This window comes from Ziziphus jujuba, chromosome 12, assembly GCF_031755915.1.
Source record: "Ziziphus jujuba cultivar Dongzao chromosome 12, ASM3175591v1".
Lineage (NCBI taxonomy): Eukaryota > Viridiplantae > Streptophyta > Magnoliopsida > Rosales > Rhamnaceae > Ziziphus > Ziziphus jujuba.
In genome coordinates, this window is record NC_083390.1 from 21422687 (window position 1) to 21483906 (window position 61220).

Consider the following 61220-nt stretch of genomic DNA (forward strand, 5'->3'; position numbering starts at 1 on the left):
AATTAAAATACCGCGGGCATAATTTATACAATTTAAACAAATATTTTCATAAAATATTTAATCCAATTATGCCCGAAAAATAATACTTAAAACCACGTACGATTATTACCGAAATACACTTTGCTCATGCATAAATAATAAATTAAACCACAATAAAATAATAATTACATCGTACCACATGAGCATGATTCAAATACCAATTAAACATAATTAATTGCCCAAAATATTTTTGAAGGTGGGTCACTCATCTGGAGCACGCAATTAACCTAAGATCCACCATGAGATCAATTCCATGACTCACCAGTGCTCCTAGAACAAAATCCACACACACAGTCAAATAAATTAATATTTTAATAGGATAATAATACCCGGTACCCGGGGGGTCAAACACAAACGTTATCCAAAATAGTCGAATAATATACCGAATCGAAGCTTGAGCGACGAGGATTACAAATCCGGTCTCCATCGACCCCAATTCCACCAGAGGTGGCCGGAATTTGGCTGGAAAGCTTTGGCCGATTTTCAATTCCTCGTATCTCGCAAACCGCTTCGAATTTTTGAGATTGGAGGCCATATTTGAACTCAGAGGACCCAAAATAGGGGGAGAGGAGGTTTAATTTGGACTGGGCTGGCCGGAAAACACAAGAAAAGAGGAGAGAGAAATTTTTCCGGCCGGCGGCTTCTCCGGCCTGATCGGGGCGCGTCCGGCGGCCGGTGACCGTGAAAATTGGCGGCCGAGCTCGCCTCCTCCCTCCGCTCATCACTGGCCAGCGCGTGTGGACTATGGGTGGCCGGAATTTAAAAACACGGTGAGGCCGAGAGGGAGAAAGGAAAGGAAAGGAAGAAGAAAAGAAGAAGAAGAAGAGGAAGAAGAAGAACAGAAACGGGGCTGGGTCCCCTTTTTTCCCACGTGGGGGAAAAGAAAAGAAAAAGAAAAAGAAAAAGAAAAAATAAAAGAAAATAAAAATAATTAAATAATTAAATAATAATATTATTATTTAAAATAATAATAAAATAATATGATATTACACATGGTTGACATGTGGCTTCTCAACATGGTGACACATGGTCACCTTCATTAAGTCACACGTGGCACATCGTTACACGTTTAAAAAATAATATTAAAATAATACAATATTTAAAAAAACTCTACAGGTCCATAACTTTCAAACCACATGTCCAAATCGGACGTGCCGCTAGTCTACGGACTCGTATCGACGAGCACTTCACAACCATGCATGAGTCAAAGCTCAACTTTACATGAATAAAAAGTCAACTCGGGCACCCCTTGGACAGTTTGGACCTCAACTTGTTTTGCTCATAACTTTCAAACCGTAGCTCCGTTTTCAACGTGCTACTAGTCTACGAACTCGTGCCAATGTGTACTTCGTAACGGTACCTCAGTCAACCTAGAATTCCAACTGGATCAAAAGTCAACTTTTGACCCCTTTGGTCAAGGTCAAAGTCAACAGTCAACAGTCAACCTCGGTCAACGTGCAAAAATTACGACATGGTTCGGGACGGGGTGTTACACCACATGGAAAAATTTTCTCCAGAAAATTTAGGAGGTGATGGAGCAGAAAAATGAGTTGAAGCCATTTAAAAAGGAAGGAAAGGTAGAAGGAAGGTTTTTTGTATTTTTTTGCTATTTCACTCACAGCCCCTTTAAGATCATTAGAGCTCTGATACCATTTGTTGGATTTTGGACAAAAAACACAGCAAAACGAAAGGAAAGAAAAGAAGCTTTTTCCGGTGTGAAAAACTTACTTCATTCATTTCTGGACAAAAATATATAAACATAAGCTTACAACAGTAAATCACCTACTTTTCACCTACTATTGCAGTAATTATACTACCAAAAGACAAGTCATACTTTGGTTACCTAATACAACAGTGTTTTACCAAAAAGCTGAATATAAAGTAACTAAACATAAAAAAGGAACTAAAACACCAACAAAAGTGTCATTACACTAACAGTTTAAATCAGAATACTGATTCTTGATGTGCTCCAAAGATTTGAGAAAGTTGCTGGCGGGTTTTCTAGCAAGTCGAAGCAAACATGCACAAATTAAAGCTCCAACAGAACAGGTTACAGACTCTTGCATCCACATGCCATTGAATCTTTGCACCTCTATTTGGATTATTAGAATTGGTACTAAAAGTACTTTGGCTTAATGCAGTGAATTCTTGGCAATCTGGGGATGTACTAATTGGGATTTCTAGGAAAACATAATTTTTTTTCAGGTAAAGAATACAGATTCCATGCAGAAACCATATTATAGCAACAATGGTTCTATGAGAAACTATTCCTTGCAAAGGCCAAACCTTCTTCGATAATAGAGGCTACTTGGGTCGGATAATTTTATCTTCTCACAAATTTTTAAATTTAGTAGCCAATCATCCATCCAGTCAGACCTACTTTTAGGTCCAAATTGTAAATGATCAAGACTAGCAAACAAAGAATGTATTTTCTGAGATGATTTTTGAGCATTTAATTGTTCTTCCATTGAAAAAGCTCACCAATAATATACTCTGGGTTTAATATACTCTGGGGAATAAATAAATAACAACAGCAACAACAACACCAGGGAAAGAGACAAACCATATATAACAGTGGAGGCTTATCTAAATTAAGCTCAATAGCTATATAAAAACACCATATATAGAAGATAATAATAATAGTATAGCAAAGCCATTAGCCAAGAGCTTGTTCCATCTTATTCACAATTTTCGTCTATTCGGAGCAAATTGCTGGATTATGTTAGAAGCAACCTGATTAAGGAAATCTATTAAGAATTCCCTCCTATCACTATTTGCAATTAAGGTTCATTAACTTGCACATTAAATGTGGTGTTACCGGCAGCTAGAAAATCTTGTATGAAACCTGGTACCGCCCAAATGATTCAATGCCAAGTGTTAGAAGGTTGCAATAGTTTAATGATATGTGTTGAATTTGTCATGTCAATTAAAAATAATAATTCACTGTTTAATTTGAATTTCATTTTTTTCAAAATGAACAGATAAAAATAAGCTGTGAGATGGTATTTTCTCAGCCATGGCCAGCAACCACAGCTGGTGGAAGAACGCTAGCACTGCTCTGAAATCCATGGAAAACTTTCAGGACAACAAAATTCCAGTGATGGCCGCTGACCTCTTTCTTTTAATGTATATATATATATATATTTGTAACAGTATAACATTGATATTTAGTTTTGGTTTTTAAAAGCGTCTAAGCGGTGAGAATGTTTTCCCGACAAATATTACTTAATTATCACAGTTACGTGACAAGTCAGTAACTCAAGCATTTTATTCCTCCGCTTTAATGAGAACAGATTTTATGTGCTCCAGAAACTGTGATCTTTTTGGCCAAGAGAATAAGCATTTAGAATTAACAAAAGGTTATACGTAGTTACCGCACCAAAAAAAATAAAAAATAAAAAGATGCCTTAAGATTTGGAAGGGCTCAAAGATGCTAATGTACCATGATGCCTCTTTCACTTGTAGAAATTAGATGCAATTTCCATAACGAAAACTATCAAGAATTGAAGATGGAATTCTTAACGAAATTAGATGCAATTTCCATAACCAAAACGATCAGGAATAGAATGAAGATGGAATTCTTAACAATGAAGTAAAGTCAGGACAATGAGGATCTGTCTCCTGAATAGATTTTCTCTTGCAAAATAAACACACACACATACAACCTATAGGGCTACCAACAGAGTTCCTAGCAAATGAAACAGTCATGTTGAAATCTTTCTATAAACATAAAGCTTGGTACTTTACGAGGTCTATGGCTAGTTAAGAATCAAGATCTATTAGTAACAAGTTCTAAAGTAGGTTTCTTCCTACTGTGGATGTACTTTAACCAGTAGAATGCATGTGAGAATTCTGCAGGGGAAAGGTAGTTAGAGATTGATACATGGGTTGGAGCATCTTGATCAGGGAAAATCAGGGTGTTTTCTTGCATTCTGGAGCATCTTGGTTTTCTTGCATTATACTTATCAAGGAAAGGAGGGTGTTTGATCGTAGAGGACACGTTGCAAAGCTGTGTATTGTTTTCTTACCTCTACTTGTTGCAGCTCTAGTTGGAATCTCTCGAGTTGATGACTATTGGCATCAATGGCAATATGTTTTTGCTGGAGGTCTTTTAGGTAGTTCGTTATGCAATGTTTTCTTATTTATTTATTTTTTTTCTCTACTTAATATGCGGCTGACATTTTATTCCCATCTCCACCAAAATGAATTCTTCTTTTCAAAATTTTTGCTCAGGATTATTTGTTAGTTGCAATTCTTTCCACCCCCATATGATGTTGATGGTATGTGCTCTGCTCTACATTGCTTGATGTGTACTGTAATATACTTTGATTTCTTCTGTTTAACTCCCAAACCATGGGGCTATAATTGATTATCCTGAAGTGAAAGTGATATCAAAACATGTATTCATTTAAAATGCCAAAATATAATATCATAGTGGAAGGATGTTTGCCCATTGTGTTACAGCATTTTCTCGCTTGGTTTCACAGGCTTACAAATAGAATTCCTAGGCAATGAATGAAGTGTCAAGTTTTGTAGCTCCACAGAAATTTCATTACATAATAGAGACTGATATGACAAGGTTCTAGTACTTCTTAGCTTGGTGGCATATTTATATTGATATTCTAAATTTTTTTTGCTAAGGGTTTATCAGGCATTCTGGTGTCAAATTCATTAGAGAACTGTTGAGATTTTGGTGCAATATTCAACTCAAATCTCTTCAGTTAAGTAACTTCTTGTGATTGTAAATGACATTGACTAGGTTTTGATCTTGTTTGTGTCAACATCCTTTCTTTTAACTATGAATGTAAAAGTAAAAGCGCCTGCTTAAGAGAGAAGATGGCAAATTAAACTGCATGCATCATCTTTTAACATGTGCTTGAAAATGAAGCCATGTTATACATGTAATGCTGCGCTTACAGAAATTTGGCTAAAAGTCCTAATTTCCTCTTATGAACTAATAATTTCTCATTCATCAAGTAAACAAAGTATGTGTAATGGATGCTTGAGGAAAACACAAACTGCAGCATCACTTCTTGCCAATCTGTTTATTTATCCATTATACATTCTTCTAAGTTTACATCATCTCTTTCACAGACTGTCCCTGACAACATTTTGGAGTCTCACTAACTGTCCGGTATCATCCTCGAATATAGATGAGAATGTGGGAGTTCAGATAGAGTTCGATCCCTTTGCCAACCAGATGAAGATGGAATTTTCAATAATGGAACAAGTCATGAAAATGATCAGTTCCCTGAATGGATTTTCTTTGGCAAAAGAAAATTTTGAAGGTGGAGGACTCCTAGGGTCCTTTGAGAAAGGGCCGCTAAGACATACACATCTACTACAAACTAATGCAGAGCCAAAAAGTGAAGAAATTGTTAGAGGAAGGACTACATGGAAGAAAAAGCCTCCTACAATACCATTTTCTTCCTAGCAAAACCAATATTAATTCAGAATTGCTAGGCGTTTTAGTAGTTAAGCTTATCCTCCACGAATTTTCATTGGTACATCCTCAACCCAAAATGAGACACCCTGAAATAATCACTGAAAGAATCATGATGTGGTGTTTGCTCTCTCTATCTTAGGATATTCTTCGATATTCTGATCTGCTTCGTTCAAAGTTGGATTAAGGTTCTAATAAGCTAAGGGGTCAATTAAGGTCCAATATTGCACTCCCCAGAAAAAAAAAAAAAAAAAGAAAAAAAAAAGAAAGAAGAAAATCAAGTTGTATTGTGTCATATATTTGTGATGAATGACTCTGAGAAAGCATAGTTTTAGGTTGTGATTCATATGGAATTACTACTAAAAACAGTTGTGTAACTATGCTGTACATGAAGAAAATCTATTTAATCGGACAGCAACTTGTTCATCGACTTGAAGCCAATTAAAGCGTGCAACACTTTTAGCTTAAAACTTCCACGGAAAAATTATAGAGACACACATGCAGAGAAACATCAAAGCATTAAGACAAACTAAATAAGTTCTCAATTACAGTATCTCTACAAGACAAGCAAGAAGAAACCAGCAACTAACGATATAAGCCATGCTTGTTTAACTAAAGATATACACGCATTAATTAAGATTGCAAAATAGAAAATAATAATAAAGTAGCAGATCCATTAGCCGAGATTGTGTTCTGCCCTCAAAATTTACCAACACTTCTTCACCGGTTTTCCTCTGTTCGAAGAAAATTGCTGGATTATGTCAGAAGCAACTTGATTAAGGAAATCTTTCAAGAATTCCCAACTATAACCCTTTTGAATATGTAATATGGAAGTGATCTCACCAACACCTTCGTTGTCATCCATCTCTTTCAGAATCATAGCTAAAATGAAAGCGAGTTCGCTGCAGTTTATAGTCTGGAGGTCAAAAAACATTTTTTCATCAAACAAACGAGTATACTTCCATGTCTGCCTTCTCTGCTTATCATCTGTTGAACCTTCAAAATTCTGTAGAATTGTGTTTATCATTTCCAGACCACGTCGAGTCATAGGATGATCCAAAGCTAGAGAAAGATCATGGGGTGTTGCATTAAGCTTCTCAGCAACTCTTTTAAACAGACTGTAACTATGCAGTCCAGTGAATATAAGATGCTGCTCGAATGCAGATCTAGCATACCATTTGACATTTCCTCTCAACTCGTTGAAATGATACAGAAATCTAGCCAATGTGTTCTTGAAGATTGGCCATTCGGTCAATGCAATTCGAATGGAATCCAGATTTTCTTCAATGGGATTCAGGCCCCTAATCAAAAATGGACGATTATTGCTATCAGAATACCTACTTCTGATGTGAGGCCATGCATTGACCAAGTTGGAGGCTGATTTCCTTACAAGTCGAAGCAAACAAGCGGCAACATAAGCTCCAGTAGCACAGGTTACAGAATCATCAGTAGGCCAATGAATCCGATCATCTACTCCTCCTGCATTATCATGATTACTATTCCCTCTTAATTCAGTGTACTCTAGGTCATCTGGGGTTGTGTTTGTGGGTACTTCTGGGAAAACATATGTTCTATGAGGAAAATAGTACAGATTCCATGCTGAAACCATTAAAGCTCCAATGGTTCTATGAGAAACTGTTCCCTGCAAAGAAGCCAAGCCTTCTTTGACAACAGGGGCTAATTGGGATGGAGTATACCTTCTCAAGACGATCCCTTTTAGATTCAGCAGATGATCATCTGTCCAGTCTGATTGACTCTCAGGCCGGCCACGGACACGATCACCGGCATAGAAAGGGTGTGCTTGCAGAAAATTCTTCACGCTTGGTGATGAGCTTTGGGAACTTGATTGCTCTTCCATTGAAGCTGATGACATATGGTGAGTTAGAGTGAGTAGAAATTCAATATTATGAAAAGATCACACCATATATAACTTTATCACTAAGCAATGAATCATTTTTTTCTTTTCTTTTTTCCCTTTTGTTGAAGAAAAATAAATAAAAGAGGAAGTGAAGAGGGCAGAGAGAAAAGAAAGAAGAAGGAAAGTGAGCGGAACTATGCAATTGAGAAAAAAAAAATGTTAAATACCAAGAAAATAAAAGGTACAGAAAAAAGCTTAGTCTCATTCACTCTCATAGTATCACTCTGCTTTAAAGTCTCTACTACTTTCTTTCTCCATTTAAGGTTCCAATTTCCAAACTCCGTTCTACATCCAATACCACTTTCCGTTAGAAAAGTTCACTGGAGAAAATTTTGAACGTTAGCTTTTTAGTTACATGGTTATTTTTACATATAATGGTGTTACGGGCAACCGGCGGTAAACCTTTTAACTGGTTCAACTTTTCTAAAAGTTACCCTTTCTTTTTCTAGAAATGGTTTCCAAAACAAAATTTGATTTAATTAATTCAGTAATTATATATTTAATAGTATTATTCAATATTAACTTTGTGGAGGTATTTTGAGATACATGAAAATTCCAATTCCAATTACATATCATTATGTGAGATACATGTACATAAATTTAACAATCTATAATCAAGGTTTTCCCAAAAAAAAAAAAAAAAAAATCTACAATAAGCATGTAACTTCGTTTGTGTGTGTATATATATATATATTGAAAATATGAAAATTCCAATTTGGAATATTGCCTGTTGCAATCGAAATCTAATAAAATATTTATTAAGTGATACGTTGTAAGAGCATCACCATTGAAAATGTAAAATATGAAAATAAGATGTCATGTAAATACAAAACAAAATGGATAGTATTAAAAAAAAAAAATCTCTAATCATTATTAAAGAGAGTGTTTACACTTAAAGGATTTGTTTTATAAATGTAATATTTTCCTAAAAACAATAATAATAATAATAATAATAGATTATATAATTAATTAATAACCATAAATAATAGAATAATTTTTAATTTGGCTTAACACTAATAACTGTTTTAGACAAATGAGGTAGTTCTGTTGGTTTAAACACCACCACCCAACCAAATGAGCATGGATTCGAGTATACGGGTGAGGCGGGCTAGGGGTTAGAAAAAAAAAAGAAAAAATACAACGATAAATGTTTTAATTATAAATATAATAATCCATATTTATTATTGGATATGTTTAGGTGAGTGATGGGTCCACGAATCCTTTGTGTATAAGTTTTCTCCCAAATTTGACTAAAGCCAAAAATTTGGAGGTGTCATTGCCTGAATGTGTGTCTCGCGTGTGCATAAAAGTCAAAAACCCAGATGAAAGTGTCTACAAAAAGGACAATGAAGGTAAATATTTAATTTCTTTGGCAACCGAAGTTTATATATTAGAGACAAAAACCTAGGAAGAGACATTTAGGCTTGAGAAATGATAGTACTAACAGTTATACTCCTTATAAGTAGTTAACATTGTTCCATTGCCATTCCTCCACAAAAAAGATGCCATTATTACATTGCACATTCCTGGTCATATATATACATGTATATTTCTTGAATCACAAAACAAAAAATAAAATAAAATAAAAAATACATGCAACGAAATTGTAAAATGGCTCATTCCTGGTCTGGGGAAAAATTTGGGTGAGACAAACCAGTAACTTTTGAGCCCTTCTAAAAGAAGCAATTTTCCAACTGCTAATTAGAAAGAATAGAGATATTCTCTGCTCAAGAAACTGTGATCCATTAAACTAAGAGATTATATAAGCATTGACAAATTAATAAGCTAAGGTGTCAATTAATATCCAATATTTCACATTGCACAGTCCTCAAAAGGGTACAAGAGAAAACAACAAAAATCACGTTGTATTGTGTCATATGTGTGGTGATGATTGTGAGAAAGCATAGTTTTAGGACGGGAACTAACTGGAATTACTGTAAAAGCAACTGTGCAATTATGTTGTAAATGTAGAACATCTATTTATTTGATCAGAGACACAGAACTCGTTCATACTTCATAGACTGAACAATGGAAGCTAATTCACAGTAAGCAACACTTCTTAGCTTTAATACATATATGAAAACACCATATATAAAGGAAACTTAGCAAGCTCTCAATTGGAACATCACTAATCTGGCAACAAACCAGCAACAGGTGATATAAACCATGCTTAGTTTAAGTGAACACATTCACACATTAATTAAGATTGCAAAGCAGAAAATGATAGTAGTACATCAACGACATTAGGCAAGCTTGTTTTCTGCCCTCAAAAGTACCAACCTTCTTCACCGTTTTTGTCTATTTGAATCATATTGCTGATTATGTTAGAAGCAACCCGATTAAGGAAATCCCTTAAGAATTCCCTCCTAACAATACTTTGAATAGGTAATATGCCGGCGACATCAAGATCACCAAGACCCAGGTCATCATCCATTTCTTTCATAATCATGACTAAAATGTAAATGAGCCCGCTGCAGTTATTAGTCTGGAGGTCGACAAACATGTCTTCATCAAACAAATGAGCATACTTCCATGTCTGCCTTATCTGCTTATATCCTGAACCTTCAAACCATATTGAAATGGTGTTTATAATCTCCAGCCCACGTCGTGTCATTCGATGATCCAAAGCTTGAGAAAGATAATATGGGTCTGCATGAAGCTTTGAAGCAACTATTTTAAACAGTCTGTAATTTTGCAGTCCAGTGTATGAAAGATGCTGCTCGAATGCAAATCCTGCAAACCCTTTGAGTTGACCTCTTAACTCATTGAAATGATACAGAAACCTTGCTAATGTATTCTTGAAGATCGGCCATTCGGACAATGCATTTCGAAAGGAATCAAGATTTTCTTCAATGGGATTTATGTGAAGTCCAGCCGCACCAACCACAGCCGCACCAACCACAGCCACCATTTTTGACAGCCACCATTTTTGACACCATTGCTGCACCGAATGGATTGTTCAACAATTGTGGGCTAAGCTGTTGAAGATTGTGGCCATGCAACCAACCTTGTAAGCCTATAAATAGGCTCCTTCCCGTTGCATGAAAACCAAGCCAAGTGAGCAAAGCTCAATATTATCCCAAGTGAGGAATATTGAGAGAAAACTCCGAGAGAGAGAGTGTTTAAGTTCCAGAGAGAACTTGAGAGAAGAGTGAGCAATTCGAGAGAGAATTGGAGGGTGTAGGGAGAGATTCCACGTGAGAATCCAAGAGAGAGAAGTTTTTGTATTTTTGTATTCTATTTTTAAGAGAGTAATAGAATTCTTTTTATTTTCTTCTCATATTTCTTCTCTAAAGTGGTCAGAGAATCACAACAAGTGGTATCAGAGCTCCAGGTCGAGAGCTTGGGTCCAAAATTTGAAGAAACAAAGCTACTGTTCTTCAAGTTGGTGTTTCGAAAAGTTGCTCAAATAATTAATTTGACAATACCAGGTGAAAGTGCCCGACGAGAGGAGAACAACGAAGTTCGCCGGAGAGCAAGAGAACGGCGCACGCGCCCGCACGCGCCGCCTGAAGATTTCTGCAACAATTCACGCGCCACACGCGCCGCACGCGCCGTCTGGAGGTTGAAGATGACCACGTCAGCAGCCACGTCAGCAGCCATGTCAGCGCACCCCTGCCACATCATCTGCCACGCCAGCCGACACGTCGACAACCACGTCATCTGCCACGTGTTGACACGTCAGCACCAGCTGCCACGTCATCAATATTTTTTGAAATTATGGAACAGCCCCTGAATTATTGGAAATTACAGATTGACCCCTGTAGTTTTCTGAAATTACGGTACAGCCCCTGAACTATTGGAAATTACATATTGACCCCTGTAGTTTCTGTATTTGCAGGTTGACCCAGAAATTTTGTGAAATTACATTTTTGCCCCAAAATTTTTGGTAATTATAATTTGACCCCGGAAGAGTCAAGTCCACCATTTTCGGCCGTTCCGGACGCAACGGTTAACTCCGTTTTGCCAAATTCAGCTCCATTTTTGGTCAAGCCATAATGTCAATGGAAGAATCATCTTCGGGAGCTATGGTTAAGCTCACTGCCACAAATTATATACTTTGGAGACCTCGGATGGAAGATCTCCTCAATTGTAAGGATCTGTTTGATCCTATAGAAGCTAAAGGAGAAAACCCCGATCCCAGCAAAGTAGCAGAATGGAAGAAATTAAACAAGAAAACGATCGGTCAGATCAGGCAATGGATCGACCACAGTGTCTTCCATCATGTAGCGAAGGAAACGGATGCATATGCCCTCTGGACAAAATTGGAGGACATGTACCAAGCCAAGACTGCTCGGAACAAAGCCCTGTTGCTTAAGCAATTGGTACATCTCACATTACAGAGTGGAACTTCTGTAGTCGAGCATACAAGTGAGTTCCAGAGCTTGGTAAATCAACTATCTGCTGTGGATTACCAACTAAGGGATGAGGATCAGGCCCTCCTACTTCTAAGCTCTCTTCCAGACAATTGGGAGACATTGGTAGTCTCTCTCAGCAATTCGGCCCCGAATGGCAAACTTACTATGGCTATGGTTAAGGATGCCCTATTTAATGAAGAGGCCAGGAGAAAGGACATTGGCATGGATCAGTCACATGCCCTCGTCACAGAGAGAGGAAGACAGCAAAGAGGTGGTCGAGAAAGGGGGAGAGGCAGGAGCAAGAGCAGAGGCAGATCTACAGACGGCAGAAAATCATCATATAAGTGCTATCATTGTGGCCTAGAGGGTCACATGAAGAAGAACTGCAGAAAGTTGTTGAGAGAGCAGAGACTCCAAGGTAATCAGCCGAAGAAGGATGGAGAGACACTAGTCACTGTTACAGGCGAAGTGGCGCTCTGCTCCACCGAAGAAGAGACATGCCTTCATACATCAACCCAAGATGTTGAGTGGGTAGTCGATACTGCAGCATCCTACCATGTCACTCCACACAGAGATTTCTTTAAAACGTACAAAGCAGGAGACTTTGGTACGGTAAAGATGGGAAATTCCAGTTTCGCAAAGATTATAGGAATTGGTGATATTCAGATAAAAACGAATGTTGGTTGTACAATCACTTTGAAGGATGTCCGTCATGTTCCAGATCTTCGGCTTAATCTACTTTCGGGAGCAGCCTTAGACAAGTAAGGCTATGACAACTACTTCAGCAAAGGCACATGGAAAATGACGAAAGGTGCCATAGTTGTCGCCCGAGGACATATTTGTGGAACGCTGTACAAGACTCATGTGAAGATATGTGCAGATAGCCTCAATATTGCAGAAGGAGAGGCGTCTCAAAATCTGTGGCACCAGAGACTCGGTCACATGAGTGAAAAAGGATTGTCCACTTTGGCAAGGAAGAAGCTTATCACTGTTTGCAAGGATGCTGTGCTAGATCCTTGTAATCACTGCTTGTTTGGTAAGCAACATAGAGTCTCCTTCAGTTCCTCTGCATTGAGAAGATCAGAGTTGCTTAGTCTGGTGCACTCTGATGTTTGTGGTCCCATGGAGGTGGAATCATTAGGTGGCAACAAGTATTTCCTGACCTTCATTGATGATGCTTCACGGAAGGTGTGGGTATATTTCTTGAAGACAAAGGACCAGGTATTGGATTACTTCAAACTGTTTCATACCATGGTAGAGCGTGAAACAGGAAAGAAGCTGAAATATCTCCGCTCAGATAATGGAGGCGAGTATACTTCCAAGGAGTTCGATGCCTACTGCAGAAGACATGGCATTCGACATGAGAAGACGGTCCCTCGCACCCCACAACATAATGGAATAGCCGAAAGAATGAACCGAACCATTATGGAAAAGGTCAGAAGTATGATCAGTATGGCTAAGCTGCCAAAGCCATTCTGGGGAGAAGCTGTTCGTGCCGCCTGCTATTTAATCAACAGATCACCGTCAGTACCGTTGAATTTTGAAATTCCGGAGAAAATGTGGTCGGGTAAGATTCCCTCCTACTCTCATTTAAGAGTGTTTGGTTGTTTAGCTTATGTACATGTATCCAAGGAGCTCAGACAGAAGCTCGATGCAAGATCTACTCCATGCATCTTTATAGGATATGGAGATGAAGAATTCGGATACAGGTTATGGGATCCGAAAACAAAAAAGGTTATTAGAAGCAGGGATGTAGTATTCCATGAAAACCAGAAAATGGAAGACATTGAAAAGCCCAGAATGTCTCCTAATTGTAGTTCTAGTGCCGAGAATTTTTGTCCTAATCCAGCACCAGCACAAATAGCCACAGAGGATAATGAGGTGCATGAAGATATACCAGAAGCAGACCAGGAGGAAGAAGGGGATATTGAGCAGGGGGAGACTCAATCCTCTCAAGCAGCTGCAGGGCCATCACAGCGGTCAGATGATGGTACATCTCCTGAAACCAGTGGTTTACAAGTTCGGAGATCTGAGCGAGGCCGAATTCCATCAAAGAGATTTCCAGAATCTGAGTATATTCTGCTTACTGAAGAGGGGGAGCCAGAGAGTTTCCAGGAAGCTGTTTCTCATCAAGAGAATGAAAAGTGGCTGCAAGCAATGCAAGATGAGATGGAATCCTTGCAGAAAAATCATACTCATGAGTTGGTTGAGCTTCCAACAGGAAAGAAGGCACTAAAGAATAAATGGGTGTTCAAGCTCAAGAAAGATGGCAGCGGAAGGGTGGTGAAACACAAAGCCCGATTGGTGGTCAAAGGATTTCTTCAGAAGAAAGGAATTGACTTTGATGAGATTTTTTCACCAGTAGTAAAAATGACTTCAATTCGAGTCATTTTTGGTTTAGTAGCAAGTCTAAACCTAGAGCTTGAACAGATGGATGTGAAGACAGCATTTCTTCACGGTGATTTACATGAAGAAATCTACATGGAGTAGCCAGAAGGATTTGAGGTTTCAGGGAAAGAAAACCTCGTATGCAAGCTAAAGAAGAGCTTGTATGGCCTCAAGCAAGCACCAAGACAATGGTACAAGAAGTTTGACTCGTTTATGGTGAGTCAAGGTTATAAAAGGACTGCAGCAGACCAGTGTGTTTATATTCAAAAATTTTCAGGTGGAAACTTCATTGCACTTTTGCTATATGTGGACGACATGTTGATCGTTGGACAAGATGCAATGAAGATTAGTCAGCTGAAGAAAGAATTGTCTAAGTCCTTTGATATGAAAGACTTAGGACCAGCTCAACAAATTTTGGGAATGCAAATAATCCGAGACAGGAAGAATAGAAGGTTATGGCTATCTCAAGAGAAGTATGTTGAACGGGTGATAAAGAGATTCAACATGGATAAAGCCAAACCGGTCAGCATTCCACTTGCAAATCATTTCAAGTTGAGTAAGAGATTGTGCCCCTCATCTAAAGAAGAGATAGAGGAGATGGCGTCAGTACCATATTCTTCAGCGGTAGGAAGTCTGATGTATGCAATGGTGTGTACCAGACCAGACATTGCTCATGCAGTAGGTGTTGTGAGCAGATTTCTTTCAAATCCTGGAAGGAAACACTGGGAAGCAGTCAAATGGATTCTCAGGTATCTTAAAGGTACATCGAAGCTGTGCTTGAGCTACGGGGGAGGTGATCCAATCTTAGAAGGCTATACAGATGCAGATATGGCAGGAGACCCTGATAATAGAAAGTCTACATCAGGTTATCTCTACACTTTTGCAGGGGGAGCTGTGTCATGGCAGTCAAGATTGCAGAAGTGTGTTGCTTTATCCACTACTGAAGCAGAGTACATAGCCGCAGCGGAAGCGGGTAAAGAAATGTTGTGGTTAAAGCGTTTTCTCACAGAATTGGGCATCAAGCAAGAAGACTACAAGATACATTGTGATAACCAAAGTGCCATGGATTTGAGCAAAAACTCAATGTATCATTCCCGTACAAAGCACATTGACATCCGCTATCATTGGATACGCGAAGTAATAGATCAACAGTTGCTGAAACTGATGAAGATTCACACAAAAGAGAATCCAGCAGATATGCTAACAAAAGTTGTTGCTCAAGAGAAGCTGAAGCTATGCAGAGACATAGCTGGAATAGATGGCAGATGACCATCAGTTTTAAATGCAGCTGGAGGGGGAGAATTGTGAAGTCCAGCCGCACCAACCACAGCCGCACCAACCACAGCCACCATTTTTGACACCATTGCTGCACCGAATGGATTGTTCAACAATTGTGGGCTAAGCTGTTGAAGATTGTGGCCATGCAACCAACCTTGTAAGCCTATAAATAGGCTCCTTCCCGTTGCATGAAAACCAAGCCAAGTGAGCAAAGCTCAATATTATCCCAAGTGAGGAATATTGAGAGAAAACTCCGAGAGAGAGAGAGTGTTTAAGTTCCAGAGAGAACTTGAGAGAAGAGTGAGCAATTCCAGAGAGAATTGGAGGGTGTAGGGAGAGATTCCACGTGAGAATCCAAGAGAGAGAAGTTTTTGTATTTTTGTATTCTATTTTTAAGAGAGTAATAGAATTCTTTTTATTTTCTTCTCATATTTCTTCTCTAAAGTGGTCAGAGAATCACAACAATTTAGGCCCCTAATAAAAAAAGGACGTTTATTGATGCGAGAATACCGGCGCTTGATCTGCTTCCATGCATCGAGAAAGCTGCTGGCTGGTTGCGTTGCAAGTCGAAGCAAACAAGCAGCAACATAAGCTCCAACAGCACACGTTACAGAATCATCCGCAGGCCAACGAATCCGATAACGACAATCTACTCCTCCTTCATTATCAGGATTATTAGTACTATGATTCCCTCTTAATGCAGTGTATTCTATGTCATCTGGGGTTGTGTTCGTGGGAATTATTGGAAAAACATATTTTCTCTCGGGACAATAATACAGATTCCACGCCGAAACCATTATAGCTCCAATGCTTCTATGAGAAACTGTTCCCTGCAATGAAGCCAAGCCTTCTTTGACAACAGGGGCCAATTGGGATGGAGTGGTATACCTTCTTAAGGCGATCCCTTTTAGATTCAGGAGATGATCATCTGTCCAGTCAAATTGACTCTTAGGACCTCGATGATCATAAGAACCGCCATACCAAGGGTGTGCTTGCAGAAGATTCTTCTTCATGTATGGTGCTGAGCTTTGGGAATTTGATTGCTCTTCCATTGAAGATGAAGCTGATGATGGCATAGTGAGTTAAGACTGAGTACAAATACAATACTATTAAAAGAGACACCCTTTGGCTTTATCACTAAGCAATGAATCAATCTTGGTTTTTTTTTTTTTTTTTTTTCCTTGTTGGTAAAGAAAAATAAATAGAAGAGGAAGAGAGGGGGCAGGGAGCAATGGAAGAAGGAATGTGAAATGAATTATGCAAACGAGAAAAACTGTTATATATAAGAAAAAAAAATATTTATTAAAAAAATAAATAAATAATAAGCATATAAAAAGCTGAGTCTCATTCACTCTCACTGTCACTCTGCTTAAAGTCTACTACTTTCTTCTTCATTGAGGGGTCCCCAAGTTCCAAACTCCTTTCTTCCTATAACCATTAATGAAGATACAAGTCCCACATGCTCACCTTTAAGGGTCATTACTTTGCACATTATAAGTGGTGTTACTGGCAGTTACCTTTTTTTTTTTTTTTTTTTTTCATCTGTTTAAAGTTACCTTGGCTTTCTTTTTACAAAAAAGCTTATTTAAAAACAAAATAACAAATAATGAAAGTTATTTCAATTAATTCAGTAATTATTTTTAAAAGTACATTGCTACTACTTAATTTTGGTTTTGAAGAGTGGCTAGGCGGTAAGAATGTTTCCCCAACAAAATATTACTTAATTATCACGTTTTGTAACAAGCCAATAACTCATGCATTTTTATTCCTCTGCTTAATGTGAAACTGTGATCTTTTTGGCCAAGAGAATGAGCATCTAAAATTAACGAAAGGTGATTAAGCATTTACAAAAGAAAAAAGACATAGGATAAAGAAACTAATGTACGATGATGCCTCTTTCTCCTTTTGAAATTAGATGCGACTCCCATAACCATAACGCTAAGGAATGGAATGAATATAGAATTCTTAATTAGCAATGAAGTAAGGTCTAGACAATCAGATACACCCAAAAAAAAAAAAAAAAAAAAAAAAGGACAATCAGATCTGTCTCCTGAATGGATTTTCATTGGCAAAATAAATTCTTGAAAGCAGAACCAAAAAGACGGGCTACATGGAAGAAAAAGCTTCCTATAATATCATTTTCTACCTAGAATTAGTATTTGTTAAGAATAAAATAAATAGCTTAAGCTTTTGACAGAATAGTTATTTAATAAGGTATTAGAGCCAAAGATTACCTTGAGGTCTTAGACTTCGCAATAGCTTAAGCTTCTTAAGTAAATGGTAATTTAAACAATATTTATATTGCAGAATTGCAATCCGTGAGTGTTTATTCATGCATACTTGATCCAAAATCATGAGATGCCCTGATCAGGTAAAGAATCATGATTTCGGGTATTGCTCTGTCCTAGCATTTTCCATACAAAGAATCTGCTTAATGTGAAGTCGGATCAAGATTCTGATATGCTAAGACTTCGATTAAGGTACATATAATGCATAGTCCTCAAAAGGGTAGGGTAACCAGAAAACAACGAAAATCTTATGTTGTAAATAGTTTTACATTGAGATCCATATGGAATTTTACTGGTTATGAAACAGTTATGTAATTATATTCAATCGCTAAGGAATTATTTTGTACATGAAGAAGATCAATGTATAATCGGAAAAAAATTCATTCATGAACTGAACGAGGAAGGCTAACAAAGGAAACAAAGTGCTATAGAAGTACCAAAAAATATACCGTGCAAACATATAAGAACACCGTAGAGGGAGACTAAGTAAGCTCTCAATGAATCGATGTAAACACCTCTGCAAGACAAGAAGCAACAAAACCATGATTAATGCACATTAGATTCAAAATTAGCTTGTTCTTTCCCTAAAATGCACCCACCCTTCTTAACCGATTCTAATCAACTTCGAAGCAAAATGGTGGATTATGTTAAAAGCAAAAAATGATGATAATCTCTCGTCCGTTCTGGTATACATTGAATATGTACTATTTGACACACATCACCAACACCACCACCTTGATCCTCTAGCTCGCCCGTCTTCTTCGGAATCATAGCTAAAATGGAAGTGAGTTCGCTGCAGTTTTTAGTCTGGAGATCAGCAAACATTTGTTCATCAAACAAACGAGCGTACCTCCATGTCTGTCTTCTCTGTTTTTCATCATTTGAACCTTCAAAACTCAGTAAAATGGTATGAATCATCTTCAACAATTCAAAGCAACAGAAAGACCATCAAGGTATGCTTAATGCTTATCAGCAATTCTTCTAAACAGATTGTAACCATGCAGTCCGGTGAGTGAAAGATGTTGCTTGAATGCAAAACTAGCCAACCCTTTTACATTTCCTCTTAACTCATTGAAATAGTAAAGAAAACTTGATAATGTTTCTTCAACTCGGACCAGTTGGTCAATGCCATTCGAACAAACTCAAGGTTTCTTTCGATGGGGTTCAATCCCCTGATCTCAAAATGATGTTTGTTTAAATCAGAATACTGATTCTTGATGTGCTTCAAAGATTTGAGAAAGTTGCTGGCGGATTTGGTAGCAAGTCGAAGCAAACATGCACAAATAAAAGCTCCAACAGAGCAGGTTACAGAATCATCCACATGCCATTGAATATTTGCTCCTCCATTAGGATTATTAGAATTGGTACTAAAAGTACTCTGGCTTAGTGCAGTGAATCCTTGATAATTTGGGGTTGTGCTAATTGGGATTTCTAGGAAAACATAATTTTTTTCAGGTAAAGAATACAGATTCCATGCAGAAACCATATTATAGCTCAATGTTCCATGAGAAACTGTTCCTTGCAAAGGCCAAACATTCTTCGATAATAGAGGCTAATTGGATCGGATAATTTTATCTTCTTAAAAATATTCCTTTTAAATTTACCAGCTGATCATCGGTCCGATCTGACCTACTCTTAGGCCCTGATTGCAAATGATCAGGACTAGCAAAAGAAGATTATATTTTTGGAGATGATCTTTGAGCATTTAATTGTTCTTCCATTTAAAAAAGCTCACCGATAATATACTCTGTGTTTACCTTCAGTGGGGGATAAATAAATATAATAAATAAAAAACAACAGCAACAACAACACTAGGGAAAGAGACAAACCACATTAACAAATAAGTATGCATCCAAATAAAATACAAGAAAAAAAGAAAGAGCAGACCTTTCAGCAAGCTTTGGCTATGGCGGCTTCGTAACTTACAATAAATGTCATTACGTGACATACATACAGTTACATAAACAATCTACTTAATCAGACAGACAACTCGTTTATACTTCATAGATTGAACAATGGAGGCTAATTCAAAGTAAGCTCAATACCTATATAAAAACACCATATATAGAAGAAAATAATAATAGTATATCAAAGCCATTACCAAAAGCTTGTTTTCTGCCCTCAAAAGTTACCCACTTTCTTCACAATTTTCGTCTATTCGGAGCAAATTGCTGTATTATGTTAGAAGCAACTTGATTAAGGAAATCTCTTAAGAATTCCCTCCTATAGCTATTTTGAATATGTGATACGTAAGCCATCTCACCAGCACCTTCGTTCTCATCTATCCCTTTCAGAATCATAGCTAAAATGAAAGTGAGTTCACGGCAGTTTCCAGTCTGGAGGTCAACAAACTTTTCTTCATCAAACAGACGAGCATACTTCCATGTCTGCCTTCTCTGCTTATCATCGGATGAACCATCAAAACTCTGTAAAATGGTGTTTATAATTTCCAGCCCACGTCGTGTCATTGGATGATCCAAGGCTAGAGAAAGATCAGCCGGTGTTGCATTAAGCTTTGCGGCAACTTTTTCAAACAGTTTGTTACCAAGCAGTGCAGTGAATGAAAGGTGCTGCTCGAATGCAAATATTGCATGCCCTTTGATCCTTCCATGTAATTCATTGAAATGATAAAGAAACCTTGCTAATGTATTCGTGAAGATTGGCCATTCGTGCAACGCGACTCGAATGGAACTGAGATTTTCTTTAATAGGATTCAGTCCCCTAATCGAAAAAGGACGTCTATTAATGTCAGAATACTTTAGTCTTGATGTGATTCCATGCCTTGAGAAAGTTGCTGGCCGGCTTTGTAGCAAGTCGAAGCAAACAAGCAGCAACATAAGCTCCAACAGCACATGTTACAGAATCATCCAAGGCCAATGAATCTGATGATGATTATCTACTCCTCCTGCATTATCAGGATTATTAGTATTATTATTCCCTCTCAATGCACTGTAGTCTATGTCATCTGGGGTTGCGTTTGTGGGAGTTTCCGGGAAAACATATGTTCTCCGTGGACTATAATACAGATTCCATGCAGAAACCAATATAGCTCCAACTGTTCTATGAGAAACTGTTCCATGCAATGAAGCCAAGCCTTCTTTGACAACAGGGGCCAGTTGGGCTGGATTAGTGTACCTTCTCAAGACGATTCCTTTTAGATTCAGCAGATGATCATCTGTCCAGTCTGATTGACTTTTAGGCCTTGATGATTACAAAGACCGGCGTAAGAAGGGTGAGATTGCAGAAGATTCTTCTTCATGTATGGTGCTGAGCTTTGGGAATTTGATTGCCCTTCCATTGAAGCTGAAGTGAAGATGATGGTGATGTAGTAAAGAAAGAAGAGGAAGAGAAAGACGTAGAGAGCCAAGGAAGAAGGAAAGTGTGTGGAAACTAAGCAAACTAGAAAAAATGTTAAATAGAGAAAGGAAAAGGAAAGCAGAGAAAAGCTCAGTCTCATTCACTCAGTTTAAAGTCTACTACTTTCTTCTCCATTAAGGGTCTCCAAGTTCCATACTCCTCCATATAACCAATAATGAAGATACAGGACTGACTTTTCGTTAAAATGTTCACATGAGAAGGAATTTAGGTGTTACTTGCAACAGGAGGTAAACATTTCAACCGGTTTTACTTTTATGATTATTTTTCTGATGATTAAAGTTTACTTTTCTTCTTAGAAATGGTTTTTTTCTTAAAAAGAGAAAAAAAAAATTTTTAAAAAAAATAAAAAATAAAAAAAAGAGAGAGAGAAAAAAAAAATCAATTGTAAAAGTGATTTTAATTAATTCATTAATTATCTTTTAACAGTATATTGCTGCATAATTTTGGGATCGGGACTCGGTAATCCTAAATAGCAATAACATATCACGTTTTGTGACAAGCCAGAAACTCATGCATTTTTCTTTTTTTTTTTTCTCTGCTTAAAGATAAAAGATTTTCTGTGCTCGAGAAACCGTGATCTTTTTGGCCAAGATAATAAGCACTTAGAATTAACAAAAGATGTTAAGTGTTTACAAAGTTTAAAAAAAAGAAAAATTGATAACTCAAGATTTGGAAATCAAAGAAATTAATGTACCATGATGCATCTTTCTCTTTTAGAAATTAGATGCAATTTCATAACCAAAACGATCAGGAACAGAATGAAGATAAAATTCTTAATAATGAAGAAAGATCAAGACATGTGATCTCTCTCCTGATTGGATTTTCTTTTCTTGAAAGAAGAACCAAAAAGAAGGGGCACATGGAAGAAAAAGCTTCCCATAATAACATTATTACCTTTCTTTTTTTCTTTTTTTTCTTTTTTTTCTTTTGGGTAAAAAAGTACCATTCTCTATCTAGCATTAATATTTGATAAGAATAATAAAAATGGCTTTAGCTTTGGAGAAGAAAAGTTGATTCAATACAGTATCAGAGCCATAAATTATGCTTGAGGTGTAGTTCTAAACCTTATTATAGTTTAAGCTTTTGGGGGAAAAAAAAAATGGTAATTTGAAGGATATTCAACCTTGATCTGGGTTTATAGAAATATTTGATATACTTGGACAACAAGTAAAGCTTAGGAATTGGTGAAAAAAATATCTAGGCTTGCAAATGTGGAGGCACCGACTTTGAGGAGAAATCTTGAAGCTTTAAGTTTAGCAACTGACATTGGCAAGCTGTATCAAGGGAAGATTGCCTGCCATATAATATGAGCTACCAAAATGAGCTCCAAGGAGGCTTTCGGTTAGTGCGTGTGAAAGCAAGCTATGATAGAGTGCTAATGTGTGTATTAGTGGTGTCCAAATATAGTGGGTTAATGTGGGCCCGATTTAGAAAGTCCTAGGTGCTTATGGTAACATGTGGGTATCCATGTATGTATTCAAAAGTCTCGTACAAGTTTATATATTATTGTAAAACCGATAGTGTAATACAAAAGTGATTTTGCCCCAACAATTTTGTATGAAAGATAGATTAAACCCAACATGATTAACAATATTTACATTGCAGAATTGCAATCCTTGAGTATTTATTCAGACATCCTTAATTCAAATTCATGAGATGCCCTGAAATAATTAAGTAAAGAGGCATGACTTGGGATTTGCTATCTGTCCTAGCATTTTTCTATATTCAGAATCTGCTTAATGCAAAGTTGGATGTGAGCTAAGGAAGAATGTTCACATAAGCTAAGATGCTCAGTCAACAAGTCCTCAAAAGGCAATCAGAAACCAACCAAAATATCATGCCTTAAATACTTTTAGATCGGGATATCCCTATGTTGTACCTGAAGAAGATCTATGTATAATCAGACAACAATTCAGTCATGGACTGAGCAAGGAAGGCCAAAGGAAACTTCTAACACAAACTAAAGCAGAGCCTTTGAGAAAGGGCCATAAAGATATACACATGTACCGCAAACTAATGCAGATCCAAAAAGTGAACAAATTGTTAGAGGAAGGAGCTTCCTACAATACCATTTTCTACCTAGCGAAACTATATTAATTCAGAATTGTTAGGGTGTTTTTGTAGTTAAGCTTATCCTCCATGAGTTTTCATTGGTACATGATGCAAAATGAGACACCCTGAAATAATGATGTGGGGTTTGGTCTCTCTTAGAATTCTTCGATAAGCTGAATCTGCTTCTTTTGAATTTTGATGAAGGTTCTAATAAGCTTGGGTGTCAATTAAGGTCCAATACTGCAGAGTGCCCAAAAGTGTACCAGAAAACAACTAAAATCATGTTGTATTTTGTCATATGTGTGGTGAATGATTGTGAGAAACTTAGTTTTAGGTTGGGATACATGTTGAATTACTGGTAAAATCAGTTGTGTAACTATGCCGTAGATGCAGAACATCTATATTTAGTAAGAGAGACAACTCAATCATACTTCATCGGCTGAATAAAGGAGGCTAATTCAAAGCAAGGAACACTTATATCTTAATACCTTTATAAAACCACTCTGTATGGAGGAAACTAAACAAGCTCTCAATTACAACATCTCTACAAAACAAGCAAGGAAATAAATAGTGCTGGCTTAACTAAAGATATATACACATTAATTAAGACTCTGAAACAGAAAATAATAATAAAATAGCAAAGCCATTAGCCAAGCTTTTGTTCTTCCATAAAAATTAAGTTACCACCTTCTCTACCAGTTTTCATCTGTTGGAAGCAAATTGCTGGATTGTGTTAGAACCAACATGGTAAAGGAAATCTCTTAAAAAGTCCATGGTATTTTGAATATGTAATATGTGATATCAACACTTTGGTCCCCACCCCTCTCTTTCATAATCATACCTAAAATGACAGCGAGGTCGCTGCAGTTTTTGGTCTGGAGGTGAGCAAACATTTTTGCATTAAACAAACGAGCATACTTCCATGTCTGCCTTCTCTGCTTATCATCAGTTGAACCTTCAAAACTCTGTGAAATGGTGTTTAAGCCCACATCGTGTCATTCGATGATCCAAAGCTAGAGAAAGACCATCCGGTGTTGCTTTAAGCTTGGCAGCAACTCTTCTAAACAGATGGTAACTATGCAGCCCGGTCAGTGAAAGATGCTGCTCGAATGCAAATCTAGCAAACCCTTTGACGTTTCCTCTCAACTCATTGAAATGGTACAGAAACCCTGCAATGTGTTCGTGAACATTGGCCATTCGGACAATGCTGTTCGAATGGAATCCAGATTTTCTTCAACGGGATTCAGGCCCCGAATTGCAAAATGGCGATTGTTTAAATTAGAGTACCGACTCTTGGTGTTCCTCCATGAATTGAGAAAGTTGGTGGCTGGCTTGGTTGCAAGTCGAAGCAAAAAAGAAGCAATAGAAGCTCCAACAGCACCGATTACAGAATCATCCACAGGCCAATAAATCCTATGATCATCTACATCTCCTGAATTTTCAGGATTATTATTATTATTATTATTATTCCCTCTTAGTGCAGTGTAGTCTATGTCATCTGGGGTTGTGTTTGGAGGAATTTCTGGGAAAACATATTTCCTCTTGGGAAAATAGTACAGATTCCACACATAAACCAATATAGCTCCAATGGTTCTATGAGAAACTTTTCCCTGCAATGAAGCCAAGCCTTCTTTTAACAACAGGGGGGCCAAGTGGGATGGAGTAGCATGTGAAGTCCAGCAGCACCACCACTGCACTGACAGTGTGAAGATTGCTCAGCCACCATTGTTGACAATGGTTTCTGCAATTAACACCGAAAATGGTTTGCTCAACAATTGTGGGCACCTGTCAGAAGAAGTTGAAAATGGAAGACATGCACCGAATTTGTAAGCCTATAAATAGGCTCCATCCCGTTGCATGCAAGCCAAGCCAAGAGAGCAAGCTCAATATCATCCCAAGTGAGGAGTATTGAGAGTAAACTCCGAGAGAGAGAGTGTTTAAGTTCCAGAGAGAGCTTGAGAGAAGAGTGAGCAATTCCAAAGTGAATTTGATAGTGTAGAGAGAGGTTCCACATGAGAATCCTCCACGAGAGAAGTTTTATTTTTTGTATTCTATTTCCAAGAGAGTAATAGAATTCTTTTTATTTTTCTTCTCATATTTCTTCTCTAAAGTGGTCAGAGAACCACAACAAGTGGTATCAGAGCTCCAGGTCGAGAGCTTGGGTTCAAAATTTGAAGAAACAGAGCATCTGTTCTTCAAGTTGGTGTTTCGAAAAGTTGCTCAAATAATTAATTTGACAATACCAGGTAAGATTACTCAACGAGACCGGAACAACCAAGTTCTTCGGAGAGAAACGTAGAGCCTCACGCACCCGCACGCGCCGTCTGAAATTTTCTGCAGCAGATCACGTGCCGCACTCGCCGTCTGGAGGTTGAAGACGACCACGTCAGTAGACACGTCAGCGCAATCAGCCACGTCATCTGCCACGCTACCAGACACATCGCAACCACGCAATCGCCACATCAACAAAATCTACCACGTCATCAGAATTTTCTGAAATTACGGAACAGCCCCTGAATTGTTGAAAATTATAGATTGACCCTTGTAGTTTCTGTATTTACAGGTTGACCCAAATTTTTTGTGAAATTATATTTTTGCCCCAAAAATTCTGGTAATTATATTTTGACCCCAGAAGAGTCAAGTCCACCATTTTTGGCCATTTCGGACACAAAGGTTAACTCCGTTTTGCCAAATTCGGCTCTATTTTCGATCAAGCCATAATGTCAATGGAAAAATCATCTTCGGGAGCTATGGTTAAGCTCACTGCCACAAACTATACACTTTGGAGACCTCAGATGGAAGATCTCCTCAATTGTAAGGATCTGTTTGATCCCAGCAAAGAAGCAGAAAACTCCGATCCCAGCAAAGAAGCAGAATGGAAGAAATTAAACAAGAAAACGATTGGTCAGATCAGGCAATGGATCGACCACAGTGTCTTCCATCATGTAGCGAAGGAAACGGATGCATATGCCCTCTGGACAAAATTGGAGGACATGTACCAGGCCAAGACTGCTCCGAACAAAGCCCTGTCGCTTAAGCAATTGGTAAATCTAAAATTACAGAGTGGAACTTCTGTAGCCGAGCATACCAGTGAGTTCCAGAGCTTGGTAAATCAATTATCTGCTGTGGATTACCAACTAGGGGATGAGGATCAGGCCCTCCTACTTCTAAGCTCTCTTCCAAACAGTTGGGAGACATTGGTAGTCTTTCTCAGCAATTCGGCCCCGAATGGCAAACTCACTATGTCTATGGTTAAGGATTCCCTATTTAATGAAGAGGCCAGGAGAAAGGACATTGGCATGGATCAGTCACATGCCCTTGTCACAGAGAGAGGAAGACAGCAAAGAGGTGGTCGAGTAGGGGGAGAGGCAGGAGCAAGAGCAGAGGCAGATCTACAGACGGCAGAAAATCATTATATAAGTGCTATCATTGTGGCCTGGAGGGTCACATGAAGAAGAACTGCAGAAAGTTGTTGAGAGAGCAGAGACTCCAAGGTAATCAGCCGAAGAAGGATGGAGAGACACTAGTCACTGTTACAGGAGAAGTGGCGCTCTGCTCCACCGAAGAAGAGACATGCCTTCATATATCAACCCAAGATGTTGAGTGGATAGTCGATACTGCAGCATCCTACCATGTCACTCCACACAGAGATTTCTTCAAAACGTACAAAGCAGGAGACTTTGGTACGGTAAAGATGGAAAATTCCAGTTTCGCAAAAATTATGGGAACTGGTGATATTCAAGTAAAAACGAATGTTAGTTGTACAATCACTTTGAAGGATGTCCGTCATGTTCCAGATCTTCGGCTTAATCTACTTTCGGGAGCAGCTTTAGACAAGCAAGGCTATGACAACTACTTCAGCAAAGGCACATGGAAAATGATGAAAGGTGCCATCTTTGTCGCCCGAGGACATATTTATGGAACGTTGTGAAGATATGTGCAGATAGCTTCAATATTGCAGAAGGAGAGGCGTCTCAAAATCTGTGGCACCAGAGACTCGGTCACATGAGTGAAAAAGGATTGTCCACTTTGGCAAGGAAGAAGCTTATCACTATTTGCAAGGATGCTGCGCTAGATCCTTGTAATCACTACTTGTTTGGTAAGCAACATAAAGCCTCCTTCAGTTCCTCTGCATCGAGAAGATTAGAGTTGCTTAGTCTAGTGCACTCTGATGTTTGTGGTCCCATGGAGGTGGAATCATTAGGTGGCAACAAGTATTTCCTGACCTTCATTGATGATGCTTCTCGGAAGGTATGGGTATATTTCTTGAAGACAAAGGACCAGGTATTAGATTACTTCAAACTGTTTCATACCATGGTAGAGCGTGAAACAAGAAAGAAGCTGAAATGTCTCCGCTCAGATAATGGAGGCGAGTATACTTCCAAGGAGTTCGTTGCCTACTGCAGAAGACATGGCATTCGACATGAGAAGACGGTCCCTCGTACCCCATAACATAATGGAATAGCCAAAAGAATGAACCAAACCATTATGGAAAATGTCAGAAGTATGATCAGTATGGCTAAGCTGCCAAAGCCATTCTGGGGAGAAGTTGTTCGTGCCGCCTGCTATTTAATCAATAGATCACCGTCAGTACCATTGAATTTTGAAATTGCTGAAAAGGTGTGGTCGGGTAAGATTCCCTCCTACTCTCATTTAAGAGTGTTTGGTTGTTTAGCTTATGTACATGTATCCAAGGAGCTCAGACATAAGCTCGATGCAAGATCTACTCCATGCATCTTTATAGGATATGGAGATGAAGAATTCGGATACAGGTTATGGGACCTGAAAACAAAGAAGGTTATTAGAAGTAAGGATGTAGTATTCCATGAAAACCAGACAATGGAAAGCCCAGAATGTCTCCTAATTGTAGTTCTAGTGCTGAGAATTTTGGTCCTAATGCAGCACCAGTACAAATAGCCACAGAGGATAATGAGGTGCATGAAGATATACCAGAAGCAGACCAGGAGGAAGAAAGGGATATTGAGCAGGGAAAGACTCAATCCTCTCAAGCAGCTGCAGGGCCATCACAGCGGTCAGATGATGGTACACCTCCTGAAACTAGTGGTTTACAAGTTCGGAGATCTGAAGGAGGCCGAATTCCATCAAAGAGATTTCCAGAATCTGACTATATTCTGATTACTGAAGAGGGGGAGCCAGAGAGTTTCCAGGAAGCTATTTCTCATCAAGAGAAGGAAAAGTGGCTGCAAGTAATGCAAGATGAGATGGAATCCTTGTAGAAAAATCATACTCATGAGTTGGTTGAGCTTCCAACATGAAAGAAGGAACTAAAGAATAAATGGGTGTTCAAGCTCAAGAAAGATGGCAGCGGAAAGGGGGTGAAACACAAAACTTGATTGGTGGTCAAATGATTTCTTCAGAAGAAAGGAATTAACTTTGATGAGATTTTTTTACCAGTGGTAAAAATGACTTCAATTCGAGTCATTTTTGGTTTAGTAGTAAGTCTAAACCTAGAGCTTGAACAGATGGATGTGAAGACAGCATTTCTTCACGGTGATTTACATGAGGAAATCTACATGGCGCAGCCAGAAGGATTTGAGGTTTCAGGGAAAGAAAACCTAGTATGCAAGCTGAAAAAGAGCTTGTATGGCCTCAAGCAAGCACCAAGACAATGGTACAAGAAGTTTGACTTGTTTATGGTGAGTCAAGGCTATAAAAGGACTGCAGCAGACCGGTGTGTTTATATTCAAAAATTTTCAGGTGGAAACTTCATTGCACTTTTGCTATATGTGGATGACATGTTGATCGTTGGACAAGATGCAATGAAGATTAGTCAGCTGAAGAAAGAATTGTCTAAGTCCTTTTATATGAAAGACTTAGGACCAGCTCAACAAATTTTGGGAACGCAAATAATTCAAGACAGGAAGAATAGAAGGTTATGGCTATCTCAAGAGAAGTATGTTGAACGGGTGATAAAGAGATTTAACATGGATAAAGCCAAACAGATCAGCATTCCACTTGCAAATCATTTCAAGTTGAGCAAGAGATTGTGCCCCTCATCCAAAGAAGAGATAGAGGAGATGGCTTCAGTACCATATTCTTCAGCGATAGAAAGTCTGATGTATGCAATGGTGTGTACTAGACCAGACATTGCTCACGCAGTAGGTGTTGTGAGCAGATTTCTTTCAAATCCTGAAAAGAAATACTGGGAAGCAGTCAAATGGATTCTCAAGTATCTTAAAGGTACATCGAAGCTGTGCTTGTGCTACGGGGGAGGTGATCCAATCCTAGAAGGCTATACAGATGCAGATATGGCTGGAGACCCTGATAATAGAAAGTCTACATCAGGTTATCTCTACCCTTTTGCGAGGGGAGCTGTGTCATGGCAGTCAAGATTGCAGAAGTGTGTTGCTTTATCCACTACTGAAGCAGAGTACATTACTGCAGCGGAAGCGGGTAAGGAAATGTTATGGTTAAAGCGTTTTCTCATGGAATTGGGCATCAAGCAAGAAGACTACAAGATACATTGTGATAACCAAAGTGCCATGGATTTGAGCAAAAACTTAATGTATCATTCCCATACAAAGTACATTGACATCCGCTATCATTGGATACGCGAAGTAATAGATCAACAGTTGCTGAAATTGATGAAGATCCACACAAAAGAGAATCCAGCAGACATGTTAACAAAAGTTGTTGCTCAAGAGAAGCTGAAGCTGTGTAGAGACATAGCTGGAATGGATGGCAAATGACCATCAGTTTTTAAATGCGGCTGGAGGGGGAGAATTGTGAAGTCCAGCCGCACCACCATTGCACTGACAGTGTGAAGATTGCTCAACCACCATTGTTTACAATGGTTGCTGCAATTAATATCGAAAATGGTTTGCTCAACAATTGTGGGCACCTGTCAGAAGAAGTTGAAAATGGAGGATATGCACCAAATTTGTAAGCCTATAAATAAGCTCCATCCCGTTGCATGCAAGCCAAGCTAAGAGAGCAAGCTCAATATCATCCCAAGTGAGGAGTATTGAGAGTAAACTCCGAGAGAGAGTGTTTAAGTTCCAGAGAGAGCTTGAGAGAAAAGTGAGCAATTCCAAAGAGAATTTGATAGTGTAGAGAGAGGATCCACGTGAGAATCCTCCATGAGAGAAGTTTTATTTTTTGTATTCTATTTCCAAGAGAGTAATAGAATTTTTTTTATTTTTCTTCTCATATTTCTTCTCTAAAGTGGTCAGAGAACCACAACATAACACACCTTCTCAAGATGATTCCTTTTAGATTCAGCAGACGATCATTTGTCCAGTCTGATTGACTGTTAGGCCCACGACGATGATGAAGAATACATTGACAGGCATAAAAAGAATGTGCTTGCAGAAGATTCTTCTTGCTTGGTGTTGAGCTTTGGGAACTTAATTGTTCTTCCATTGAAGCTGAAGCTGATGTGATATAGTGAACTAGATTAAGTAGAAATTCAGTACTAGGCAAAGAAATACCATAACTTTATCACCAACCAATGAATCTTGGTTATTGTCTTTTTGGTAGAGGAAAAAAAAAAAAAACAGAAGAGGAACAGAGGGGGCAAAGAGTGAAGGAAAAAAAGAAAACGAAAATGGAATTATGCAAAAAGAGCAAACGCTCGGTCTCATTCATTCTCAGTATTCTACTTAAACTCTACTTTCTTCTCCATCAAGGGTCCCAAGTTCATATGTCAAATAAAAAAATAAAATAAAAGAGGGTCCTAAGTTCCAAACTTCTATAATCCATATCCAATAATGAAGACACAACGTGCCTACTTTCCGTTTCAGCTAAAAAAAAAAGGTGCCTACTTTCCGTTACAACGTTAACGGGGAGGGAATTTTTAATTGCAAAGTCATTTCTACTCAAAAATAAATAAATAAATAAAATCTATATCACGGTATTACTGGTTAGAAACTGCCATTTACTTCGCAATCGGGTCGTAAACCTTTCAACCGGTTTTACTTTTGGTTTATTTCTTCTTCTTAAAGTCCCTTTCTTTTCAAAAAGTGTGTCTTGAATACTTATATATATAAATATATATATATATATATATATATATTTATATATGTAGGTGATTAAATTTATTCAGTAATTATCTTTAACAGTAATTGCTATTTTCCTTTTATCTTTGTGATTAATACCCTAACCAAAGTTAGCTACATGGACGCGGCTAAGTGGTGAGAGAATGTTCTCTAGCAATATTATTTAATTATTAATCATCGTGGCACACTCTAATAGAATTGACCACTATTGATAATTTTTAGTTTTAGAGCTAAAAAAATTATCCTCCTTCCCCAATTTAACATTTGTCCAAAAAAATATGTGTGAATATATATATATATATATATATATATTACTTAATGATGGGATAAAAAGGTCTAAATGACAATGAGCGCTTAAAATCTTTGTGACAAACCAGTAACCCATGCATTTTTCCTCGCTACAACACAACTTTTGTAAATGAATATTCATAAGATTATAAAAAATTATAAATTTAAAAAAATTATTTATTTATTGATAAACAAATAATTTATTAATTCAAAACGAATCTTATACTATTTTTGAGAAAATATTTTATTAATTATCTAATATATATTAAAAAGGAAAAGATCAATCATGCTTTATAAAATCTATAATCGTAATATTGATCACAACTCAATTAACAAATAAAGAAAAAAATCAATAGAAAATTTCACCATACAAAGAAGCTCACTAATGAAAAGAATAAAAGTATTATATAAATTTTTCTTATTATATATATATATATATAAATATTTATATATATCATTTTTTGTACAAGTTTAATTAATTATTAATTTATATATTCAATAGGTTATAAAAGATTTAAAAAAAAAAATTATCTTATGCATTTAGTGAATCATTCAATACACCAATACGAATTAGGATAAAACATTTTTATTTATTTGACGAGATTATTCATTTATTAAGATTTTACAGGTTTTACTGTAATCTCTTGCTCAAGAAACTGTGAGTGTGATCTCTCTACCAAGAGAATAAGCATATTTACAATCAACTTTTTTGATCTTAGGCAAAAGAAATTCTTGAGAGTGGAGAACTCTTGAAGAAAAAGCTTCCTATAATATCATATTCTACCTTACATCAATAAGGTTATAACATTTTAAAATTGCAATGGGCTAACAAGCTCATCCTCCATTAGTATTTATTCAGGCATCATTAGCTAAAATTCATGAGATGCCCTAAAATAATTAATCACGTATAAGAAGCATGAAAATTGGGCTTTGCTATCTGTCCTAGCATTTTCTTTATTTAGAATATGCTTAATGTGAAGCAGAATCAAGGTTCTAATAAGTTAAGATGTTCAATTAAGGTACAAGTAATGCGCAGACCTCATGAAGTGTAACAAGGAAACAACCAAAATCTCATGTTGTAAAAAGCTTTATATGGGGATCCATATAGAATTGCTGGTTAGAAAACAGTTATCTAATTATTCAATCGGCAAGGAATTATGTTGTACATGACGACGATCCATGCATAATCGGATAACAATTCATTCATGGACTGAACAAACAAGGCCAAAGGAAACGCAATGCTATAGAAGTATTGTACAATATGCAGTACAAGCATATAAAGAACACCATAGAGGAAGACTACATAAGCTCTCAATGATACATCACTGTAAGAAAACAAGCAAGAAAATCATGATAATTAACTACATACATTAAATTAAGATTCAAAACCAGCTTGCTTTTCCGTCAAATGCACACACCTTTCTTAAGCAGTTCTCGATGTCTTCGAAGCAAAATGCTGGACTACCCTAGAAGCAACCCGCCGATGGTAATCTCTACGCGGTTCCGCTATTCTTTGAAGATGTACTATTTGAGACACATCACCAAAACCGCCATCTTGATCCTCTTCCATCTTCTTCAGAATCATAGCTAGAATGGAAGTGAGTTCGGTGCAGTGTTTAGTCTGGAGATGAGCAAACATTTGGTGATTGAACAAATGAGCATATCTCCATGTCTGCCTTCTCTGCTTCTCATCATCTGAACCTTCAAAATTCTGTAAAATGGTGTTTATCATCTCCAACCCAGTCCGAGTCGTTGGCAGTTTCAACACTGCAGAGAGTTCATCCGGGTTTGCTTCAAGCTTATCAGCAACTCTTCTAAACAGATTGTAACTATGCAGTCCAACGAGTGAAAGATGTTGCTCGAATGCAAATCTAGCCAACCTTTTTACATTTCCTCTCAACTCATTGAAATGGTAAACAAACCTCGTCAGTGTATTCTGGTACGGCGACGGGTTGGTGAATCTTATTCGAACAGTTTCAAGGTTTTCTTCAACGGGGTTCAGTCCCCGAATCTCAAGACGATGTTTGTTGAAATCCCAATACCGATTCTTGATGTTCCCCCAAGATTTGAGAAAGTTGCTGGCGGGTTTGGTAGCAAGCCGAAGCAAACATGCACAAACATAAGCTCCAACACAACAGGTTACAGAATCAGTCAAAGGCCATAGAATCTCTGCTGCTCCATCCGGATTATTAGGATTGGTTTTAAAAGGTAATGCGGTGAATTCTTCATCATCTGGGGTTGTGTTTGCGAGAATTTCGGGGAAAACATATTTCCCCTCGGGAATATAATACAGATTCCAAGCAGAAACCATTATAGCTCCGATGGTTCTCTGAGTTACTGTTCCTTGCAAAGATGCCAAACCTTCTTTGACAATAGGTGCTAACTATGTTGGATCATTATATCTTCTCAAAACAATTCCTTTCAAATTCAGCAGCCGATCATCGGTCCAGTCAGACCCATTTACAGGCCCAAACCCTAAAACCACATCTCGAAGATCAGCAAACCAAGTTGAGATTTGGGCATTTGATTGTTCTTCCATGGCAAAGCTAACGGATAATCTGGATTTACATTCAGTACAGAAAAAAAAAAAAAAACAAAACAAAACAAAAAAACAAAAAAACAAACGAACAAAACAAAACAAAACAATGGGAAAATAGACGAACCATATATATATACAACAAAATCAGTAAACAATATAAAATAGAAAATGAAGGAAAACAGAGAGGGCATGTAACGGCCCAGTCCACCAGCATCAAGATATTGTCCGCTTTGGGGTATTTCAGGCCGTAGCCCCCCTCACGGTTTTGTTTTTGCCAGTCCACTGGCAAAAGGCCTTTTGAAGGGAAAGCTATCCACACGCTTATAAGCCATGCTTCGTTCCCCTTTCTAACCGATGTGGGATGTTACAATCCTCCCCCCTTGGGGCCCAGCGTCCTCGCTAGCACACCGATCCGGGTCCGGCTCTGATACCATCTGTAACGGCCCAGTTCACCCGCATCAAGATATTGTCCGCTTTGAGGTATTCCAGGCCGTAGCCCCCCTCATGGTTTTGTTTCTGCCAGTCCCACTGGCAAAAGGCCTCTTGAAGGGAAAGGTATCCACATGCTTATAAGTCATGCTTCGTTCCCCTTTCCAACCGATGTGGGATGTTACAGGATAGACCTTTGTGCAAGCTTTGGCTATGGCGGCAGGGTGACGAGGACTCTGGCAAGAGAGAGAGAGAGAGAGAGAGCGCGCACCTATGCTAATGAGAAGTGGAATTTTACACAGTGGTCATTAGTTGGCTATTGACGAAGACTTGGGAGATAAATTGGTAAAGCAAAGGAATTAAAAAATTAAATGAAAAATAAAAAATAAAAAGTCACCATGCTGGTTCTACTGCTTAAAAGCTTTTTATTTCGTCTTCCACTAATAGGGATGTCAATTTGCCCCGCCCATCCCCGAAACCGCGGTGCACCGCCCCTAACAGGGCGGTTTTTCCCCGCAAAAACGGGGTGACGGGGCGGGCTTGGGCTTACTCTCTTAGACCCGAAGCGGGGATGGGCCGGGACCGGGTATTAAAGACCCCGGCCCGAACCCGGCCCGTATAGATTACCTTTTTTTTTTTAATATTTTTTTTAATATTTTGAAAATTAAAATTAAACTTATTCGATTGGTTATGGGCTGAAATTAATGGTATGAAAAATTAAATTTTATATTTTTTGTGTTTAATAATTTTTATATTTATTGTTAACTAATTAATCTCATTTTTGTTAGCTTCATCTTCTTCACCGTATGTTGGAGTTTGTTTTTCTACTATGAGTGATATAGAAATTGATAAGGAGGTAAATTGAATTTATTTATCACAAAAAATGTTTATATTAAATTGTTTAAAATTTTTTGATATTATTTAATATTTTTGTCTATTTTTGTAGCAATCAACTCTTACGGAACATTCTTTCATGGAGACTTAAGGAAATGAGAAGTAAAACTTTATTATGTGTGCATGTGTATTTTTATAAATTTTATGTTTATGTATTTGGATTATATTATATTGTATTTTTTGAGAATGTATGTTATTAAAATTATAAATTTGAACTTTGATATCTTTTATTGTATTTTTATTATATTTTTGGTCATTTTATTTATATTTTGCTTATAGAAGAATTTTTTTTAATATAAATTTATCAAAAAAAATTATATTAATTATATGAAAAAAAACAAATGGGGAAACCGTCCCCGCACCGCCACCGATTGGGGAATCCCCGTCCCCGCCCCGCTTGTAAAAAAACGGGGAAAATTGCGGGGATGGGATGAAAAATCCCATACGGGGATGGGGACGGGATTTTAAAAACCGGCCCCGCCCCGCCCCGTTGACATCCCTATCCACTAAGGGTCTCCGAATGATATGAACAGACAGTAGTCACTTTCTGTTACAATGTTGTCTGCTTTACTAATTTCGTATGTTTGGCACTTTAAATAAATAAACAGGCCTTTAATGACTTTTTAAAATAAAATGTTTCCTTTCCATAAAAAATAAAGAATAATTTTTTTAAATATATAAAAAAAAGGCTTATTTTTTTAAATAAAAAGTGAAATTTATAAATTCCATCGATAATACTTTTTATTTATATTTTTAATTTTTTATTTATAAATATTTATTGCTTTATTTTTATTTTTATTTATATTTTTTTTGAAATATTATAATAATAATATGAAAATTTGTAATGCATTAAATTAAAATAATATAGTATCAACATAAAATGTAAATTTGATTCTCTACGTTTATATATTAATGAATCAACATAAATAACACATCCAAAACTTTTTTTGGAAAGTTAACTCATTAAAAAATAATAATAATAATCTATTGAGAAGCTCTTGTGTCCCAAAAATGAGGCATCCAATAAGAACTTATGTCCATGGTATTTGATCAATAGGAGTAATAAAAATGATTTGATGCCACCGTTACATGTTCAACGATAAAGCATGTAAATTTAATAAAACTTATGCTTTATAAACATTGGAAATATGAAGATTCCAAACTCTATTATTAGCTGAACCGTACGGATTGATTGATATAAGTGGTCCATTGGGCCACTCATTTTTATGTTAGCTTTTTTTTTTTTTTTTTTGAATTGTCCGGGTGTGGGCCAAACGTGTGCCACGAAAGTTAAAGACCCAGATGAAAGTGTGCAGAGCACAATGACGGAAAGTCTTCACAGAATGGGCGGCAAATATACCACTGTACCAAAAAGGGTATCGCACTTTAAATTCTAATTTAATAACATCGAAAATACTATCACCTGAGCAGAATCCAAAAAAACAACGTTGACATGTCACATAAGAAATACTTGTACTTAAAATCCAGTGCCAATTACAACCACCAAAAAAAAAAAAAAAAAATTATTACATTGCACATTATGCGGCATGATGATAACAAGATGTAACATAATAATTCTTCATATGCAACAATTCTTCCATTAAAATACTCTAATAGAAGAAGGGACCATATATATAATACATAGAACTTTAAAACAATGTAAATTGAAATCATAAAATGGCTCATTCTCGGAAAAATTTTCTGGTAAATCATGGGCCTGAAAGGCCATGGAATAACTTAATATAAGACATGTAAAAATTTAAAACATAAAAGCACTAAGACGACGACTCTCTTATTACTCCACAGAGGTATTAAAATAATAACACTGCTAGCATATAAGAACACCTAATACCACACAGGCTCTCAATGATAGGCATGTGTATGCAAAGACAATAAGCAACAAAGCCATCATAAACTTATATACACAAACATTAATTAAGATTCAGAAATAGCTTTCTTCTTCCCTCAAACGCAATCACCCTTCTTAGCCAGTTCTCTTAGCAAATTTCTGGATTACCTCCGAAGCAATCTTTTGAAAACGATCTTGGTTATATTCCAGCGTACCTCGAATCTGTTCTATTTGAGACACATCACCATCACCACCTTGGTCGTCACCTATCTCCTTCAGAATCATAGCTAAAATGGAAGTCAGGACCCTGCACTTTTTAGTCTGAAGATGAGCAAACATTTGGTGATCGAACAAACGAGCATACCTCCATGTCTGTCTTCTCTGCTTTTCATCATTTGAACCTTCAAAATTCTGGAAAATTGTGTATATCATCTCCAACCCATAATGATCGTCTGTACAATACAAAGCTACAATAAGATCATCTTGGTTTGCTTCAAGCTTATCAGCAACTCTTCTAAACAGATGGTAACCATGCAATCCAGTGAGTGAAAGATGTTGCTCGAATGCAAATCTAGCCAACCCTTTCACATTTCCTCTCAACTCATTGAAATGGTAAACAAACCTCGATAATGTCTCCTTAAACGGGGACCAGTAGGAGAATACCATTCGAACAGCTTCAAGATTTCCTTCAACGGGGTTCAGTCCCCGAATCACAAAACGACGTTTGTTGAAATCCCAATACCGATTCTTGATGTTCCCCCAAGATTTGAGAAAGTTGCTGGGGGGTTTGGTAGCAAGCCGAAGCAAACAATCACAAACATAAGCTCCAACACAACAGGTTGCAGAATCATCCAAAGGCCATAGAATCTCTGCTGCTCCATCTGGATTATTAGGATTGGTTGTAATAGGACTTTGGTCAAATGCAGTGAATTCTTCATCATCTGGGGTTGTGTTTGTGGGAATTTCCGGGAAAACATATTTCCCCTCGGGAATATAATACAGATTCCATGCAGAAACCATTATAGCTCCGATGGTTCTACGAGTTACTGTTCCTTGCAAGGAGGCCAAACCTTCTTTGACAATAGGTGCTAACTGTGTTGGACTATCATATCTTCTCAAAACGATTCCTTTCAAATTCAGCAGCCGATCATCGGTCCAATCAGACCTACTTTCAGGTTCAAGACTAAATCTTGGCAAACCAGCAAACCTAGGATGTACATACCACAATAATTCATCAGGGATTTCAAATATGTCTTCTTTTTTTTGCTTTTTATTTGGATGAACAATTTCAAATGAGTCATCTTGTTGAGAAGCAGAGCTTTGGGCATTTGATTGTTCTTCCATGGCAAGCAAAGCTAACTGATAGTAGTATATCCTGGACAATGGAAAAAAAAAAAAAATATATATATATATATATACACACATATATGTATAACAAAATCATCAGTAAGCAACCCAAAAAATACAATAAAAAACAGAGAGAGCAGACCTTTCTGCAAGCTTTGGCTATGGCAGTGAAGTGAGACCGGAGCTGATTGAGAAGTGAAACTTTACAGAATGGTTCAATATGGATATAGAATTCTATTTTTATAAATAACAATCAAATGTTTGGATTGACGAATACTTGGAGATAAAAATTGGGTAAAGTTAAGGGACTAAATAGAAAGAAAAAAAATAAATCTTTACTCAAACAGAGAGGACAATTACACTGGTTCCACTGTTAAAAAAGCTTTTTTATTTCCTTCTCCATTAAGGATCCGAATGATATGAACAGACAGCGGTCAGTTTCTGTCAAATATAGTACGTTTAGCTTTACAGTTTGAGAAGCTACGCTTTACCCCTTTTTTTTTTTTTTTTTTTGGGGGGGGGGGGGGGGGGGGGGTTTAGAAGCTTTTCTGGAAATCTGAAGCTCTTTTATAAAAGAGAAAATGCTTGGTGCTAAATTAGTTTAATTGCTCCATTGCCATTTGAAAAAAAAATAAATAAAAAATAAAAAATAAAAAACCACAGGAGAGCAGAGGAGAAAGCAAAGAAACCATTATTACATGGCACTTTTACGTAGTAGGTTGATTAAAAAATGGAACACAACAATTCGTTTAAATATGCATTTCTTCAAACCCACAGCAGCAAAACTGAGAAAAAATAGTAATAATAATAAAAAATATATACACAGGTAATTGAAATTGTAAAATACATGTTTGCCCCCAATGTTATTTGATTAGTCCCAGTCATGACTGTCAAAATGTGTATCATATTGTATGACATTTTATTTAAAAAATGATACTATGGTAAGATACACCCACGCTCATAATTTTATGTAATGTATTAGATATATATTATTCATAAAGATGAGAAACAGAGTAATTATATGTCCTTAGTGTTCCAAAAAAATCTATTATAAAGATGAAAAGCAGAGTAAAGAAAAAAAAAAAAATTTGTCAGTGCAGATGTGATAGTATAGTTGTAGGACTATTAAAAGAAAGGGTATTGTTATGTCATTAATTTTTTTTTTTTTGTTTTTTTTTTGGGAAAACTAATTGTAATGTCAGCATGGCGATCAATTTTAACACCGTTATCAGGAATTAAATTAATTTATAACAATGAAACTTCAGTCTAATTGGTAGAAATCAAAAATTCATAACTGAAATCATATAACTCTAAAATTTCAAGATACCCAAATATAATTTATCCTAAAAAAGACGTTTATAATAAATTATAATTGTGATTGAGGAAGAAAAAGGACAAGTAGAGAGGAAAACTACGGAGTTTAAATAATTGTCTTTAATTGTTATTTTAGAAACTAGAAATATGGTTCTCATAAGCTCGGCACAGTGGTTGTATCATTTAAAGTATACCTCTAAATTCAAGTTCAATCCTTAATGTAGGTGAAAAATCTCCCTCCTCTAATGTGTTCGACTCCTATTGTACAACACAAATACAAAGACCTCAAGCATTGTTTCTTTTCCCAGACTTTTTTCTTTTCTTTTCATTTTTCCTTGGCAAAGTTGAAGCATCTCATGCATGTGCAACACAAATACAAGGACCTGAAGCATTGTTTCCTTTCCTGACTTTATTCTTTTCTTTTCTTTTCATTTTTTCCTTGGCAAAGTTGAAGCATCTTCTTTCTTCTCTGCAAATTAATCTCTCTCTTTTTTTCTTTTTTTTTTCCCTTTGGTTGTATGCATACCAGAAGTATCGGTCGGTACATTTTTTATGTATTACAATGAAATTTCCAATACAGTGAAATTTTCGATACATCTAACAATTTGTACTCAAATGCCATTGAGATGATACATATGGAACTCTCGATAACATTGACCACAAGTGATAACCCTCACTGTTGGATTCAAATAGAGTTGGAGATAAAAAAATCCCTCCTGATCCCCCAATTTAACATGTTCAAGAAAAATTATTATTTAATTATATATAAGATCGGAACAATTCAAATGACAATGAGCTCCCAAAACCTTTTGCGGTAAACAAGTCATGCATTTTTCCCAGTCAAGAAATTGTTCTCTCGGCCAGGAGAATAAGCATTTACAACCAACAAAGTTGATCCTAGGCAACAACAAATTTCTTGAGGGTGGCCTCCTGGTAGAAAAAACTGTCCTAGAATACCATTTTCTACCTAGCATTAATGCTATACTACTGCAGAATTTCAAGGGGCTTAGCTTAAGCTTACCATCCATGAGCATTTATTCAGACATCCTTAATTCAAATTCATGAGATAGCCCTGGGCTCTCTGGTCTAGGATTTTCTATAATTGAAATCTGCTTAATGCGAAGTTTCGGATCAAGGTTCTAATAAGCTAAGATGCTCAATTAAGGTACATGCAATGCATAGTCCTCAAAAGTATACCAGAAAACAACTAAAATCATGTTCTACATGGTTTTAGAAAGGTATCCATGGAAAAAACTTAATATAAGACAGATTTAAAACATAAAAGCATTAACACAATTCTCTGTTACTCCACAGAGGCATTAAAATAATAAATACTGCTAGCATACAAGAACACCATAGTAAACAAACTCACAATGATAACATCTCTGCATGACAATAGGCAACAAAACAGTGATAAACTATAGATATACACACATAAAATTACGATTCAGAAATAGCTTGTTCCTCCCTCAAATGTCACCACCTTTGACTCTTCGTAAGCAGTTCTTGTCGTCGTCGAAGCAAAACGCTGGGTTATGAGAGAACCAACATCCCAATGATAATATCTCTCCTGTTCCGTTATACGTTGAACCTGTGCTATTTGAGACACATAACCATCGACACATTGGTCCTCACCTATCTCCTTCAGAATCATAGCTAAAACGGAAGTCAGAACCATGCAGTTTTTGGTCTGGAGATGAGGAAACATTTGTGCATCAAACAAATGAGCATACTTCCATGTCTTGTCTTCTCTGGTTTTCATCATCTGAACCTTCAAAATTCTATAAAATGTGATTATCATCTCCAACCCACACCGAGTCATTGGACAATTCAACTCTACAGAAAGATCATCTGGGTTTGCTTCGAGCTTATTATCAGCAACAATTCTAAACAGATAGTAACTATACAGTCCTGGGAGTGAAAGATGTTGCTCGAATGCAAATCTAGCTAACCGTTTTACATTTCCTCTTAACTCATTGAAATGGTAAAGAAACCTCGATAATGTATTCCTGAACAAGGACCATTTGCTGAACGCCATTTGTATACCTTGGTGCAAAATCATTGCCTCTTTTTCTTAAGAGTTTGATGCAATTGCCAAGACCAAACAATCAGGAATACAACATGCAGGTCCTGCAGATACCCAGAAGACTACGAGCCTCAATGGCATGGATTTAGCACATAATCCCGGTAGAATCAGTAAAAAGAAGGTCATCTAGGTCCGTGAAAACCAAGTCAAATATATATATATATATATATATATATATTTTTTTTTTTTTTCATAAAATGAACCACCCATTACCGAATTCGATGCGAATAAGAATTTCAACAATACAAATAGCAACAAGAAGCCAACAAAATGTGCCTTCCTACTTCACTGTTTTTAGGAAAAATTGAGACAGAAAGCAACAGAAGGAAAAAAAAACACAGGTCCAGGTGCATTTCACAAATTTGTTTCTCTTTTCTTTTTTTCTTTTTTTCCTTTTTCTTTTTTTTTTTTTTATTGTTTTGGTTATAGAAGAGCCCAAACAGTTTCGAAAGCCCGTTCTTTTCTAATGGGGTTATTCGGGTCCCTTTTGTAATTAACCATTTACCCTTATGGGTTCCCATATGATTTTTTTTGTTATATAAAGTGTTTTCAAGGGAAGAAAATAAGAAGGAAAAATAAGAGAGAAGAGGGGAAAAAAAAAAAAAAAAAAAAAAAGAACACTTCTTGTTTGTTCTTCGTTAATTCAGTTTTGACTACACACTCTGTATTTACACAAGAAACAAGTCCGTGGACTTACACTAGGCACCACATATCCAAGACAGCTCCAAACATGATGAGCAGTTTACAATCCACTCAATATTCACAGAATCCCCCATTTGATCCCCCTGTATAGTCGTCCCATTTGATCTGGGCCCACCCCTGTTCGAATCTTAAATCCTCATAAATAATATTTCAGATGCCATGTCAAACAAACATGCAAGAAAATTGTCAACAGCAAGATGAAAAAAGGGTCTTCTGAAAGTATTTTTCTTTGGCAACTGAAGCTTGTACTTTACAGAAACCAAACTGACCACTCAGAACTCCGGTAACTTTATGTTAAATAAAATAACCTCAAAAAAAAAAAAAAAAAGCGTTTTGAGCTAGAGAAATGCTTGTACCAACCGTCATATTTTTGAGAGGTGGTTACTTTTAAACCATAATTGTTTCATTGCCATTTGAAAAATAAATAAAAATAAAAAAACAAAAGAGAGCAGAAGAGAAAACCAAGAAACCATTATTACATGGCACTTCTTTATATAGCAGGGTTATCAAAAAATGGAACACAACAATTTGTATATACATTGCTTGATTCATACGACAAAACTGAAAAAAAAAAAAAAATAGTAATAATAATAAATAAAATAATATATATTGAAATTATAAAATGGCGCATTCTCGGACGAGGGAAAAATTTGCTGACGATGAGAAAATTATTATTTAATTAATATAGGATCGCATCGAAACAGTTTAATGATAATGAGTGCCTAAAACCTTTTGTGACAAACTAGTAAGTCATGCATTTTTCCCAATCTTCTGTGCTCAAGAAACTATGATCTCTCGGCCAGGATATTAAGCATCTACAGCAAACAAAGTTGACCTTTGGCCCCAAAAAAAATAAATAAATAAATAAAAATTCTTGAGAGTGTTGGGAGTCCTGGAAGATTAAGCTTCCTATAATACCATTTTCTAACTAGCATTAACGTTATACTGCTGCAGAATTACAAGGGGCTTTGCAAGCTTATCCTCCATGAGCATTTATTCAGATCCTTAATTCAAATTCATGTGATAGCCTTGAAATAATCGGGTAAAGAAGCATGATATGGGGTTTGATTTGGGGTTTTAGCGCTCTCTGTTCTAGGATTTTCTATAATCAAAATCTGCTTAGCACGATGTAATGCACAGTCCTCAAAAGGATTGCAGACAACAACTAAAATCATGTTTTACATAGTTTTAGGTTGGAATCCAATGGATACTAATGTTTTTAAACCAGTTGTGTAATTATTCAAACAACTAAAGAATTATGATGTGCATGCATTTTAAGATCTATGTACGATCAGATGACATTTCAGAGACTCAAGGAAACAAAGTGTCTAGCTTAAAAGGCCATGGAAAAGACTTAATATAAGACACAAATTTATTACATACAAGCATTAAGACAATTCTCTGTTTCTCCATACATGTATTAAAATAATAATACTGCTAGAATACAAGAACACCATAGTAGACAAGCCCTCAACGATAACAGCTCTACGAGAGAATAAGCAACAAAACCATGATAAACTATATATATACACAAAAAAAAACAAAAAATTAAGATTCAGAAACAGCTTGTTCTTCCCTCAAATGCAACAACCCTTCTTAACCAGTTCTCGTCGTCTTCGAAGCAAATTTCTGGATTACCCTAGAAGCAATCTCCTGGTGCAAATTTCTAGTCGATTCGGGTATAGATTGAATCTCTACTATTTGAGACACATCACCAGCACCGCCTTGGTCATCACCAATCTCCTTCAGAATCATAGCTAAAATAGAAGTCAGATCCTTGCAGTTTTTAGTCTGGAGATGACCAAACATTTGTGCATCAAACAATCGAGCGTACCTTCATGTCTGCCTACTCTGGTTTTCATCATTTGAACCTTCAAGCTTCTGTAAAATGGTGTCTATCATCTCCAACCCACGCTGAGTTACTGAACTATTCAACTCTACGGAAAGATCATCTGGGTTGGCTTCGAGCTTATCAGTTACTCTTCTAAACAGTTTGTAACTATGCAATCCAGTGAGTGAAAGATGTTGCTCGAATGCAAATCTAGCCAACCCTTTTGCATTTCCTCTTAACTCATTGAAATGGTAAACAAACCTCGACAATGTATTGTTGAACGAGGACGGGTTGCTGAACTCCATTTGAACAAGTTCAAGGTTTTCTTGAATGGGGTTCAGTCCCTGAATCTCAAAATGACGTTTGTTTAAATCAGAATACCGATTTTTGATGTTAACCCAAGCCCTAAGCAAGTTGCAGGCGGGTTTGGTTGCAAGCCGAAGCAAACATGCACAAACATAAGCTCCCACGGCGCAGGTTACAGAATCATCCACAGGCCATTGAATTTCTGCTCCTCCATTTGGATTATTAGAATTGGTGACACAAGGACTCTGGCTTAATGCAGTGAATTCTACATCATCCGGGGTTGTGTTTATGGGGATTTCTGGGAAAACATATTTCCTATCGGTTACACTATACAGATTCCATGCAGAAACCATGATAGCGCCAATGGTTCTATGAGAAACATTTTCTTGCAACGAGGTCAAACCTTCTTTGACGATAGTGGCTAATTGGGTTGGATTATTATATCTTCTCAAAACGATTCCTTTTAAATTCAGCAGCCGATCATCTGTCCAATCAGACTTACTTTGGGGCTGTGGTACTGTAACACGAACACCGGAAAATATAGAATTTATTTTCTCACGATCATTACTCATAAGGATTTCAACTATGTCTTCCATGGCAAAGCTAACTGATAGTATACTTAGGGTTTTACATTCAATGAAAAAAAACCCAACAGTTGGAAAAGAGACAAACCATATACATATGACGAAATCATCAGTAAGCAACCCAAAAAGAAAGAAAAGAAAAATAAAATAAAATAAAGAACACAGAGGGCAGACCTTTCTGCAAGCTTTGTCTATGGCGGTGAAGAGAGACCGAAGCCGATTGAGAAGTGGAATTCTATTTTACTAATCACGATCAAATAGCTAGATTGAGGAAGCCTTGAAGATAAAATGGGTAAGGTGCAGAGATTAAATAGGAAGAAAAAGAAAAAAAAAAGCTAACTCAGACAGAGAGGACAAACCGCACCGATTCTACTTGTTAAAGCTTTTTATGCCCTTCTCCATTAAGAGTATGAAGGGCATGAACAAACAGTGGTCATTTCCATCAACATTGACGGGAGAGAATAAATCCTATGCTTCGCTTTATTAAAGCTACATTTTATTGTTTTGGTATAGATGCTCTTCTAGTAATCTGAACCTCTTTTTTATAGAAGAGTCCAAACACTTTCAAAAGCTGATTTCGAACCTTAAAAAGTTATAACATTTCAGAAAACATGCCTAACAAGCTACGATAAAACTTGTCAACAGGTAAATAAAGTAAGGTCTTCTGAAGGTATTTTTCTTTGGCAACTGAAGTTTATACCTACAGAAACCTAGCCGACTACTCAGAACCCTGAAACTTTATATCAAATAAAAGAACCTCATAAGAGCCTTTTAGGCTGGAGAAATGCTAGCTCTGACAGTCATATTACCCAGAGATGGTTAATAAACTATTTGTTCCATTGCCATTTGAAAAAAAAAAAAAAAAAAAAAAAAAAAAAAAAAAAAAAAAAAAAACAACCAAGAAACCATAAGAGAGCAAAAGAGAAAACAAGGAAGCCATTATTACATGGCACTTTTATATAGCAGGGTGATCAAAAAATGGAACACAACAATTCGTATATATATTTCTTGAATCACACAACAAAACAGGAAAAAAAAAATTACATGTAAATTGAAATTATAAAATGGCTCATTCTCGGACTAGGGAAAAATTTGCCGGTAACGGTGACAAAGCAGTAACTCATGAGCCCTTCTAAAAGAAGCATTTTTCCCACTGCCTAACGAGAAAGAATAGAGATATTCTCTGCTCAAGAAACTGTGATGCACTAAGCTAAGAGAATAAGCATTTACAATTAATAAAGACGACCAGTATTTACAACCCAGATGGATACCTCAAAAACTGGAAAGGAATCAAAGAATTAATGTAGCTCAGTGCAAAATCATTGCCTCTTTCTCTTAAAAGTTTGATGCAATTGCCAGGACCAAACAATCAGAATTATAATGAGCGCAGCTCCTGCAGATACCCAGAAGACGACGAGCCATAATGGCATGGATTTCGGATACAATCCTGGTACAATCAGTAAGAATAAGGTCAATTAAGTCAGTCACACCGAGTCAATTATTTTTTTTTTTTTGTTTATTTCCCCTAATTTCATATAGCTTTCTTCATGAAGACAACTACAAAAGGAACTTACCATTGCCGAACTTGATGCAAATAAGAAGTTCAAGAATACAAATAGCAACAGAAAGCCAACAAAATGCACCAACCTTCTTCACTGTATTTCTGAAAAATTTAGACAGAAAGCAAACAGAAGGTAAAAAAATGTATGTAAAAATCCAAGTGCATATCACAAATTTTCATTAACTAATGAAATTTGCTTGTATTGAGAAAGGGGACAGTAAAAGCGCGAGAGAGAGAGAGAGAGAGAGAGAGAGAGAGAGAGAGAGAGAGAGAGAGAGAGAGAGAGAGAGAACCTGTCTTGAAGGTATGAATTGTATTCACGAATTGTTGGAATTGCAATTAGCCACCACAATATCAACCTATACACTATGACAGGATTTCGAGGAGGAATCCAAAGGCAGAACTTTAAAAAGAATGTGTTAAGCTCTACTGTAAGGAACACAACGCAAAGAGTAAGAACTTGAATGAAACGCCACGGACCAAGCAGGGGATGCCACTCATCTTTATCCCACTGAGCTGGTGTAAATTGACCCAATGTTCGTTTAACCTGAAAATACATCTTGTAAAATCAAACGGTGTAAACGACAAGCATTCATGAAATATAGAAGCATATAAAGGATAACTTCTCCAAAATGTACAGACACAAAATAATCACATCAGAAACTCCACCACTATAACTATGTTGTGCATGTAATAAAGAAAAACCTCAAATAACGATAGCATCTGGCAAAGAAGACCCAAATTACAAACTCTGTGAACTGAACTGCAAGTCTTACAATTACTGCCTATCAGTTACACTTGTGAAAAAGAAACTTAACTTGAATCCCAAGGCATTTGACAAAGTAGTTTCAAATTTTAGGACAAAAAACTTGTCATAGAAAGCCAACTTGAAAACCAAGATTACTCAAAATTCAAAGTATAAAACATACTTTTCCAATAATGTTAGGCTGACGACTTAGACCAACCCACTTGTATGTTTTCCCATCAAAGTACCTAACAGTATGCATTCCTGCCCATATACCTGCAGAGAATAAATCAAACAGAAGTTGTTACAGAATGCTTTACCATAATATTTCATCATGCCAACTCTGATTTTCCTCAAAAAAATCATGGAAGATTATAATCAGTCCACCACCATCATGAAATTTACTTTTTATATTTTCATGTTACAAGAGCGGACCCACAGAAAGAAATAAAAGTACATTGAATGAAATCAAAAGGAATAACCAAATGATACAAAGCCTCTAAAGGTAACCAAGTTTACAATGTCAGAGACATCTAAATACGAATTAAAAAAGAAACGTAGCCAGAAACTTCGGCAAAAGTGCATGCATGAATTAAATAATTGAAAATTTCTAGAAACCAGTATATAAACAAACATAAACAAATAACATTGAAACATATATCCTCTGACAACTCAACAAAATTTTTCAAGGTGAAAGGAATACAAATGTTATTTCATAGTACTTGTCAAAGATTGATGTGAAACATTTAAAGATGAGTAACAAAACAACCTCGCACTCTAATAAAATACAGAGACTCTCACCAAACCAATTGCAGAGCAAAATGTCAAGTATAATACTGTCCCACCAGCATTCATTGAAGTTTGGCAACATGTGGCGGAAGGTAAGCTGAAAATGCAAACAGAAGCTTTGGTTACCAAAAACGACAGACCATTTGAGAAGTGCAATCTGAGGGGCGTAAGTGGGGAGGGGCAGAATCAAATTTATAGAATAAACTAACCTCCATCAATTCAAATCCAATCGAAAGCAACCAAAGAAGAGGTTGATTGCGGATCAGTATAGCTTTGCCCCACCATCCAATAATATGAGCTAGAACAAATTCATCAAAAAGAGTCTCCTACAGAAAAACAAACAAACAAAAAACTCAGAACAGTGCTAAACTACCATGCACACCAAGTAGAATCAGGGAACAATAAAATTTGGTAGGTTATCAAAGAAGAAATCATACATAAACATTCTTAAACCTGCTTGTGGGATTTTCTGGAACATATATGCGACAATCAGATCCATAAGATCTCTCTGGAAGTTCTGCATATAATTAATACAACCAAATTAAAAAAATCCAGTTACAGTAAACAAACTGATCCATTTTGCTATGCAAGGATTTAAAATAATACCAATCTAATAGACAAAACAACTTCAACAAAATCAAATAGATTAATATGCCAAATTTAAAATTCACAAACTAAATTGCATTACCAACACCAAGATCAGGATGTAGAAACTTCATGAATTGCCGAGCATCATCACGCTTCTGGCAAGTGAGAAGTTGGAGATGTTACCATAAGAAAATAATAATAATAATAAAGAATAAGAGCACATGTAGAGAGAATTAAAGTAAAGCCATGTTTACAATTGCCAAAAAGAAAAAAGACCAGCTACGAAGACTGAAATCTCCAACACTCTGGAAAATATCATATTTATCTTTCAATGACTGTTAAAAGGTCAAATAGTGACAAAGTTAACCTGCATACGTATTCCATTTATGGAGAGAATTAAGAAGAAAATAAACAAACCTGAAATAGTAAAAATGTAAGAGCAACAAGGTAAATGACAGCCATGCCATGAACTAAGCGCCAAATTGCAGGATGTGGCCGAATAAGAACCCTGAATGAAACACAGAAATGAGTAAACAGTGTCAACAGGCTCACCAGAATAATACCACAAGCTCTAGTAAAAACCAGAAGTTGTGAAACAAAATAATACAACAAAACAAAACCATAAATCCAAACTAGCATCGTCATTCTAGCAAAATTAGCTGATATACCTCACGCCTTTCTATCTATAATCAGGTATATCCATTTCAATGTAAAAATTATCAAAAAATGGATGAACTAGAAGTATAAAAAGTCAAATTAAGCCTGACAAAATCAGGATCAATTATTGAAAACAAAATATTCGAGTCTCAAAACAATGCTATAGAAATCATAATAAATGATATCAACTCCAATATGGTAATAGCATGAAAAAATGTATATTATATTAATATGGCCAAAAAATAAAAAGAAAAAGAAAAAACAATAGAACATTTCCAATGAACTTTATCTTCAAACTTACGTAGATGGAGCTTGCAGCAAGCAATAAGCAAGAAAAACAGCAATCATCGCCCAAATGCCCCTACAACACACAGTAAGCTCAAAATATTTGAACAAATACATGAAAATATGAAAGAGGATACAGTGCAGCAAGTATTCTTGAAAGAGTGTTTACGAGGATCAAAATACTTTTAAGAGCATCTGCCTAGAAAGTTAAAATGCTTTATTCATGATTATAAAGTAGAACAAGTGCCTAAAGGTGGTTCTTAAATAAGCACCTAAAAGATGCTTTACTAGGAGAAGCAGTCCCTGTAAAATCACTTCCAAACAAACCCTTAATAAATAAGAACCTACCTTTTCACAGACATAACCACATCTCCAGACGCACCACTTTCCGGATCTAGTGCTCCACTAGCCCAACTGAATAATAAAACCAGCAAAAAACATTATTTCTTAATATTCCATGAGAATGCTCAGGTACTGCAAACACAAATTGCTATTGTCTCAAAATTGCTCAATGTTATAATATGTTCATCTACGGCATGTGGGTTCATATAGCTACAGTCATCTGCTACAGAAAGGAACACATAGTATACAAGACCACTTCTTTTATTTGCTGAAACGGAGAAAACAAGTCAACAAAAGCCCTCTCTTTACAACAATATAGGAGACCCTAAAAATAAGCATTTCAGGTCCTTAAACTTTCCCCGCATGCACAAGCACTTGGGAAAATTTCAGTTTGCAAAAACCACCTAAAGTTTCATTTTTTTCATTCAAGATAACTATAGTTCACAAATATCCATGAAAAGAACCATTATTCTTTTTATAGCTATGAAGCAGACAAGAAACAGAAGCAAAATCACTTACAAAAAAAATAAAAAATAAAAAAATAAAAAAATAAAAAAATTCACACGTAACATTAAATTAACAACAGTCATTCTTCTTCCCAGAAAGAGTCACTCGTAATACGAAAACATATCATAAATAATTTCCACTAAAATTTGGAGAGACTTCAAGTATACAAGAAGATGCATAAGCTTTGACATGAACCAAGGAACATATGAGTTCAGAGGGAAGACAAATAATGTCAAGATTGCAAAACATTTCTTTGTTGTTCAAGAATTACCACTACCTAGATTGGCAAGAACACTCACATGAGAAAACATGCACCAATTAGTAACATTGAAATGGTTCGAGGTTTGTATGCCCATGCAGTCCATGGATCAAGTTCTTCACCAAGACTTGATTCACAGACATCACCATTTTCTTTACCAAAATGATCCTTTCTCTGCACTCTCCTATGACCGTTAGGCTCCATGAGGATTATGTCCAAGAGGTAGAACCTGCTCCCTAGAAATCACAAAACACAGAATGAGACAGTCAATTTATATAACAAAGTCATTCGTAAATCAGCCTCACCATAGATAAACAACCAAGGAAGGAAAAAAAAAAAAAAAAAAAAAAACGATTGATAAGGATGGTGCAGAAGGAATAAGACCAAACAGTGGAAAAGGACTTTTCGTATTAAGGCACCAGAATGCCAGAACATAAACCTTGAAATAAAACATAAATAAAAAAGTTTCCACTGCTGCCTTTAATTGTGGCAGATATGTAAACAAAAGAATAAAAGCGCAAAAAAAAGCAACTTGCATAAACTTGAAGAAGTTATAAAACAATAAAAAAAATTAAAAAAATAAAATAAAATAAAAGGAATTCACTATGCAAATAAAGACAAATTTCGAAAAGAAACAGAACTGATTGATATGATAATTGTAAAAGTAGCAGCAGCAGTCTATATGTTACCAAAGCACAACCAACATTTTTTAGAAGAATCTAGCAAACCTAATGCATTGCAAAAGTTCATATAAGTCAATACAAAAGTATAAACATAGGCTTTATGAGTCATTACACAAAAAGCTCACAAACACTGAAGAAATAACTACCAATTTCACCTTACTCAGTCATTCATTAACGATAGAAAATATACTTCTGTAATAAACCAGGCAATAACTCAATCTGCAATTCTGTGACATTCAAAGGCTGAATTTTATCTAGCAGACTGTCATTTGCCCACATACGACACATCTAGGCAACAATAGCAACTCCATATGCACAATTTCTATCCAGTGATAATCAAATTGACAAGTCTTCTTTAATAAGCCAAAATTAAAATTAATTCATAAAAATACAAATCTGGAAGCAAAAATAATACAGTGACCTGTAATGATTTTCCATGGCCCCGTTCAAGATAACAGTTTGATTCTTTCAAATTCTATGACGGTTACAAGACAGATATCTGATGCCCACAAGCCACTGAGAATTATATGTTTGAGACATATACTCCATAAAAAACATGGAAAATCAGTCAGACATAAATCTAATACAGCTTAGCCCACCTAGAGGTACAGTCCCTACAGAATTGTCCTACAGGTTATGCGACATAACACCGGTTTTCTATAAAGTAACAGCTCACTTCCACAAAAAATTCCATCGGGAAAAGTGTTATGCTATATCCTCCAAATAGATATTTACAAAAATAAAAAGATGTAAGCCTACAAACCTTCAAAGATCAAAACCAGAGTTCTGCCTCAATTCATCGAAGATTAACACAAACTCCACATCTAAAACCCATCTAATGATCCAAACTATTAGGCACGATTAAGACATTTTTTAACATGTTCTACAGCCATTTCAGGCACCAATAGAGGATACATTATACTATATACTTTCCAGGTAAATATTTAAAACCACAACCAAACTAGAAGCAGTAAATCCGATACCTTCTATGGTTAAACTAAATTCTTATGCTCCAACAGTACTCCATTTCAAAAACCATAAATTTCACAGCACTATCAAAATGACAGTATCTGCAACCCAATTTATCAAATAAGTGAAAAATAAGCTTCTGAATAACATTTAACGGAAACCATTGTTAATTCTACATAACACAAAACGAGCTAAAAATCAATTGCTAATCAAAAGGATTTCCTTTACCCAGAAAAATAATAAGAATAAGAAGAAGAATAACAATCAAAACGGCCTTAAAAAGCTGCTCAATGACAAATATATTACCTATTAAAATCTACATGCAGACCAAATTCGTCCAATAAATACATCAAAATTCACTAAAACAAAGACCCTGATAAATGGAAAGTTAATACATACATGAAAAATTAGAGGAAAGCCTACTAAAAGAAATGATCAAAAAAGTAAATTAAATCAAAACTACAAAAACCACGCATTAACGATTAAATTCAGAAGAAAAACCAATCAATAAGCAAAATACAATTCAAGTCAAAACATTGCATGTAAGAAACATAGTCAATAACTGGTAATAATAAATATAAATTACTAAAAAATTTTGAATTTTTAAAACGAAAACACCAAGAAATCAGAAATGCTGTTTTTTTTTTTTAATTTTTTTTTTTTCCTTACGATAAAAGCATAAATAATTTTCGTACCAATGAAAGTCGAAATAAACCGTAAGCAAAAAAACAAAAACAAATACGTACTAGACCGAATATGAGACACAGATTCAGAAATGAATACGAAGCACATATAATACACATCAATATGTAAACATATATATATATATACAGAGACACAAACATAAATATATTTATAGAGAGAGATGTGCAGATATATATATATAGAGAGAGAGAGAGAGAGGATAAAGAAAAAGGTGGATTAAAAAGGCATGTAATTTAGAGAAAGAAACTTACGTGTAGAGAGAGAGAGAGAGAGAGAGAGAGAGGAGAAAGAGAAAGGAGAGGAAGGAGTGGGACTGACAAGAGGAGCCCTAGGCGTACGATTGAAGGTACGAGAAGATCCTGGCCGTCGGATCAGAGGCTTTTGAAATTCGAAACCAATACAGAGAGAGAGAGATATTATTAATGGGGGGTGGGGGAAGAAGATGAAGCTAAGTGCTAGACTTGTATATATATATATGTATGAATTAAAAAGGCAAATAAAAATCCAATCTTTTTTTATTTTTTCACTTTCTCTCTCTATCGGCCTTTTTTTTGCACTTTCTCTCCCTGTTTTTTCTTCTGGTTTGGCTGTGCAGAGAGAGAGTCTTCGTTTCTGCAACAGCGGCGAAAAGGCGAAGGATGATGATGATGACGATGAGATATATATATATATATATATTTATTTATATATATATAATAAAGGCACACACATAGAAGAGAGAGAGAGAGAGAGAGAGAGAGTACGACGGTCAAAGAGAGATTTGAACATATTTTAAGATACGGTCCAAATTGGAAAAAATGGAATTTATTTTCTTTTTTAAATTTTAGTTTGGCTTTTTTATTTACCTAAATTACCCCTCCTCATCTTCTTTAATTTCGGTACATTATTGTTCTTTGATTCCCTTTCTTCTCCTCAAAGAAAAAGGGGGAAAATTTTTATAATTTAAAAAAAAAAAATTTCCTCCTTTTCTTCTTCCTTTTTTTTTTTTTCCTTTTTTGTTTCCTTCCCATATGTTCTGTAAATTTAAATCAATTTTTCTTACTGATTTAGCTTAAAATTATAAATTTTAATATTTATTAGTCCATTTTCTTTTATGAAAAATTTGACTTTTTTAAAAGAAAATTTTTATTTTGTTAACAAAATTTTGGAATGCTTAGTAATTTTTTTAAAAATAAAAAGTCACATTGACAGAATCTTACAGCCTAACTCTGTATTGCCTAAGTGTTTGCTGTTTTTTTTTTTTTTTTTCCTTGACATATTAGGCAAACTTATTGTAGAGTTTTTTTTTTTTAGAAAAAAAAGTGGTTGTAAATTTTTTTGATGTGCCAAAATATATATGTATATAAAAAAAACATGGCTATGGAAAACATTCTAGTTAATAATCAATAGGGTAACCATAATTTCTTTTCTTTTCTTTTCTTTTTCTTTTTTTTTTGGGGTAATAATAGGGTAACTATATTTTAGTTCTTCAATTATGCTACATTTGACCTTCCACTACTATAAATTTTTATTTATTTTTTTTTTTTTACATTGCTCGTTTTGAATCAAAATCATTTGCCACGATAGTGGGGAAATTATTATTTTAGAATTAATTATTTTCATATTTCACTAATTTGAGTTTTCGACGTTTTTATTAAACTCAAATCCATTTTAATTTTGGAAGGTTTAATCTATATATTTTCTTTTTCCATTGTATAACGGGCTAATTAGTTTAAAATATACTTACATACTATTACTGAAAGTGTGAAACGTTAACGATGTGCGACTCTTAAGATATAATAAAGTTTGATGCAAAAAAATATGCATATACTCCAAGTTTGGCAAATCAAAGACTTTTCATTATATCAAGAAAAAAAAATTAAATATATTTTGGTCAACAATATTAGTTTACATCTGGATTGTGATATATTTTTTAGATGGTATATGTTTTTCTTTTCTGGATGCCTCCATGAAAAATCAATCTTTTTGTTCCAAGGTCCAAACTTAAAGCATCAAAACACCACCAAAGATGTGACATTTTGATACTTCTCCCATGATGCACATGACATGTTCACTTATTGCCTTATCAATTTATAATCAATACGACAAACACATCATCAACCAACTTTTGATTACTGAAAATAGAATGTAGAAAAGTCTATATATCTTTGCGTAACTTAAATCAACTTTGCAATCTGAATTTAAAAAATGTGTACAAATTTATTAAGTCGGTAATGGAAAAATAGGGTAAGAGCTTTTTCAAATTCTTAATGAGCACGTTTCCCCACAAAAAGAAAAAAAAAAAAAACAAAAACAAAAAATTGTTAACCATATGGAAAAATGATTACAATAATATTTTTATTTAATTGTTATTAATTAAAAAAACTTATCTCCTTTTTTTTTTTTGTTGCTTTTGGTTTCAAAAATTATTTTTTACTTTGTGTCCTGATTTGTTTTTAAGTCGTCTCCTGATGGTCAAAATGTCTTGTAAACAGCTTAAAATAATCAATAAATTGTTCTCAGCAAAAAATAAATGAATAAATCAATAAATTGTTAAAACATTCAAACTCTTTATGTGATGGGCCCCAAATATAAAGAAATCACTCTTTACATATTTTTAATAGATTCCGAAAGATATCAAAAATCATTAACTATCTATGATTTTATTATGATAGATCCTAGTATCGTACACAAATATTTTATTTTAGTTTTTATTTTTGGAATGGAAGATTCATATTATGAACTTTCACCAGCAAAAATAGTGGTGAAAGTGGAAGTGGAAGTGGAACAAACTACTAAAGATATGAGATTACTTACTAGAAATTTATTAGGAACTTTACATTTTTGTTCTTTCGGACATAATCCAGTACTAGTAATAAAGTCACCACCTTTTTAGACAAAAGTTTCTAGTTCGAATTCTTCTATATTTTCAATATCAATAAAAAAAAAGAAAAAAGGATATTGCAGATTTTCAATTCCTCATTTCCAATTTCAAAAGAATTTTGAAAATTGATCATTTATTTATCGGGACAATAAAAGTGTCACTCTATGTTAAAAAAAAAACAAAATGAAGAAGTAATGAATCAATGTCAAAATCAAAAAAGGGGGCCATAGTTCATATAAAGAGTCCATAAATGGAGATGGTTTTAGGGTTATCTATGGTAGACTAGGGTAAGCTTTATTGGGTATAGGCCTATTTGTTTTTGAGTTTTGGTGGTGATGATATTTCACTTTCACCATATAATGTCCAGCACATGCCACACATTTATGTATCTAACTTTTATACTTTCTCTTATTTATTTATCATATTCTCTCTCAAATGCTCAGTCGAAAGTGTGAGTTTATTGACAAAAAAAAAGACAAAAGAAGTGGGAGTTTGAGAATTTTACATCATAGAAAATAATAGTAATAATAATAACCAATAATTTAATTTCCATTTTCCAATATCATAAATTCCGTATGTCGCACGTAATTTCTGGACCCGATAAACCAAGCTCTATTTTCTAGTCTCTATTACCCAAAATTTTAGTGGTGGTCATTTTCATATATGTTTATGGCCATTGCCTATTAAAAGAAGCCACTCATGTTTTTCTTTTTTTATACCTAAAGGATAATATTTGAGTGGGATTTGTTATTTGTATATCCTTAATTGTGATGTAAATCACATAGAAAATGACTTTGCAATCCCATTGTTGTACACTACTCAAGTAAACATGTTGGGATCTGCAAATTCATGGAAGATGGTTTAATCTAAATGTTTCTTCCAGAACAATAAGATCAATGAGATACACCTCAATTATCCTACCACATTATTTAAAATAATTTGGAATCTTATATAACTTACTAGCTAATATAAAAAACAATATCATAAAATCCATGGCGTTTTGAGACATTTAAAGCAAAACCCATTTTTTTCCATTGCCTATGCTATAGCAAATATTACAAATCAGAGCAAGAACTTAATAGATTTGAAAACTGTAACAATCTTTGAACATTAGTATATGTCAGTTTGTCATTTATTCACTGCACAAAACTTAATTAATTATTTACCAATTTTAATGTTTTTATTTCTAATCAAACAAAATAAGAAGAAAATTATTTCTACAAAACTGATTATTAGGAAATCAATTTTTCTCCATAGTTCCCCACTTCCCAATCGGAGCTTTATGAGAAAATGGCATCCCATGCTATTAACTTAAAAACTTTTTTAGCAAATCAATTCTACTATATTCTACTATAAAAATTGACTTATAATAAGAGAGTTATGATTTAAAATCAACAAAGACAACCTTTTTTTTTCAATATTGGCGATTGGATATTCAAATTCATATCATCATCCCAAAAAGAAGTTGTGATTTTCTTCATAAACTCCGAACTAAATGTTTTCGGAAAAGTGTTTTTTGGGGCACTAAATGCCTTTACCATGAGAACGTGTCTCTAGATTTTCATTAAGAATATTACTTAGACATGGATGTGTCATCTTTCTATGACATCTCTTATAGTTTTTGTAACAAATTAAAAACAAATAAAAATAAAAGACTATTAATTTTAATTACTTTTGTAACAAATTAAAAATAAATAATTAAATAAAAAGACTATTTATTTCTATCCTTCCTATCAAATTTAAATGTCGGTTTGGCAGGATCTAATTAATTGAAATATATATACGTTGACTGTTTCTTTATTCTGAATATTTGGCTATTTGTCAGAGACATAATTAAATGGAGACGAATTAAGAACTCCCACACAAAGGTCTCTCTCTTTCAGTCTTTCTATTATTATTATTATTATTAATTTTCTTTTCGGCTGATAAACGTAAAAAGGGCTCTCAAGCAGCAAAAGAGGCAGTTTTGGTTGAAAAAGTTGCTCTTACAGTCAACGGCCGGCTGCACGAGTACAAAAATTATTTTTCTTTAATAAATAAATAAATAAAAGTAATAATCATGTGAGTTATCTAGTTACCCAACAATTTTTGAAGCAATTATAACTATATTTTATCATCAAATTTCCATTTAATTTATAGTTAGCCCAATAGGTCAGATTCTATTATTTTTAACATCATAAACTATTTTCATACTTAGTCCATTTTTACAGTTTCTGTTTTCATATGGACTTCTGCTTCTTTTTAACCCTTTTTTTAAAAAAATTATCAATTTTTTTTTTTGAAAAATTATTCAAAAACTTCAAAAAAATAAATTTCTAATCCTAAAAACTGCTTTTAATTTCTTAAAAATTATGTCAAAGAAAACTTTAGTTGAATTCGGATTTTATATTAAACATTGGGTTTGTTTTAATGTGGACGGTTTTCAAAAAACTTCTCTTTCTCTTCATTATTGGCAAAAATAATACAAAAAAACCCAAATGTTGATTTATTTAGAGGCTCTCTCTCTAAATGCACATTTGAAAGCTCCATTAAAATATTCACCAAAAACGAAAAACTCCATTAAAAACATACAAATAAAATAAAAACAAGAATGGTCAAAAGCACATTTAAACAGCATAGACCCCTACTATGCCATTTGGTTATTTTATTCTATCCTGTCAAATTCAAATCATGGATGTTATTTCATTGAAAGCTTGACAAAGGAACAAAAATTCCAAAATGGGTTGGAAACTATCTTTTCAAAATTTCCATTAAAATTTAAAATTATATATATTCATATTTTATTAAATCCAAGGAGACCAAGAGAGTGTTTTAAGTTGGAAGTATAGGGGCAGAATTAGGGATGAATTTAAAATGGTACAGGTCGAAAGGGATAGTGAAGAAGCTGCAGAAGAGAATAAAGAGAGGAAGGAGTGGAGTGGTGGACATTTTCAATTTGGAGAGAGAAAGAGAGAAAGCAGATCATAAACACAATCAAAAGGACAATTGGGACAATTGGGACCACGATACAAACACCCAGTCAAGCAACAAATTTTATTAATTATTTCTCTTGGTAACAACTATAATTATGTCTCCTATCAAAATAAATAAATAAATAAATAAATAACCTATAATTATGGCTTTCCAGTTCTCTGTGGGTCCTTTATTTAATCATTGGGTCAATCCTTATTTATTTATTTTATATATATTCATATTTATCAAGTGTTTTTTTATGGGATTTATTATAATTTTAAATGAAATGGGATTTGTTATTTATTAAGTTGTTTTTTGAAAGTGTTTTTTTTTTTTTAAGCAATTGAAAGTATGATTTGATTTGTTTTTTTTAATATAAATTTTGGGTCCAGAAGGACCGACTATTTTATTTATTGTTGTTTTTCAATTTGATTATTCTATTCTTTCTTTACTTTATATATATCTATGTATATATATAGGGTAAATTTTTATTTTTTTAAAATTTTATTTTGCACTTTCGGAAATTACGAACAGCTTTTTGAAATGAAAATTTATTCTACAGTGTCCTTTCTGCCGTAACTAATAAGTACTGTACAAAATATATATAAAATTGAAGACAATGCAATAAAAATAAAATTCAAAAGCAATTTTTTTCCCTTTAAAAAAATTTGTAAAAAATGACTTATAAACTTCTACTTTCACCCATATGTAAGAATTAAAAACCATTTAGATTATCATTTAATTAATAATTTGAAAGTGCATGGACATGCATCACATATTTGGAAATATTGCATAGATGGTGAATTTTCCTTTATATAATATAAGGAGAATATATGATTCAAATGTATGCCATACATATTAGAATTTTGTTTACTTCTACTTTCATATTCTGTTTTGCAATTTCTATCATCCACTTGTTTTCATATTTCTCCTTTCTCACATTACTTGTTTTCATATCTATCCTTTCACATATTCACTTTACCTTCTACTTGAATTTGAAAATAAATAACAAATTGTCGAATCTTTTATTTTGATTCCTGTAAATCTACAATTTATTTTCTACTTTATTTTAATAACAAATTTGCTGCATTTACCTAATTATTATCATTATCTCAGAATACTTCTTTTAGTTATAATTAAGTGCAAAATTCTCTACTCCACCTAACTAAATTAATTCAAAAATAGGACGATTACCAATACTTTGCTGTCCTTTAAAGAGAATAAAGCAAGCTACAATCATGAAATTTGATCATATGACAAATAAAGGCAAAACCGAATCTCCCAATCATGATAAAAGCAAATAAGATTGCATATTAAATTAGAAATTAATGCAAGTATTCTTCAACTCATAATCTCTAAAAGATCAATAATTAAATATTCTATGGTGTACAATACATATAATTATTTTTTTTCTTTTTCTGATGTGCAAATGGATAGATTGGACGTCAAAATCATTATCTAGAAAAAAAAAAAAAAGTAATTTGGATTGGATCATTCTTTGAGAAAGATTATGATAACTAACTTTATGTATTATAGACAAATTTCTTCACTTATTAATAAAGTTGGCATGGAAATTCAAGCTTAAATTATTGCATGAGAAAATATTACCTTTGCTATTGAACTGTTTTTTGAAAGGTTCTCAATGTCAAAAATCATTAAGTGCATCATAACTATTTCTTCGCTTGACAAAGTTGGTATGAAATTAATTAACAGGAGGGTAAGAGAGGTAGAGAAGGTCTTGAATGTGTCTGTGAATGGGCTTGGAATTTTGTACTAGAATTTTTTCTGATGAAATGTTTGATCTGTAGGGTTCCCTACAGAATAAATGAAAGGGTGGAATAAATGTGAAAAAAAAAAAAAAAAAAAGAGCAAAAGAATTGATGGTAAAGAATAATCCAGCTGGGAGAATATTGCATTGAGTTGTTGCACACCAAAAACTTGACCAATCATTATGTGGGAGAGGGCTCCACGCCAAAAAAAAAACCC

The 61220-nt window shown here is 35.3% G+C and overlaps 4 protein-coding genes across 9 annotated transcripts; all 4 read right to left on the minus strand.

The window, feature by feature from the left end:
- Positions 1 to 30383: 30383 nt before the first annotated feature.
- LOC125419096 (uncharacterized) lies at positions 30384 to 33922 on the minus strand. Its single transcript, XM_060813580.1, has 2 exons — positions 32867 to 33922; positions 30384 to 30536 (listed from the first exon to the last, which is right to left on the minus strand). Exon 1 carries the CDS (start codon positions 33757 to 33759, stop codon positions 32872 to 32874), a length of 888 nt encoding a protein of 295 aa, XP_060669563.1. The 5' UTR covers positions 33760 to 33922; the 3' UTR covers positions 30384 to 30536; positions 32867 to 32871.
- Positions 33923 to 36970: 3048 nt separating this feature from the next.
- Positions 36971 to 38997, minus strand: LOC107429404 (uncharacterized). Of its 2 annotated transcripts, none has more exons than XM_016040083.4 (2): positions 38649 to 38997; positions 36971 to 38534 (listed from the first exon to the last, which is right to left on the minus strand). In XM_016040083.4, exon 2 carries the CDS (start codon positions 38501 to 38503, stop codon positions 37295 to 37297), a length of 1209 nt encoding a protein of 402 aa, XP_015895569.2. In that variant the 5' UTR covers positions 38504 to 38534; positions 38649 to 38997; the 3' UTR covers positions 36971 to 37294. The 2 variants fall into 2 exon arrangements, with proteins under 2 accessions (XP_015895569.2, XP_048318140.1); XM_048462183.2 differs by having other exon boundaries at positions 36971 to 38366; positions 38649 to 38996.
- A 4960-nt stretch (positions 38998 to 43957) lies between these two features.
- On the minus strand, positions 43958 to 46117 carry LOC107413349 (uncharacterized). 2 transcript variants are annotated; one of them, XM_016021280.4, is made up of 2 exons: positions 45504 to 46117; positions 43958 to 45352 (listed from the first exon to the last, which is right to left on the minus strand). In XM_016021280.4, the coding sequence occupies exon 2, from the start codon at positions 45339 to 45341 to the stop codon at positions 44445 to 44447; it is 897 nt and encodes a 298-aa protein (XP_015876766.3). In that variant the 5' UTR covers positions 45342 to 45352; positions 45504 to 46117; the 3' UTR covers positions 43958 to 44444. The 2 variants fall into 2 exon arrangements, with proteins under 2 accessions (XP_015876766.3, XP_015876765.3); XM_016021279.4 differs by having other exon boundaries at positions 43958 to 45363.
- Positions 46118 to 46249: 132 nt separating this feature from the next.
- LOC107413347 (CDP-diacylglycerol--serine O-phosphatidyltransferase 1) lies at positions 46250 to 54085 on the minus strand. Of its 4 annotated transcripts, none has more exons than XM_048462254.2 (13): positions 53738 to 54085; positions 51103 to 51298; positions 50303 to 50368; positions 49971 to 50030; positions 49430 to 49520; positions 49113 to 49167; positions 48862 to 48941; positions 48634 to 48750; positions 48437 to 48521; positions 47820 to 47911; positions 47184 to 47449; positions 46904 to 46992; positions 46250 to 46776 (listed from the first exon to the last, which is right to left on the minus strand). In XM_048462254.2, the coding sequence occupies exons 2-13, from the start codon at positions 51264 to 51266 to the stop codon at positions 46649 to 46651; spliced, it is 1293 nt and encodes a 430-aa protein (XP_048318211.1). In that variant the 5' UTR covers positions 51267 to 51298; positions 53738 to 54085; the 3' UTR covers positions 46250 to 46648. The 4 variants fall into 4 exon arrangements, with proteins under 4 accessions (XP_048318211.1, XP_048318209.1, XP_024927565.2 ...); XM_048462252.2 differs by having other exon boundaries at positions 53671 to 54085; XM_025071797.3 differs by lacking the exon at positions 53738 to 54085 and adding an exon at positions 52167 to 53388.
- Positions 54086 to 61220: the final 7135 nt, after the last annotated feature.

Coding starts and splice junctions, on each gene's coding strand:
- LOC125419096 (XM_060813580.1), bottom strand. CDS start 33,759: ATGGTTTCTGCTTGGAATCTGTATTATATTCCCGAGGGGAAATATGTT.
- LOC107413347 (XM_048462254.2), bottom strand. CDS start 51,266: ATGGAGCCTAACGGTCATAGGAGAGTGCAGAGAAAGGATCATTTTGGT. Junction 48,942..49,112: donor ACATCCTGATCTTGGTGTTG/GTAATGCAATTT, acceptor AATTATATGCAG/AACTTCCAGAGAGATCTTAT. Junction 47,450..47,819: donor AGCCTAACATTATTGGAAAA/GTATGTTTTATA, acceptor TGATTTTACAAG/ATGTATTTTCAGGTTAAACG.
- LOC107429404 (XM_016040083.4), bottom strand. CDS start 38,503: ATGGAAGAACAATCAAATGCCCAAAGCTCTGCTTCTCAACAAGATGAC.
- LOC107413349 (XM_016021280.4), bottom strand. CDS start 45,341: ATGGAAGACATAGTTGAAATCCTTATGAGTAATGATCGTGAGAAAATA.